The 60948-nt window shown below is 36.9% G+C and overlaps 5 protein-coding genes across 6 annotated transcripts in view; 3 read left to right on the forward strand and 2 right to left on the reverse strand.

The window, feature by feature from the left end:
- LOC116198806 (universal stress protein A-like protein) overlaps positions 1-1127 on the forward strand; it is a 3776-nt gene extending 2649 nt beyond the window's left edge. For both annotated transcript variants that reach the window (XM_031529045.1, XM_031529046.1), the window contains exons 5-6: positions 403-521; positions 753-1127. In XM_031529045.1, the coding sequence (XP_031384905.1) occupies positions 403-521; positions 753-831 (198 nt within the window). In that variant the 3' untranslated portion in view covers positions 832-1127. The remainder of the gene's footprint in view (positions 1-402; positions 522-752) is intronic.
- An 8593-nt stretch (positions 1128-9720) lies between these two features.
- On the reverse strand, positions 9721-14627 carry LOC116200292 (cell division control protein 48 homolog C-like). The gene is made up of 10 exons (XM_031531146.1): positions 13508-14627; positions 12528-13147; positions 11886-12038; positions 11587-11703; positions 11346-11450; positions 11144-11209; positions 10963-11027; positions 10615-10816; positions 10350-10481; positions 9721-10244 (listed from the first exon to the last, which is right to left on the reverse strand). Exons 1-10 carry the CDS (start codon positions 14499-14501, stop codon positions 10197-10199), a joined length of 2502 nt encoding a protein of 833 aa, XP_031387006.1. The 5' UTR covers positions 14502-14627; the 3' UTR covers positions 9721-10196.
- Positions 14628-36467: 21840 nt separating this feature from the next.
- Positions 36468-37842, forward strand: LOC116201900 (universal stress protein A-like protein). The gene is made up of 4 exons (XM_031533354.1): positions 36468-36813; positions 37120-37211; positions 37337-37455; positions 37547-37842. Exons 1-4 carry the CDS (start codon positions 36558-36560, stop codon positions 37620-37622), a joined length of 543 nt encoding a protein of 180 aa, XP_031389214.1. The 5' UTR covers positions 36468-36557; the 3' UTR covers positions 37623-37842.
- Positions 37494-39767, reverse strand: LOC116201899 (endonuclease 2). The gene is made up of 9 exons (XM_031533353.1): positions 39526-39767; positions 39236-39404; positions 38895-39002; positions 38719-38774; positions 38551-38634; positions 38377-38469; positions 38220-38287; positions 38052-38125; positions 37494-37972 (listed from the first exon to the last, which is right to left on the reverse strand). The coding sequence occupies exons 1-9, from the start codon at positions 39640-39642 to the stop codon at positions 37866-37868; spliced, it is 876 nt and encodes a 291-aa protein (XP_031389213.1). The 5' UTR covers positions 39643-39767; the 3' UTR covers positions 37494-37865.
- Positions 39768-43062: 3295 nt separating this feature from the next.
- LOC116201468 (succinate dehydrogenase subunit 3-1, mitochondrial-like) lies at positions 43063-46815 on the forward strand. Its single transcript, XM_031532715.1, has 4 exons — positions 43063-43287; positions 43677-43771; positions 45656-45694; positions 45951-46815. The coding sequence occupies exons 1-4, from the start codon at positions 43191-43193 to the stop codon at positions 46359-46361; spliced, it is 642 nt and encodes a 213-aa protein (XP_031388575.1). The 5' UTR covers positions 43063-43190; the 3' UTR covers positions 46362-46815.
- The last annotated feature ends 14133 nt before the right edge of the window (positions 46816-60948 follow it).

The following is a 60948-nucleotide window of genomic DNA, read 5'->3' on the forward strand; positions in this document are numbered from 1 at the left end:
ACTAAAAAAATTTTATGTTCATTGTGCCGTCGAAGATAAAGTTTCAAATCAAATAACTCAGCTGATCGCAGAACAAAATGTGCATGCATCATACAAGGAGCACAATAAGTCTTTTGCTGGAACACAAATCAGTTAAAGTAGTTAGGATTTTCAGGGCCGTCTGATCAGATTAAGGGAAAACTGTTCTCAGTTTCCGATTTTCTCTATTTTACTCAACTTCGAAAATGAAGAAAGTACATCGCTATCAGTCAAATATCAGTCTGTTATTGATGTCCTCATTTCTGGAAAGAGGAAGCCATAAAACTGGAAAACTTCGATATGTGTTTTCTTCTGTGTTTAGATGGGTACGAATTCAACTGGGGTTAGGTGGTTCATTCTTGCTTCTCTGTGCACTACAAATAGGTAAATGCGGAGACAATGACAGAGACCGGAGATCCAAAAGCAACCATCTGCAGCGCGGTACAGAAATACAAAATAGATCTTCTTATCATAGGATGTGAAGATTATGGACCCCTGAAGAGGTAAAATACATTTCGTTTCTTCTTTGTCCTATTTCTTTCTTCCTCATATTCAAGAGCAATGTTCTGCAGAATAACTTTCTAGTTTCCAGTTGTCACGATAAAAAAAACGATAAAAGGGAAACGGATGTATATGGATCACTGCAAAAGATGTGCGTCGGGTTACAAGAAAACCAGAAAGCTGTTTCCAGTTCTCTTGAAAAATATATTCTCAATTTGATCTGTTTGATGCAGGTTTCTCGTGGGGAGTATGAGTGACTACTGCTTGAAGAATGCAAATTGCTCAGTTCTTGTCGTAAAGAAATCAAAGTAATTGGGCTCCTTATGCTGTCAATTTTCTAAACTCTTTTCTGGTTATAAGGAAGTCTGTTGCCCGATACAAGAATAGAGAGAGTGAAATAGAGAGCATTGAAGTTCCAGTACCTTTTAGTTGCGAACCGGCTACTTTTTGCCACTGTACACGAAGCCCCCTTTGTAAATTTTAACTGTAGGTAGTGGCATCCTCCTTATGTGCAGCTTTAATCATTTTCTAAGAGAATGTAAAGTGTGGACGTTGTCATTTCTACGCGCTATAGATATATAAAAGCGTCAATCGACATACTCATGTGATGCTCATAATTTTACGAGGCTTTTCATACGAACGCAATTTCTCTACACGAACCATGTGCTCGAATATATACCCTTTCTTTGTAGATAAGTAAGCCCGTGCACGTAATTAAGGTGATTATGAACAAATAAAGAGCATATTCACCGCACTATAATTCAATATTAGTCGAGCAACAAGTTGCACAAGAGACAAGGTGTCCCCTAAAACCCGACAAACCCCCATTCAAGAAGCTCTTATCCTAATATACCAGCTAGAAAAACTAAATTCCAATCAAATTAGAAAATCACAGTAGAAATTATATTACGAGAAACACATCTAGCAGTGTTGAATCAACTGTTGTAGCTTAGCAGCACTCATTCTTGATGTGTCCCCACTTTTGATTCCTCCAAGAGAAGGAAAATTTTACACTGTAACTTTTGTATGGTATAATCACTTTCGAGGACTATTAAATTCCTTTTGGTGATAAAGAATAAGTGAATAATAATAATTAGGATGCAACTCTCGAGCGGGACCGCAATAAGAATTATTTTGAAAAAGCTATATATTTAGTCCTCTACATTTATTCACTTTTCTATTTCCGTCCTTTTTCTATTATATTTTCAATTTTCATCCCATTATTTTTCTATTTTCGTCATTCCATTAACTATTCCGTTAAATATGTTGAGTTAGATCCTTGTGGATGCAACATAAATGCAACATCAACATTTTTTTATTTTAATGAAAATAAGAAATGCCAAAAACATTAAAAAATGAAGACAAAAAGTGAAGAGAATTGAATAATGAAGAAGAATGTGAACAACATCTCAATGTTACTTCTTTCTCTTCCTCCCGAAACCAAGCCAAAGTAACGAAGGAAACTTTACTATGCCCGTGTTTCCTCTCCTTCGTTTAGTATTCTAGTTCTCTGAAAGGAAAGCTCCATAACATAGAGTGTTCGAAGGCCTGAATTGATAAAATATTAAGCGAGAAGATAGACTAAACACAGGGTGCAGACTTGAATTTTACAATAGGACAAATCGTCTTGGAACTAATTCAGGATGAATGTGCTTTAAAAGCTAGTAGCAAAGCCTCAAACTTTCTTGGTTTCGTGTAATGCCAATTACTTCACCACCTAATTCTCACTTTTTTTCATTTTTCACGACTTTCTATGTCCCCGATTTTGATTCTTACAAGAGAAGGGAAATTTTACGGTGTACAATCACTTTCAAGGACTGTTAAATTCTTTTTGGTGATAAAGCATAAGTAAATAATAATAAATATGATGCAACTCTCGTGCAGGGCCTCGGATAAGAAAATTTTTGGGAAAACTATATATTTAGTCCTGTACATTTATTCACTTTTCTATTTTCGTCCTTTTTCTATTATATTTTCTATTTTCATCCTATATCTTTAATTGCTTTTTTCTTTCGTCCTTCCATTAACTAATCCTTTAAACTTCCCATTAACTATTCCGTTAAATATGTTGAGTTAGATCCTTGTGGATGCAACATCAACATTTTTTTATTTTAATGAAAATAAGAAATGCCAAAAACATTAAAAAATGAAGACAAAAAGTGAAGAGAATTGAAGAATGAAGAAGAATGTCAACAACATCTCAACGTTACTTCTTTCTCTTCCTCCCGAAACCAAGCCAAAGTAACGAAGGAATCTAACTTTACTATGCCCGCGTTCCCTCTCTTTTGTTTAGTCTTCTAATTCTCTTAAAATAAAACTCCATTGTTTATTGTTTGAGATCTAACATAGAGTGTTCAAAGGCCCGAATTGATAAAATATTAAGGGAGAAGATATGACATAAGAATGAACTAGACGAATATGATGAAGACTGAACACAGGGTGAAGATTTGAATTTTACAATCGAACAAATCGTTTTGGAACTAATTCATCTATGGGATGAATATACTTTAAAAGCGAGTAGCAAAGCTTCAAACTTTCTTAGTTTCATGTAATTGCCAATAACTTCACCACCTAATTCTCACTTTTTTCAACTTTTCATAACTTTTCGTGTCCTCGGTTTTGATTCTTCCAGGAGGTGTCACTTTTGTATGGTACAATCACTTTCGAGGACTGTTCAGTTCCTTTCAGTAATAAAGAATAAGTAAATAATAATATCTATGATGCAACTCTTGCGCGAGGCCACAGATATGAAAAATTTTGGAAAATCTATACATTTAGGTCTGTACATTTATTCACTTTTCTATTTTCATCCTTTTTCTATTGTATTTCCAATTTTCATCCTATATCTTTCATTGCTTTTATGTTTTCGTCATTCCGTTAACTATTTCGTTAAATATGCTGAGTTTGATCCTTGAGGATGCAACATAAATGACACATCAATAATTTTGGGGTTTTTATCTAAAATGGCCCATGGTTTACCCGTTTTGTCAAATCTATCATATACTTTTTTTTTTGTCAAATCTATCACATGGTTTACTTTTTGCATCAAATATATCCCGACGTTATATTTTCCGTCAACATCTAACGGTCGTGCTAACGTAGCACGTGGAGAGATAGTGGGCCACACTTACCAGGTGGGTGCCACGTCAGCACAGCTGTTAGATGTTGACAGAAAAGATAATGTCAGGATAGATTTGATGCAAAAAGTAAACCATGTGATAGATTTGGCAAAAAAAAAAGCATATGATAGATTTGACAAAACAGGTAAATCATGGATCATTTTAGGTAAATTCCCCAACAATTTTTTTTATTTTATTGAAATTAAAAAAATGCCATAAACATTAAAAAAAATGAAGACAAAAATGAAGAGAATTGAAGAACGAAGGAGAACGTGAACATCTCAATATTACTTCTTTCTCCTCCCGAAACCAAGCCAAGGAATCTAACTTTACTATGCCCGCCTTTCCTCTCCTTTGTTTAGTCTTCTAGTTCTTTGAAAGGAAAGCTCCATTGTTTATTGTTTGAGATCTAACATAGAGTGTTCAAAGGCCGGAATTGATAAAATATTAAGGGAGAAGATATGACATAAGAGTGAACGAGATGAATATGACAAAGACTAAACATAGGGTGAAGATTTGAATTTTACGATCGGACAAATCGTCTTGGAACTAATTCATCAATGGAATGAATATACTTGTAAAACGAGTAGCAAAGCTTCAAAGAAATGGTACTAGGCGGTGAAAGCAGAGCATATTCAGTGCGTATAATTCAATATTAGTCGAGCAACAAGTTGCACGAGAGGCAAGATATCCCCTAAACCCCGACAAATCCCTACTCAAGAAGCTCTTACTTATCCTAATATACCTGCTAGGAAGACTAAATCCCAATCAAATTAGAAAATCAAAGTAGAAATTATATCACGAGAAATACATCTAGCAGTGCTGAATCAACTGTTGTAGTGAAGCAGCACTCTTTCTCGATGGGTCTGGCGTAATAGTTCTTTAATCATATACTTGGAAGGAAGACCCTATAGAAAAGATTCCTTAATTTTCCTTGTGGGAAAGTGTGTTTCTCTGCCTTCACCTCCTTCTCACTATTCACATTGTGATGTCTCAATCTAAATTCTAATGCTCCTGATTCTTGAGAATTATTTATACCAAATATTGGCCCACTTGTTGCACAGATGTGAAGAAAACCTAATGAAGTTTAATTGATTAAACATCTATGAAGAAATTATTCAACTCATCTAGAGAACTTATGTAAGATTATTTTTAATATTTATTTGGCATTAGAATAATATTATAATATCAAGAAAGTATTTAATATTTATTATCTAGGAAAATTTGATTATATTTTTCAATATAATAATTAATTATGATAATTATGGTTGAGTTGTCGTAGAGTCACTCAACCACGAGTTGAGGATATCAGAGAAAGATTTGCGTGGCACTGTCTCGTTGTGCTTCCTAATTTTCATTCATTTTTCATTAAATGAGTGTAGTAGGCTAGTAAGGAGCCCGTTCTTGGTTGCATGTAATTGTCAATAACTTCACCACCTAACCTAATCCTCACTTTTTCCATTTTTCATGACTCTCTGTGTCCCCGGATTTGATTCTTCCAAGAAAAGGGAAATTTTACGGTGTAACTTTCGTATAGTAAAATCACTTTTGAGGACCATTAAATTCCCTTCGGTGATAAAAAATAAGTAAATAATATTGGTCATTGAACGTTCCAAATGATGCAATTATTCTCGCTACCTTTTGAGATTTCATGAAATACCCATGTAGTTTTCTTTTTCCTTACTGAAAAGCCCCTTGTGTTTTGGGAAATCGTCTTAATTCACTTTCTTCTGAAGGACGTGAGGAGTAAGGGAAAAGATACATAACTAAATCAAAGATAAATGCACCTTTCTCCTGAGAATTGTGGCAGCAGAATTCTGGACAATGATGTGCAACTAATGGAGGAAATAGTTGCTAAATTCTTCTTCTTGTTATGTTTGCAATAATGTTGTGGTTTTCACGACCAAGTTTCTCGTTTCTTTGCATTTCGATGATTATCATATGGAGAAGTAACGAACCCTGCACTAGTATGATGTCTCTATGAGGGTAAATATGATAAGTAACATTATTGTCTTTGATAATCAAATCAAAAATCTCTTTATTTCAAGTCAAAATGATTGCCCCTACGCAAACCTTCATTTCTCTATCTAGGTGTTTTATCTTTCATTTCCGATGAAATATACACCAAGGCCTTTCCTTAAAAGTCATGATGTGAAATATCAGGTAGAGATCAGCACTAACCATTTCAAGATAGCAAGTTGCAATTGTACTAGTTCTTTTTTATTGTTTCTTCTATTATCCTTTATAGTGTCCCCGCGGATAAACCTTTTGTTTCTGCTCTTGATATTTCTAATCGAGCACCTTGTATCCATTTTACTGTAGATTAATGAAAGGGTCCACTTAACTGCTTAAGGAAAAAAAAAAAAGAGATATGAACGCATGACATATTAAGTCTGTAGTTGATGGGGCGCTAACTTAGAGCATGGATATTTTCTGGGAGTCCTACTTGTGGGTCTCAATTTTGGGCAATATGGTGCCACGTCATTGCCAACTCAATAAAGTTAGGAGCCAAAATATATCTGGACTCCCTCTTCCAATAGAAGGTCCCAAATTTGGACCCGCATGCTTCCCTTTTTTTTTCTCTATTAATTAAAACGAGAAATGTAGTAATATATAATATACATAAAAAAAAATGGAGCTGTTGGAACGGCTCCTTTGTATTTAAAAAAACTGCTCAACGTCACAGCAGCAGGGACCGGTCCCAATTAGCCCGAACTGATCCCAGTTCAAAGCTCCCCTATAGTGGTAGGGGTGACAATATATATCGTGTCGTGTTTAAACAGGTCGTGTCTACATTTACTCATGTCAGAAAGCTCTAAATTTGAACACAACATGTAACATGTCAAGATTTTCAAATACGAATATGACACGTTTAATTACGGATTGACACAGATACGACATGTCTATCCCGTTTAACTAAGCGTATCTAAATGTGTATGTATACTTATCTACACGATATGACATTATTATCTTTAGGTACATATTATACCCACATGATATGACACTATTAACTTTAATTACATATTACTATATGATGGACATGATAAAAATATTATAAACGAGTGATTTATATAAACAAATTTTGATGATTTTGGTGCACTTTCTTCTATAAATTGATAAAATATGTGAAGCAAATTTATTAACACAATAACATGGATCTAACCATATCTAAACGGATTATAAGGGTTGATCGTGTTTAGACGGGTTTGACCATTTAGACATGAAACACATTTAGCCTTAATCCAAATCCGTTTAATTCCGTATTGTATTAATGTCGTGTTATCGTATTGGATCAAATACTGCCTACCCAATGGCAAAAAAAAAAGTGGGACGGTTCTTTTGTGTGGGGCCCATGAAATGGGCTCCCATTTTAAGCCATTGAAGTTGCAGTGCAACAAATGAGGGTCTCTTTTCACTTGGGACCCATGGACGGTCCTATTTCCCAAATGCAGTTGGAACATGCCAAGAAAAATGGTACCGGTCCCAACTTAGAGGGACCGGCTCCATTTTGCTCAGCCGAATCGTTGGCTGCCACTTCGCTGGGAGGGAGCTCACACAGCCAATATATTTACATTTTTAATATATATATATATATATGTAGTATGGGTCCCATATAAAAATCATGTGGGACCAAAAATTGCTCCCATCCGTAGACCTTCTCCGTAAAACGGATCAAACTGACGTTGGAAACTGTCCCATTTCCCCTCCCTATTGGAGCGACATACAAAAGTGGAACCGATCTCTTTTTTTTGGCGAATGGGCTCAAGACATATGTCTGTGTTGGGCCCCACACATGTATTGGAGATGATAGACTTTTTTTCTTTTTGGGGCAAATGGGCTCAAGAAGCGTCTCTTGTGGACCAAAGTTGGGACTAAATTAGTCCCTTCCTTTGGAGTGAAGATTTCAAATTTTTCAGGGTCCCAATTTTAATGACTCGACGCCTGACACATAGTGGAGCCAAAATTAGTACCTTGCTCTTATTAAGTATTTTTCGGTTATAACAAAAGTACATGAGACTAGTGTAATAAAAAAATTAATAACTAATAAAGGGGTATGAATAATATTACTACGATTCTCGAATTTGAAATGTTTAGGTTACCGAGCGAGAGCATGTACCATTATGCTATTCCCCATATAATAGCATTAAATATTAAATATTAATTATTAAGTAAAACATTAAAGCCGATCCATATGAAGGACACGGCGAGTAGGGGTGGGTTTCTCCACCGGCAGGGGCCCACCTTACTCTCTGTTCTTTTAATTTTTAAGTATTTATATTTTCTCATTTAATATCTTCATTTTCTCGACATACACCATTTGATATCTGAAAATCCAAATGGTTGAATTAATTACTCTCTTTTCTTTTAATTTTTAAGTATTTATATTTTCTCATTTAATATCTTCATTTTCTCAACATACACTATTTGATATCTGAAAATCCAAATGGTTGAATTAATTTAATTTGAGTAAGATTGGCTCACTAAGAGAAAAAAAACTCTTATGATCGAGGATTTTCTCCTATCATAAAACTCACACCTAAGACCTTCACAAAGACAACAAACGCCCAATCACCTAAAACCAACCCGTAGGTAAAAAATCGATTTCAACTTATTACCAATTTAGGTTGACTCCTTTTATTTGTGGCATTATAAATTTCTTATTTTTCTATGAAATTCATGGTTATGCCACCTTATTGATTAAGAGTAATTCTCACATGGCTATTGACCTAGTTATCACTACGAGATGCTTTTAATGAAATCGAACTCCTATTGCAAGTAAAGTTGGTCCATTTAAAATTAGTGGGCCACTTAAAGCTTATTGTATTGTAATCATGATTTTTAATTAAAAATATTGAAATTTCAATTTAATATTAAGTAAAACATTAAAATCAATCCATAAGAAGGACACAGCAAGTAGGATGAGTTTCCCTCGTAGGGATCCACGTTACTCTCGATTGTATTTTAATCTTTTAATATTTATATTTCTTAGTTAATCTTATTTTTTTCTCAGTGTACACCATCTGGTATTCAGAAGTTCATTAGGTTGAATTAATCTAATTTCGAGCGAGGCCGACTCTATAAGGGATGAAGCTCATTTGACTGCGGATTTTCTTTGATCACAAGACTTGCACTGGACACTTCCGTTAGAGAACAAGCGTTCAACCACCAGAAAGTACTCCATGCTAATAACAAGCCAATTTCAATGCATTTGTCAATGTAAGTCATCTCTTTTTATTTGTGACATCAGAAATTTCTTAATATTCTGTGGAATTCATGGTTATACGAGCTTATTGGCTGAGAGTAATTCTCGTATGATCATTGACTTGGTTGTCACCATGAGATATTTTTAATGAAATCAAAACTTCTACTCAAAGTAAAGTTCGTCCATTTAAAATTAGCGGGCCACTAATCAACATGGATTGGCTAAGCAATTTAGCTTTTGTTCCTCTTAAATAAGGTCTTGGATTCGAGTTTTGTAAGTGAAAAAAATCCATGCTGGAGAATCTTTATCTTGGATAGAATTGGTTCAAACTAGATTAGTCGATTTTCGTTGATGGTTTGTACCATAGAAGATTTAAATTAATATTAGCATGGAGAAATGTTGGTTTTAATACTATATAAAAATACTGAAAATTCAAATTAATATTAGTGGGAAAAATATTAATTTTTATATCATATGAAATATTATTTAGGATAATTTATTATCAATGGAGAGTTCATAATTTTTTTAAAATAAATAGTTTTATTGTCGGTTTAATTATACTTTATATATGTTATTACACAAATTACTATGATAAACCCAAAAATTGATGAAGAATTTTTCCAACCCATGGCATCACGCGGGTGTTGCCCCAGTTCTTATTTATTTACTCACTTCGAAGACTGCTGAAATCCAGTTCAGTTTTCTTCTAGCTCGAGCTAAGCTTGACAGTTGATCAATCCAAGCTTGCACATCGCCCTCACAGATGCTCGATTCGAGCAGCATTAATGTATTAAACCGAGCCAAAAAAGGCATTTTTCTCTCTCTTTTTAATGGAAGTCCGACCATGGTAGAGAGAACAAAAGTACTGATCCAACAGTATTAGTCCTTGAGGCACGCAAAATCTTCAGACGCTAAACAATATCGATACATTTTGATTCCCCAAAATAACAACAAAGGCTCATACCCAAATAGACAGTATGTCTCAGCAAATACTAAACTGAATGCCGAAAAACAAGAGCACAAAATTTTGGTACCCTATGAAAACCTACGAATAAAATCATTTCTTTCGGGGGTCGACATAACAAAATATTCTTAATTTACACCTTCTATGATTGTTACATCCAAAATGAGCAGAGCAAGCAAGAAATTTTCGAACTTGAACTTTTCCCTCTCTTTTTTTTCCCTCTTTTTCCCCAAAACTCAGCGGCAAAATCCATTTGCCCGATCATGCATCTATTCAGCTAGAGACAGAGAGTGTTCTATGACATCAAATTTCTGGGCTCTTCAGTATGATCTGCAGTTGAACATTGAGGAAAGTAACCTTAAGGAAATCGTTTGGTGATTACAGTTCGATCTCATTCTGCCTTTAATTCCTTTGCGAGTCCTTCATAGATCTGTATGTCCTGCTCAACACAAAAAGTCGAAGAACGAGGTAAACACTAGTACATTTTAGAGAAGTTGTGAAGTGGTGCATTTCAAGTCAGGAGCAGGTAGCACTTAGAACGAACCATTTTAGAGACCGACGGAGAAATCTTAGACAGTGCCTGCTCGAAATGTCTTGTCTTGATGGTCCACGGATCAGAACTGCCCCCAGAAGGTGTCAGCTTCTCTTCGAGAGCAACCATTGCAGCTTCATTCATCTGGTATTTAGTCAAAACGAAGTAAACAGAACCACGTTATTAAAATTAAAGATCTCCATGACATGAAAGCACACACGGAGAGAGAGAGAGAGAGAGAGTTAATGAAACTTGAATCAGATAGGATTAGACGGACCAATGCAGCAAGATCAGCACCACTAAGATTCTCGCATGCTTCCATTTGAGCAATGCAATTCAAATCAACATCAGGATCTAGAGGTTTCTTCCTGCCAAGAGCCTTCAAGATCAAGGCACGTTCTTCTTGGCTGGGCAAACGAACGTAATGAAGCTTCCCAAATCTCCCAGGTCGTAAAAGAGCACTATCTATCACCTCAATTCTGTAAAGAGAAGCCATTTAGGAGGGGGGGGGGGGGGGGGGGGGGGGGGGGGGGGTCACACCGGACAATACTTATACAAGACAACAAGAAGAAAAACACTGGGCAATGGCAATTTCATGATGCATTTGCCAAAGAAAGAGATTAACCTATTAGTGGCACCAATGACAAACACGCCTCGTCGATGATCTGAACCATCTAATTCTATAAGTAACTGCAGTGACAGCAATAACAGGTTCAAATATACATACTAAACATGAGTAGTAGCCGCAATGAAATAGGCAAATGAAAATTTGGAATATATCCTTGGGAGTTCCAGAAATTAATGACCTGGTTCAATAGTCGTTCAACGACCCATCCACCCTCTGAACCACGCTGCTTTGTAAGTGCATCTACCTGCAAATGGAGCAATCTGGAGCGTGTGAACAATAAGCTCCAAGAATAAATTGAGGTGGAGAAAACATCGATTCAGATTTTCTCCAACAAAAGTGACTGACATTATAATTCTATCGGAAAGAGAAGTGACTTAGACCTCGTCGAAGAAAAGAATACATGGCGAGCATGTCCTAGCCCGACTAAATAATGTACGAACTGCCAACTCACTTTCTCCAACATATTTATTTAAAAGTTCAGGGCCCTGTACAGTCGGAACAATTCATTAGCAGTTTCTATAGTAAATCAGAACATACATTTGCAAGGTTACTGGAGCAATGCTCCTATTAAACTATCAAGAATTTGAAAAAATGATGCCGAAAACATCTGAGGGAACTTGCCTTTATATGAATAAAGTTAGCTCCCGCCTCATTAGCGACTGCTTTGGCGATGAGTGTTTTACCACAACCTGGAGGCCCAAAAAGCAAAAACCCGGTCTCCAAGTCCACCCCGAATTCCTGAAGAATAGAAATAAATCTCCAGTGTATGAGCATCATCAAGAATCCAAGATTCACAGTATGCACCTTTTAGATCGTATGATGATAATAGATAAATGGATATTATATCAGCTCCAGCTCGTGCAGTAGAAGATAAGCACTACTAACAGGGGGGAAGGGGGGGCGGTGAGATTCCTACCCACCTCATACTCCTCTGGATATTTTATCCGCCTCACTATATAACGATCGAATGCCTGCCTCAATGAATCAAGGCCGCCCACATCTTCCCATTTAACGTTAGGAATTGCAGAAAATCCTTCCCTTCTAGATGATGGTTGAATCATTTTTACTGCGTCCTGAGAAAGATCACATTGAAAGCAATAGGAAACATCGTATTTAAAGCATTAATCAAAATTCAAGCTGCAGTTGCAGTTCTGAGGTTTCTCATATTCCTTTAAGTAATGATATAGGCACAACATTAGTATCTATTCTGATGTCCAAGGTAGTGCAAACTATAGGAGATTATACTTGCAGAGAGTCTGAGTCCCGAGAACATTATGCAGTAATTCAATATAATACCACTCCAGATGACGCTGTAATTGCCAAAGAATCGAAATTCCTCATCTAAATCAGATTATTTTCAAGCAAGCTTCATGCCGCCCTCTTCCTCATGTTCTTTGTGCCAACATATGGGACTTCCTAGGGTGCTTGTTGACGCTAGAGAGTCATGTTGGAATACAAAGTATTGACAACTTAAATCCATAAGTACTTGTCATGCAACAAGACGATAAAAATCTATTCCACACAAACTCATATCACAACAAACAAAAAATGGGCCCTCTTACCTCAAAATCAGCCATGGTGATGGAAAGCTTTTCCATCTCTTCAGGCAACCATGGCTGTCGCCACCATTCATCTGTGTGATCTCGGTCTACGGAATTTCCAGAGAAGTCTAACTTTCTTCGATCAATAATTCTCTTCATAGCAAGGTTCCCAGCCTTATTAGCGAGAGCTGCCAGATCAGCTCCAACAAACCCTGGTGTAGACTTTGCTATCTTCATAAGATCAAAGGAACCCTCGAGTTTTAGGTTGCTCGTTAGCACAGAAAGAATCTCGGCTCTTGCACTCTCATCAGGAACGCCTAAGACAATCTCACGATCGAATCGGCCAGGTCTCCTCAAAGCAGGGTCAACTGCATCGGGCCTATTGGTAGCACCAATTACGAGAACATAGCCAGGCCTGGAATCAGAGTCCCCCGAATCTCCATTTTTATCGGATGATGATTTCTGCGGTCCATGAGATTCATCCATGCAGGTCATTAACTGTGTCACGATTCGACGCTCCATCTCTCTCTGTAGATTTTCCCGTTTAGAAGCAATAGCGTCGATCTCATCTATAAACACAATCGATGGTGCATTTCTATGTGCTTTCGTAAAGAGGTCTCGGATATTCTCCTCCGATGCACCTACACATAGCAGAGGCATTAAAATTAAAATTATATTCTCTTCCGGAACTGAACAGTTTAGCACCACAAAAGCAAGGTTGAGCAGGAGCTCAAATCCAAAGAGAACTGATATGGAGTCATCGGAACAGATTATCATGAGGTTTGTTCATTCGATACTCAAAAGAGATCATCAACTCCACACCTGTAAAGAGCTCAAAGCTTTGTTCTCCTCAAAACTCAACACAGGGGCAATCCCTATGTTAATGAGAAGACTCATATCACATTCGAAACAAGACAACAGATTGGAAACAAGCAGATTGACAGTAAAGCAAGCATTCCTTCTCCAATAATGAGCCGATGACAGTAAACAAGCTCAGTTACCTGAGACGCCGGAGACAACCTCAGTAGCGGAAATCTTGTAGAAGGGGACACCGGTCTCATTAGCTATAGCATAGGCTAACTTGGTCTTCCCACAACCCGGGGGACCGTACAACAATATCCCTGCCATTGGCCTCACACCGAGCATCCTCGGGATCTGTGGATGATACAGCGGCACGATCACCTCCATCTTCAGCTCCTCCAACACATCCCTCATCCCCCCTAAATCCCGAAACCTCGGCCCCTCTTTCCCTTCCATTGTTACGGGAGTCCCGTTTGAAACAGAGCCGAGGCCGCTCCTCACTTTTGCTTCGCCCTTAATGTCACCGCCGCCATTCATCGTATCGATCTTCCTCTTAGGCTTAGCGCTAACGACCTCCAATTCAATGTTCTTCTCCTTCGGAGCCTTCTCCTCTTCTCTCGCTAATTTCGACCTGCTGTAGTTCGCTCGCAGCACAGACTTCATCAGGTCGAACTCCGGCTCGACTTTCTGCCCGTAAATCGCATCCTCGGATGTCGATACAGCCCCATCCTCTTCACTCTCTTCATCATCCTCATCATCGTCACTGGAATCCGTCGACGACGCTGTATCCTGATTCCTCTTTTGTTGATTCCTTTTGAAGTGCGACACCTCCATCCTCTGCAATCGCTGCTCGCCCTCGCTGGCCTTCTTCGACTTCTTTCTGCTACAGTTCCCTCTACCGAGCTCCTCCTCCTTCTCGTCCTCGCTCTCGTCTCGGAAAATCGACCGTCGCGGAGGAGACTGGTGCCGTTGCTGCAGTTGATTCTGGTGCTTCTGCTTCTTGCTGGCCGGCGAGGGCGGCGGCGGTGACGATTCTAATGCCTTCCGGACGTTAACAGTGAAGGGCTGCAGCCGTTGGCGGCTATAGTCAGGGTATGTCGAGAGGAGATGCTCCACAATCTCCTCCACGGTGGAGTAGTTATTCTTGCAGGACTGCAGGCGGCGGCGGAGGATGGCGTGGAATCGCCCCGGCATCTTTGGCGCCGACTCGTGTCGTCTTCTTGGGGGAGGCAGAGAAAGGGAAGGCTGTAGCAGTGAAGGTGACTATCACCTTCGAATCCCTATTCAATTCAACTAGAGTCGAAATCCCTCGCCTTGCGCGGGTCCTCTCGATTATTTTTTCGGTTGTTATTTTCGTAAATATATAATTGCAAATCTTTTAGGGCAAATTACATATCCTATCATTTCGCCGTTTCTTCTATATTTTTAAAATTATCAAAAATATCATATAATTTATATTTTTTTCAAAATTTATCCATCATTAGATCTACCATCAATATTTAACGATTTTACCACTGTGGTCTTTTTACAGGGAATAGATTTGAGAAAAAATTAAAATTATGAGATAGATTTGGAGCCTACTTACGTTTCATTAATGAAAAATATGACGTTATGATAGATTTGAAAAAAAATATAAATCATGAAATATTTTAAAAATTTTAAAAGTATAGAATAGATTTGAAAAAGCAGTAAAATCATGAGATATATGAGGTAAAAATTTAAGTTTGTTATAACTACGATATATCTTTCTTAGGTTTATACGTAGTATTATGTATTAATAGATGCTATATTGATTGGGAGGATTGATTTATTATCTTTATATTAGTATTTTTTAAAATTAAAATTTAATTTTTTTGTATTAACAATTCTATGAAAATGAAATATGTATTTCATTTATTGATATACGAAATGTAGAATGATTTCTACATTTAGTAGTAGCAAGAGTTACATTTTAATAGTGATCCAATGAAAAATACGAGAACATACGATATTTTTCATAGAGAGGGCGGGGAGAGAGAGGGGGGGAGTGACTACTATTCCTCAACTTCGGCCACTCAAGTTCTCTTTTCACTTGTTTTACTTTTATTTATTGGTTTAGAGTAAATATGCAATTTCGTACCTGACTTTCGCAAGTTGAATCAATTTCGTCCCCGACTTTTTTTTGCATCAATTTCGTCCTCGACTTTGCACTTTTGCATCAATTTAGTCTCTCGATACATTAATTTAGTCCATTGCTACATCAATTTAGTCTCTCGTAACATCAATTTAGTCCATGGTACATCAACTTAGTCCATGTTTTATATCAATTTAGTCCTCGTTACATCAATTTAGTCCTCGTTACATCAATTTAGTCCTCATTACATCAATTTAGTCCCCTAAGTTACATCAATGTAGTCCCTGCCTAGTACAACACAAGTCACTGAATTTGGCGTGACATCAGATCGATCCCCGGTTACATCAATCTGATTCTTGTGGGAGAAGGGGCAAACGGAATTGTTGTTCCGTTAGTTTGTTGAGGGACTGAACTGATGTAACACCTGGGTAAATTGATGTAACCCCCAAAATTAAATGATGTTGTTTACATCAGTTACATCCTAAATGTTGATGATATCATCATCCTTTCTCCCTCCCTTTTCCTGCCCGTTTGCAGACGTTTCATTTTCTTCATCTGCCTTCTTCTCTCTCTCTATCTTGCTGTCTCTGTGCATTCTCTTTGTTCAAGTACGAAGGTCAGAGTCAAAGTTCCAGTGAGGTGATCATCAAGAAAAGACTCAAACAAGCACTATGGAAGATGATAACCAAAAGTTTGTCTGCATACCCAAGTAATTTTCGTTGTCTCTGTCTGTGTTTCGGTGAAATGTGACTTTTAAAATAATTAGATTTTTGAGGGGTTTTGATCATCAGCACACATGCTTCCTAAAGTGTTGTTGCTCTGTCAGGACTTAGATTCATGTTTTGATAATCATTTCTTAAGAAAAGAGGTCACACAGAAAGCTTATGAATCATTCATATATCTTATCAGTGACCATGATTATTAGGCTATCCTTCCTCCAAAGATTAAGAAACAACCAGGAAGACCCAAGAAGCAGAGGAAGAAAGCTCCAGAGGAGAAGGCTAACCCTCACAAGTTAAAGATGAAGTCTAATGATCCAAGGTATAGCAGGTGTGGAGAAATGGGGCACACCAAGAGAAAATGTACTAGACAACCAGCTGCTAAGGGGAAAAATGATAGGCATGGTGCTTCTACTTCAGCTGGTGCTCCGAGTAGTTCTAAGCAAGTTGAAGCAGAGAATGTAAATGTTTAAGTGGAAATGAATGAGAGTATGGAAGCTACACCAGAAGAAATGAATATATCACAAGAATATGCTACACCCCAACCATCACAACCATCTTAGTATGGTCTATTTGCAGCACAGTCATCACATGTACTTTTGCTTTCATTAGTACATTTCGATTTGTCTAAATGCTGTTACTAATGGACTCTCCTTAATATCATATATAGGCTCCTCAAATGGGCACATTTGTTGAGGCCTCATTTTTCTAATCAATGACAGCCCCTCCAGCCAGGCCCCCTCACACTCCCATCACAGCACACACCATGGAAGCTGTAAGTTCAGGAACTGCTGCTAGGTTTGCAGCATATTTCCAACCAAGGAGACCACATAACTGAACTACAGATTGTAAAAACTCATATACCACATTTTGGGAACAATTAATGAAAACAAAGCTTGGTTTAGTTATGTTTGTTCCAAAATCATATTGACTGGCATTATTTTGGGTTGGATACATGTTAGATTACCAAAGATATTGCCTCTGTTTATACCTTTTGTGTAGCTACTTTGACAAAATAACATGTACAATCTCTTGTAAAAACTTGTCTATAATAATAATATAGTCATTTTTGTAATTCCATTTGGGGAATTATGCCACCTAATGGTTTACGCGTTTTGTTAAATCTATCATATGTTTTTTTTCAGATATATCACATGGTTTATATTTTGTTCGAAATCTATTTCACCGTTTTTGTTGTCCATTAATGAAACGTTTGTAGGCTCCAAATCTATCCCATGGTTTCAATTTTTTCCCAAATCTATCATATGATTTTAATTATTTCCTCAAAACTATCTCATGATTTTAGTTTTTTCTCAAATCTATCATGGATAAAAAGGGTTATTATAGCAAAACCGTTAGATGTTGACGAAAATATAATGGCGGGATAGATTTGAAACAAAATATAAATCATGGGATATAACTGACAAAAAAAAACATGGGATAGATTTGACAAAACGCGTAAACAATTGGCCATTTGGAGGAAAAACCCCATTCCATTTTATTTTGGCGAGTTTTTTCCTTCATTTAACTTCATGCTGCTTCAATCCATCCGCTTTAATCCATCTAGTAGGCCAACATGGCTTTGTTCAATTGGGGGAAGGAGGAAGGAAAGCGGGAGTTTAGTTCAGTTTGTAAAAAAATGGTGCAAGGACTAAATTGATGTAGCACATGGAAGGCGAGGGTGTTCAATTTGTTCGAAAATAGCACATGGACTAATTTGAAGTAGCACGGGGACCACATTGATGTATCAATTTTCACCATTTAATACCGCTAACAGTCATACTTAACGACATGACTAAATTGATGTGGCAGGGGACCAAACTGTTGTCACATTGGGACCAGATACACCACACAAGGACTAAATTGATGTAACTCCACCATTCACGGACTAAATCGATGTAACACGAACTAAATTGATGTAACGAGGGACTAAATGGATGTAACACATGGATTAAATTGAAGTAATGTAGGGACTGAATTGATGTAACAGTGACTGAATTGATGTAGCGAGGGACTGAATTGATGTAGCGATGAACTAAATTGACATACCGAGGAATTAAATTGATGCAAAAGTGCAAAGTTGATGAAGAAATTGATGCAAAAAAAAAAGTCAGGAACGAAATTGATGCAACTTACAAAAGTCATGAACGGAATTGTCTATTTACTCATTGGTTTATTATGGGAGTCTCCGATTGATTGAATTTTCATTTCCCTGCATTATGAGTGCAATAAATAGAAGTAAATATTACTTGCTAATTATATGTACAAAGTATTTTAATTTTTAATATTTCTTTAAAAAATAATTGTAAAAAAATAAGGCCTGAGTAACGTGCGAGCATATATGCAAATTAGTTGCAAATTAGTTACAAATATCCCGTGTTTGCACATATGCCCACACATACATGTGCAAACACAGTATGTTCCCTCTATTGGTAACTAATTCGAGATATTGGAAACTCGATATTCAGTAGGCCATATACGGTGTCTCTAGTATGTATTTTGAGGAGATTGATCAAGACCGCAAAAGTTGCGGATTTTGAGGAGACTAATCAAGATTAGAAGAGACAAAAATGCCCGACCAAATGGATATTATTTCCTGGCCGAATGTCGTTTTATTTTCTCCAGACTCGTACCTAACATCTATTTTCGAGTTCTGACCTACAAAGCAAAGAGATAAGATACAATTCAAGGGCATGATCGAAATTCTCTTATATCCCCCAAAACTTTCATCAAAAATTTTTTTCCAACCGAAAAATTTTGCATCATTTATATTCACGATTACTTCTTAATACGAACCCAAAGGAAAAAAACTTGTCGCAAGTTGCCGTGTTATTCAAGATAATGGAAAACCCAATTTCAGTGGGGTTATGTACCATGTCTCTTGTAAGTATTCTGATCAAGATCACAAAAGACTGGAGAGTCCGAGGAGACTAATCAAGATCTCAAGCTATGGGGATTATTTCCCGGATGAGTGTCGTTTTCTTCCCTCCAAACTTGTGGCTATTGTCTATTTCCAAGTTCTGGCCTGCAAAGCAATGGGAAAAGATACAGTTTAAGAGCATGATCAAAATTCTTTGACATCCCTGAAAAATTTTATCCAGAAATTTTTCCAGTCGAAAATTTTTGCAACATTTTCATTCATGATTACTTCTTAATATACTAAAACATTCCCAATATCTCCTCAAAAGAAGAAAACTTGTCAAAACTTGCAGTGATAGTTGAGATAATGAAAACCCAATATTCACTGGGGCTGTGTATCGGGTCTCTAGTGAGTATTTTGAAGAGATCGATCAAGATCGCAAAAGAAATAAGAATGTCTCACCACATATTTGTATCGTTTTCTTCTCTCCAGGCTAGTACCTGACATCTATTTTCGAGTTTTGACCTGCAAAGCAAAGGGAAAAGATACACCTCAAGGGCATGATCATAATTCTTTTACATCCCCGAAAAATTCTATCGAGAAGCTTTTCCGGTCAAAAACTTTTGAGCATTTTAATTCACGGTTATTTCTTAACAATAAAAACATCCTCAGTATCTCCAAAGAAGATAACTTGTCACAAGTTGCAGTGATAGTTGAGATAATGAAAACCCGATATTCAAAGGGACCGTATACTGTGTCTATGGTGAGTATTCTGAAGAGAGTCTGGGGAGATTGATCGATCAAGGTAGCAAGAGACACAAGAAAACCCGATGAAATGGGATTATTTCCTAGAAGAGTGTCATTTTCTTCTCTCCAGACTCGTACCTAACATCTACTCCAAATTTTGACCTGCAAAGTAAAGGGAAAAGATACAACTCATGGGCAATGATCAGAATTCTTTTACATACCCAAAAATTTTTACTAAGAAACTTTCCCGGTTGAAAAAAAGAAAAAAGAAAAAGTGAATGAGAACATTATTTCACAGACTCTATCTCATTCCCCCCACTGCCCATAATTTCAATCAGAACAAAAAGAATGTCCGCATAACACCATATATATATAAATAAATTAAAAAATACATGTTTCGCAGCCCAGTCATTCAACTCTTTCCTTATGCACATCCATTTGAAACTTTTGGCTAGGGCCGACAATATTTCACACGACACAATAACACGACACGGAGTCAAACGGGTTCGGGTTGGATATTTTTTATAATCGTTATTAACGGGTCTAACCCGTTTAGACACGATTAATAAGCGTGTCTTACCGAGTTAAACCCATGTAACCCGATTATACACGATTAAATCTGTTTATTTAAACGTGTTTAATCGTGTTACTATAATAGTATAACCCGTTTACTCATTTATGTATATGAATTGACCAAAATATCCTTATGTAACCCTAACTTCCTAGTGTGTAATTCCCTAACCTAATTTCCTTCGATCCTTCCTTCTGCTGCATTGCTGCTTCCAGACTCCAGAGCGAATCCAACGACCTCGACCCCGACCCCTTGGCCTCTTCCCTTTCGCGCGACCTCGATGCCGAACTTGGCTCAATCTCAGAGTCTCAAACCTCAATTGAGTCACCTCAATCGAGCGACCTCGACCCCGACCCCGCGACCCTCAAGCCGTCGTCCTTGAGCCCTCTCTCCGACCTCAGACGAAGACGACCTCACCTCGACGGCTTGATCTCAGGCGAATAAGGTTTGCAAAGCTTGCTCCTTTGGTGTTGTCTCTGTGTTCAATTAGCTACTTTCCTTTGTTTGAGCTAGCAGGGGAAGACACAGGAACAATAGACACTAACATTGGATTTGAATTTTCCATTGATGCTTAAGCTTTTCTGTAATTTGATCAGTGTGGTTTTATCTCGGAATTTTAGACCCAAAATAGGAAAAAAGATCATTGACCTGAGACAAATTAGAAACCAAGATTAATCTTGACCGAAATTGCTCAACGATCTGTCCCACCATGGTATGGTTGTGAATAATGGGTAATCTTCCTCTTTGCCTGTACTGATGAAGGATTCAGACAACACTAGGAAAAGAAGGGTAAATGTCAAGCTGTACGCTGGATCATTTTTCTTGCAAAGTATCTGTGATGATATATCTTATGACAGGTTCTCTATTTTTGGCATGATGAATAAGGTTTGCAGAATTTAGTTTAATTATTTCACCAACATAGTCTCTCTGCACGTTTGACGAATTATGTTTTAAACCCAGTGTTTGACAACAATGGGCCAACGCCTCCTGAGGTAAGTTTGGCTCAAGATATTTGGGATTCCTTTGTTGAAAGCATCCTCTAGCTTCTTTAACATAACCATTTTTTAACATGTTAGAAGTTGGTTCCGAGGCCTATACTGGATCTCGAAAGTTTGAATGGTCGTCTTGATATTGTGTCCTCCGAATAATATTTTATGTTACTACAAAATTTCAAATCAGTACATGCGAGCCATAGACTCCATATTGATATCATAATGAGATTACTGCCTTTCCCCGCACTATGTGACTGAGGTTCATTTAAGGAACCGAAAACTTCTTAGTTTCTGAAAATACTTGCATTGATCAGGCAGAGGAGATAAGTCTTCCCAAGCTTGGACTTGTGTCTTGGTGGATGAAGAAGAAGAAGAAGAAACGTTCTTTATTCATTTGATGTGAATCCATAAGGATTATTGAATATGTTCTCTGAATGATTGTCAGTAAATGGTTTGGAAGGGCTGTGCTTGATTGTCATTTTCTTTGATCTTTGTTCTCTGGCTCAGTATGCACCACACTAGCTATGTTAATTTTCTTGGTCGTACAAACTAATATTCAATTGGAATATTTTTCGCGTTTTAGAAACCTTGGCCTGTTCTCTTGGACGGTAATCTATTGAATTTTCGAACTTTCTATGTTATTTTCATTCTGTGCGAGTATGTTATTTGCAATTATTTCCCCTAGTAATGTCCCTGTTGAATTTTCAAACTTTCTATATAATTTTCATTGTCTCAGTTCGTGTTTAAACATGTACAAAATCGTGTCCGAGTTACCGGATATAAACGGGTCATGTTCAAATTTAGCCGGTGTAATAATTGTGTCGTGTATACGTGTACCTATTATGACACATTTCGATAAACATGTTTAAACGTGTTGTGTACAGGTTGACACTGATATAAACGTGTCGTGTTCGTGTATGTGAAACCTGACCTGTTTAATAATTGTGTCGTGTACGGGTACTGACTTCAATGACACGAATCTGTTTAGACACGACACGTATAAACACGACATGATACGAATTGTCACCCCTACTTTTGGCTTCACTGAACTTTGTTGACATTTGCCTAGTAAATGATTTTTTTTGGATGAATTGGTAAAGGATTTTTGTTAACAATTTCCCTAGAATTAACACTTCTAAAGGTCAAATTCACCAAAACCTATTAAGTGGTTTGAAACTTGTTCTCCTTAATCAAGGTTTCTGGTTCGAGTCTTATCACTTGAAAAAATTCACGCTGGGAAAGCTAAATAAAAATATCAAGAACAAAATTGAAAGCCTCGAACAAAGTGAGAAATAAAGAGAGGAAGGGGTGGTGGTGAGCTACTACCAGAAACGCCCACCACCACCTAGGAGACATCTTCGTAGGATGTTGGAGACCTCACCCGAGGCGATGATAAGTGGTTGGAGGCGGGGTCACCAAGGAGGGCAATAATGCAATGAAAAATTGTATCCATAAATAAAGGTTTCACTTTTTGAACTACGTAACCTCATCAATTGGTTATGGCCTATCATCAATGAATACCGCCTCAAGTGACATGATTAGAGGCATTTCTCTTCTTTCTTCAATTAGCTTTTTTTTATTATTGATTTTTAGTTTTTTATATAAAATTTAAGTAAAATAATTTAAATATAAGAATAGTTTTATGCGAATGTGGTGGCCTTATTTAGTAAAAGATAAATATATGGTCTTAAAGAAGAAAAAATTCAAAAGTTATAACTGAAATGGTCTTTTCCTTAAAAAGTAATGGTTTGGCCAAAGAAATCGAATTGGATTAAGTATATTTTTTTAACAAATGAAGTTGAGTGCTATTTTCTCAAATCTCAAAGGAGGTTAGTGCATTTTACCCATTTTTTTATGAAAGAAATTCTTTTAAAAAAATCTGATTTCAAAAAAAATGATTAAGAAAGGAGAAGAAGGGAACAAGGCTGCGTCTCAATGATGTCTCGGCACGATCAGTGGTGGTCAACGGTGGGCAGCCACTGCCCTCCTTTGTCTCGCCCTCTCTCCTCAGGGTAAGATAATGGCTGAATTCTACTTAGCAAAAAGCAGCTCGAGATCATCCTGATGGCCGTGGGACTGTCGAGTCTCCTCTCCCTTAGCTCCTTCTTCCATTTCTTCTTTGCCCTTAATTCTCTACCTAATTTTCTCGTTCTTGCTTGGCAATGGCGAATTGTTTCGAGTTCTCCATTTATTGGCTTAAAGTTTCGATTTTTCCCCTTTCGTCATCAATAGATGAGAAGTCTACCGGAGCAGAAGTCATCAAGTGCAAGTGCAAGGATGGGTGCAAGAACGGGTACAAATCCTTTCACCAGTGACCGATTGAATGAAGAACTTTAGCTGAAGCTGATTCTGAATGACTTGGCTTTGTTTGGGTCCAATTATAAATAATTATATTTATTTGGGTTGTAATGATTGTGTTGTCGAATTATGAGAAAAAGTGAGAAAAATAATGAATAGTTGAGAAAAAGTAGTGATTGTGTTGTTGAATTGTGGAAAAAGTAATGAATAGTTGAGAGACTTTAGTATTAAAAATTGAATTAAATGATTAAAAAATTGAATAAAAAGTAATAATTAAATCGTTGAATTGTAGATAAGTGGAGTTAAGTGGGATAGAATTAAAAAAAAAAAAACTCTAAAACGAAACATGCCCTTATAAAACTCTAAAACCCACTATGGTGAGTTTAATTCCTTTCAACTTTGGTTATTAGGGGGGGAGTCAAAATTATTATTATTTTTTAATTTGCTAAAAGGAATTATATTGTTATATTATGCTCCTTGACTACTTTCTCAAATATTCTCAAAACCAATACAAATGCATTGATATAATACTCCAACAAATTACACAATTACCATTTGCCAACTCTAGGAATCTCCTCATCTTAGGATTTGGCAGCATCCCCCTAAAATGACCCTCACATGCCCTCTGGGAGCGTTTATATTAATTTCAACTCTAGTCCCATTAAGATTGGTTAAGTTTTACTTAATTGACGAATCCAACTGGTCATTTTAAGTTGATCCAACGGCTTCCAAGTCCATCTGCAAACAAATTTCCCCTAACCATTGATCTATAAGGTCTAAGATTAGGCGCCTTCCCTATAGGAAATGGCGTAGCCTTACGTGTATCCTAAGGTAATATGATCATAGAGACTGCTTTCTATCTTCATTGTGTGTAGAGTTCCATTGCTTCAATTTTTTAACATGGCAGAAGAAATACAAACAGAGAGGAAGAAGCCGAAGATGGTGATGGTGGCAATAGATGAGAGTGAATCGAGTTACAATGCTCTTGTGTGGGTTCTTGACAATCTGAAGGAAACCATCCGCTCTTCGTCCTCTTCTTCTTCTACCAATACATCTCTTATCCTGTTCTCTCCACAACCTCTCATTGTTCCTGGCTTTTTAACTCTGCTCCGATCGGCCCTACCCGCTTGTACTTATATGGCCCTTCTGGTAATGAAAAGAACTATGCTAACTTATCCATAAACTTTCCTCTCTTTATCGACATTCAAAACTTATTGGCTTTTATTCAATCCTATCTTGTTTCTACAATCATGATTATATCTAGAAATGTTATTACTCGAGCTTGTTTTTCCTGTTGAAGTTCATATGGACATTATAGATTTTTCACCATGATCATGGAAACTATGTTATGTATTTGTCAACACACGGGAAAACACAAATTTTTGCCTTGGAATTTATTGATGGCTAAAGAATCCTCTCGAACCATGAATATTGATAAATGACATAAGTTGCTATCGTTTATAAACCAGATTCTCTTTAAATCTCTATATATGTTTCTAGTTGCAGTGACTGACCCGGCTCAAGAATAGAGCAGAAAGCTCTCACTGGGTCTCTTGAAGAAGGCTAAGGAAATTTGCGCAGTTCAAGGGGTAAACATATTTATTCTTTCCAACTTAATATTGAAGATCTTTGCATATTCGTAATGCTAATAGGAGATCGAATCAACTTCAGGTCAAATAAGTCACCTGATTCGGAAAAAAAAATGGCAAAATGCACGTGCATCTTACTAGTCTTTTACAATGTGAAAATTTGAGGTGTAACAACCGTTTAATTTATAAGATCACCCTTGTTAGATATGGTGTGGTTTATATATTTATTCTTTTACATACAAGAAGAGAAATCATTTAACTTGCGGTACTTAGGATTTTCTGGGTTGTCTTGGGTTGTAATATGCTGTGACAATCAACAAGTGGGAAAAAGACTATACCTGTGGTTGATCAGATCAAGGCAAAACTGTTCTCAGTTTTCTGTTTTTCTCTGTTTTCCTCAATTTCAAAACTAATGTACATCGATCAAATATTACATTAGTACATACTTCCATATCCAACTTCTCTTACAAAATGCAAATTTGACGGAGTCTTTCTTGATTTCATTGTTATCTGGAAAGATGAAACTAGAAAACTTCTATTCATGTTTCTCGTGTTTAACTGTGCTTGAATTTGAGGGGAAGTAGATTGTGTAATGATACTTCTCTGTGCACTACAAGTAGGTAAATATGGAGACAATAACAGAGGCTGGAGACCCAAAGATAGCAATCTGTAGCGCAGTGCAGAAGTAAAAATAGATCTACTCATCTCGGATGTGAAGATTACGGACCTCTCAAGAGGTAAACTCCTTTCACAGAGCAGACAATCATGGTCATCCTAAAAATTTCACCATGCGTTCAATTAGAAGACATACCAATTTTTTCGTCCATCAGATTGAGAAAACTGGAAAACATATTCTAGTCTCTTAAAAAGGATTCGATCTGTCTGATGCAGGATTCTAATGGGGAGTATGAGTGACTACTGCCTGAAGAATGCAAAGTGCTCACTACTTGTTGTGAAGAAACCAAAGCAATAATTAGGCTCCTGAAACTATATATATCATCCGCAATAGCTGTAATAAGTTCCTTGACACAGAGAGTTCTAACATTTGAGGAAAAACAAAAATGAAAGAAGCATGGTGTTTCTTTTTCAATAATGTGACATGAACACCAATAACAAAGTGGAATACCAGTCGGGTACGGTCAGCTAGTCGAATCATCCATCATGGCCACCATATCTCTTTATCCTAAACATGAACATTTCTCCTAGACACATCATAATCTCCTTTAAACAATTTTGATTCCCTTTGACACTTGAGTGTTTGTTGCATGATATGGAATGGGAGTCAATGGTTTTGTTCGTTCGTTTTTAAGTGTTTGGTTTACCGAAATTCCAATCCTTTTCTTCACGAATTTGGTCACTCAGAATCAAACTATCTTCATAAAGCTAAAAGAGTGAACTCCATCTGCCACTTCTTCATGTCTTTACTCAACTCCTACGCATTCTCAATCGGTTTTGGTCAGCGATGGGCTTTCAATTCAATGTTGCACCATGTTGAAGGGCGATCTGTCATTCCATTTTCAGTTACATTGCACCTTTCCAGTCCCATAGAAATGTATTTCCAAGAAGATGATCTAAAATTCACACAACTGGACCTGCTTTAAGAACTTTAAGTAAAACATATGGCATACAAATTGACCTCATCCTTCACTTGGCACAATCTCGATCTCAATTGATCGATTTATGGTTGTTCTACGCATGCCTTCCTGAATAGAGACTTGTGCAACACCAGTTTACCCTAAAACATTAATTTGAGTTATCATAGAAATCAATTCTACATCATGAGCAAAACAAATCTTCATGATCATAAAATTATACCACCACTTTCTAATTGCTGCTGATTCAATAGTCCTTGATCCCCCATAATTAAAACTCCTGACTCTAATTCTTTGATCCACATCTCTTAGTGTCTTTTTACACGAAATGAGCTATCACATAAACATATGAAATTGGCACCAATTAAGACAGGCAAAACTTCCGAAAAAGATTAGCCATTTATGCCATTATAAGTAGACAGGGAAAGAGACTAACCTTGTCTTGACCACCAACATCCCAAACGGTAAAATTGACGTTCTTGTATTCCACAGTTTCCACATTACATCCTGTAAAAGAACAATTTCCACCTAGTAAATCACTTTTTCAACGACAAAAAGTGTGTGTTGGCAACATCATCCAGTAGGGTCAGTTTGACAGCAGATATGTGGATTGCGATTAACGGTGACGGTTATCTTGTGATTACTCCCTCCTTTATTGATAAGGAATGGACTTTGAGAAAGTACATTTTGTGCTTGAGTTATATGCCTTCCCCTTCACACTGGTGTAGCATTGGTCGGCAAAATTTATGACATTTTGATTGATTGGGATGTCATTGAGAAATTATCTTCATTGACATTAGACAATGCCTCTGCAAATGATGCTTGTGTTTTATATGTGAAAGCGATGCTATAATAGGAAGGCAATTGTGTTGAATGGAGAGCTTTTTCCCATACTTTGTTGTGCATACATCTTAAATTTGATTGTGCAAGAGGGGTTGAAAGATGTTGATCATGTTGTGGAAAAGGTTCGAGAAAGTGTGAATTATGTTCGAGGCTCTCAGTCAAGAAAGGAGAAGTTTCTTGAATGTGCTAAAAGCTTATGTTTGAATAGTAAGCAGGGTCTGAGACAGGATGTGCCAACAAAATGGAATTCCGCTTTTCTTATGTTGGAGAGTGCTATTTATGACAAGACTACATTTGAAAACTTGGCGGTGTGTGGTTCTACTTATACAGGATGTCCTACTATGTTGGAATGGGAAAAGGCAGAAATATTATGCAAGTTCTTGGGTTCCTTTTATGATTTGATTTGCTTATTTTCTAGAACAAAGTATCTAATTTTGAACTTATTCTTTCCATTGGTGATTTTGGTTTATCATAATTTGAAAAATGGAGCATGAAAGTCATGATCAGTCTATGAAGAGAGCGGCCAATAAGATGATGGGAAAGTTAGAAAAGTATTGGTCAAATTTTAATGGAACATTGGCCATAACGGTTGTTTTGGATACACGGTATAAGTTTCAATTTGCGGAGTAGGCATATAGAAAGCTTTAAGGAAATGATGCACAAGCTGAAATTGTGAAAGTTCATAGAAAGTTATATGATCTCTTTGATGAATATCAACAACGATCATCTTTTTTTTTTCGTGTTCGTCCTCTTTTGCTGCATAAAAGAGTGGATATGTGGAATCTCAAAAGAGCGATATGGAATTGCAATATGAAAATGAAACTATACGTTCGGTATGATTAATCTTTTATATATTCTTCTTTATGTTTAGATAATATTGATTAATTATAATTGTTGAATATCTTATTTTGCATTTTATGTAGGATTTTGATGCAATCGATGAATTTGATGTTGAAGTGCAAAAGACAGAGTTGAAAGTCTATTTAGAGGAGAAAAGAATTAAGAGGGCTATTAGATTGGATGTTCTACGATATTGGCAGAAACATCACCTCGTTTATCCAATTGTTGCGTCCATAGCTCGAGACATCTTATGCATTTCTATAACTGCAGTTGCTTCAAAATTTGCATTCAGTTGTACCAGTCGCATTATTAATCGCTTTCGTAGTTCTATTAAAAGGGAAAATGCTGAAGTGTTGCTTTGCTTAGGAAGGTAATAATTATCTTAATTTTACATTATTTTATAGTTTAATTATAGCTTCTAAATTATGGTCGATGTTGTTTAATTTTTATTTGGTGTCTTTCTTATATTACAGATCTAGCGGAGGCCATTGTGGAGTTTCAAGAATACACTGCGAAGATTTTAAACCTAACCACAAAGAATGAGGAAAATTTTATCTCCACACAAGGATCTAATATCAATTCATAATTGTTATTATATAACCATATTTAGTTTAGCTATAGTTCTAAACCTTTGGTGATATTTGAATGAACAAATTATGTGACCTATGAGTTGGTCAATTTCTTTGTTTTGGTTTATCATAATAAGTTCATATCTTACATTCATTTTATTTTGATTTTATAAGCTTCCATCTTTTTAAAAGAGGCATAATTTGATATGCTTCTTAGCATACTTTAATCTATGAAATTCTCTATAATTGAGTGAGATAGACTTCTCCAATAAAGAATTGTGATTTGGACTTGGATAATGCTCAACAATCGCTTTTCATTATATGAATGTTCGACTTTTGTTGAGAGGACAAATACAACATGTGAAGACATAGATTTATTTATTGGGTCGGGACGGGAGTCGACATATCATAATAGGGAAATGAGACTTTTGTACTCGGTTATTGGGCTATTGGGTAGGCCGAGCTGGCTCAATAGAATTGCAGGCTGGCCCAGCCCATTAATTCAAGTGGGATAAAGATATCGAAGGTCTAGGCCAACTCGGCTCGTTATCTTAATGGGCCGGCCCGACCCTACCCAATAAAGGCAACCTAACCCATTTTGCCACCCTTAGGGACTGTTTAGTTCGCATATTGTTAAATTACTGGGAATGTCAAGATTACTGGGAAATTTGACCCGTTTACAATTTTACTTGGACTATTGGTTATAGTTGAAAATTGTTGTATTTGGTAGGTATATTAAAGAGTAAATAGGCAATTTTGTCCACGACTTTTGCAGGTTATTTTAATTTCGTCCCTGACTTATTTTTTACATCAATTTCGTCCCCGACTTTGTACTTTTACATCAATTTCGTCACCGATTTTGCACTTTTGCATCAATTTTGTCCCTGCTACATCAAATTGGACCTCGACTTTGCACGGTTACATTAATTTAGTCCCTAACTTTCGCAACACAAGTCCCTGAGTTTTGGGGTTACATCAGATCGATCCCTAGTTACATAAGAGCAGATGGCGTTACTATTCCGTAAAATTTATTCAGGGACTGAACTGATGTAACGCTTGGACAAATTGATGATATCTCAAATTATCATCTTCTTCCTCTGTCTTCTCTCTCTATCTTCTCTCTCTCTCTCTCTCTCCCATTCTCTTTCTTCCCACAGTCCCACTTCAAACGACTTTCCTCTTATTTGTCTTCCTCTTCCTCATCAAATTCCCTTCGGCGAATCACTCAGATTCTTTAAAAAGCTAGTTTCCTCGGAGTTCCAGAGACAAGATGAAACCTCTGTAAAACTGGAGATTCATGTTTCAGCTCTCCCGAGACCCAAAAACCTGACAACTTCCATTTATTTTAAAAAATACGTTAAATACTTATATTTCTAGAAAAATCTCAGAAAATTACTGAAAATAGGAAATTGAAATACGAGTTCTTAGGCACAAAAATCAATAAAAATGGAGGTCGGAGCGTGCCACACGAGCCTCCCGAAGTTACTGGGCGTCACAAGCACGAGCAGCACTAGACAGCCTATCGGGCCAACTTCGGTATAGTGTTTCTATCTCCACAGGACTCAGATTTCTGTGTTCTAGGTGTTTGTGGAAACCTCAAATGACAGGCTACATTTTAGAATCAAACATCAGTGAAAAATATGGAGAAAAAAGGTCGAAAAACTAGCTCGAATCCTCTAGTTCATCATGTCTACAGCCGACTTTAGAATGCGATATTTTTCAAACAACTCAACCAAATTCGGTTCTTTAAGATCTTGTAGCATCCTACTAATCTAAGCAATGAAATTATATAGCAATTACGGTCAAATAACATAGCTACGACCATTTGGCCATTAATGCCTTCAAGCTTGTTCTCTCTAGAACCTAACGAGCTACACCCCAGCTTCTGGAGTTGAGGGTCACCCCGTCGCCCACCACCCCAAAATCAATCAAATTGAAGGCAGTCGCCCTCAGCCTCGGGAATGGTAGGGCCGTAACATGTGAGATTTATGCTGAAGAAGAAGAATGAGAAGAAGAGGAGGAAGAAAAAGAGTAAACAGAGACAAATGGGTTAAAAAAAAAGTCAGGGACTAATTTAATGTAGCACAAGGGCCAAATTGATTTAACATTTTCACCATTTAACACCGTCAGCATTAATACTTAACAATAGGGACCAAATTGATGTAGCAGGGGACCAAATTGATGTCTCATTGGAACCTGATCGATGTAACCACCCGATAGGAGGACCAAATTAATGCAACTGTAGCACTAACGGATGTAACTGCAGAAAGTCATGAACTAAATTGATGTAACCGTGCAAATTCGATAACCAATTTGATGTAGCGGGACGAAATTGATGCAAAAGTGCAAAGTCGGGGACGAAAATGATGTAAAAAAATAAGTCATTGACGAAATTAAAATAACTTGCGAAAGTCGGGGACAAAATACCTATTTACTCTATATTAAATTACTGGAATATGAATAGTAATATAATATTACAATGTTTGGTATGTAAAATAAATTGATGGGAAATGAATGTAAATTCATGATAATATCCTTGCTTGCTAACAAAAATAATAATAATTACTATGTAATATGTGTTATGTTGGTGATATACATTAGAGATGGATTAGACATGAAGCTAAATCGAATTTAGAGATGGGGCCAGTGAAAAACTTCAAACAACTCGGAGCATGGTGATAAAGAAGACGAACTTCAACATAAACGAAAGGCTCGAGACACGAAGGGAATTCTTCCTTAGGAACATTTTCGAAGGACATAATCCTCTATACAATCTACTGCACCAATTGATCATCTCGTACTGTTATTTACCTGTGCCATTTTATAGTCAACTGCTCGTAGTATTACAACTAACTGCTCATTGTGTCGGCCTTAATTCCTTTTCACCGAAATCTCAATTTCATCCTCAAGTAATTCACTGAAATGCAAACTCAAAACATTTGCAATATAAATTTTCAACATATTATATATAAACACATACAATTGGACATATCATTACTTACCATAGACCACATATAATTGGACATATCATTACTTACCATAGACCTCATAGTCATTCTTTCGTACAAAAATTAATGTAAATTGTAAGTGTTTCCATAGCTACATGACATAGGCAAAATAACATCTTCATCATCTCATAATATATAGAAATAATAGCAAGCATCATTCCTAATGAGATATGTCAGCACCTAATTTCGGTCCATCGGCTCCGAGGGGGGCAAAATTGTCATTTCCTAATCTATCACATTTTCTTTAAAAAAATTATTTTTAATTAAATTAAATTATGTATGTATAAAAAAAAAGGAAGAAAAGAAAAGAAAAAAAATCTCGGGCAGGGCCGAGCAAGGCCAGGCAGCGTTGACCAGCTGCCCGTGACCCGCCGGCCCTAATTTAAAAAAAACAAAAGATTCGGGCAGGCTGGGCAGGGGCCGGGCAGCGCTCGCCGGCTGCCCGCGATCCCCGGCCGGCCCAGAACCCCAATATCGCTATTTCCGCGATTTTCGGCCAAATCGGCCGTAATCTCAACGGAAAGCGGATGAAATTGAAATCAAAATCAATAGAAATGCAATTCGGGGAGGGAGGAACAGGACCCAGTGGAAACAAACAGAAAATTGGCTCTCGATTTGGCGAATTTGGAAGTCGAAGAACTCGGAACTCTCGCCGGAAAACCGTGGCCTTTTCCCCCCGATTCCGACCGATTAAGCGCCGGTGAGGTCTCGATCGACCACGGCGGAGTGCCGGCAGTGTCCAGAGCTATCTCCCGCGTCCATTCCGGCCTTCATCGCGACGTCCAGGGGCGAGAACCGCCGCCCAGAAGCCGTCGCCGCCGCTGTCCCCCGATCCCGACCGCCTTTGGTTAACGGGCCTCGGCCCAATTCGGTTTCTTTTGCAGGCCCAGCCCAAGCCCAGAAATTCGGCCCATTCGGCCCAACGCTCCAGTCCGGTCCAGCAGCTCTTTCGGGCGGTTCTTCCTTCAGGCGGGCAGTCCAAACCGATTCGATCCGACCCGATTGTCCGGCGATTTTTTTTTTACAGAGAAGCCCCTCAACTTTCCGAACTAGGTAAATTCTCGACTTAGTGGCATGATTAGGGTTCCTTTCCTGAATATTATTGCTTGCTTGATGGATATAATGTAAAATGAGTGTTCTTGGGTCGTGTGGGTGATCAGATTTGTCCCGAACTCGATTTTACGAACTTTCCATTTTGTCACATTTCAGCCCAGAGGACTCATTTTATTTTTTTCAGATCTGCCCCGAACTCTAAAATTTATTTTCAACCAAGGCCCGATCATTTTACTATTTTCCAATCAGTCCTTGGATTTTTCAGAATTTCTCAAGCACCCCAAAGGACTTTCCAAGTTGTTTCAGTTTAGTCCCTGGGCCATTTTTCACCCTTTTCAGATCTGCCCCGAATTTCAAAATTTCTTTTCAATCAAGTTCTAGTCATTTTACTATTTTGCAATCAGCCCTGGAGTTCCCAGAAATTGTAAAGAACCCTAGGAACTTTTCGAGTTGTTTCAGTTTAGTCCTGGGGTCATTTCTTTGTTTTCAGATTAGTCCCGATTTTCAATTTCATTTCAAATAAGTCCTAGGACATTCTCAGTAATTTTTTTTTACAGTCCCCATTTTTAGAATTTTCAAATCAGTCCCCAATATTTTTAGAATTTTCAAATCAGTCCCTGCTCTTTTAAAATCGTTCAATTCAGTCCCCTGGATATTTTCTAAAATATCCGGCTCTTTTCTACTTGGATCACCCACTGACAATGTATGTGCTCCATTTAAATATTTCATTTTTGTAATTATGTGACCATGTCGGAAATTAGAGTTTATCGGGCGGTCAACCAAATGGCTATCTCGACGACTCGAAACCCGTAAATCAAAGCATTCGGCAAATTTCTAATTAACCTAAAATTCTACATACGGGGTAATAGGGATGTTGAATTTGGCTAAATTAAATCATTTGACTCTTTGAAATAAATTGTACGAATTGATTAATAATCTGTAATCACGTCGACAGTTCAAGAACTACTAGCCATGCCCTTTTCAAATTCACAATTTCAAAAGCACCGAGATACATGCAACGTAATCTTGATTTTCATACACACACATATTTACTGATTCAAGGGCATGATTACCGGTTTTTGTCCTGCCGTAACTCTAGTGTAGGTTTGTGTTTAGAACAGGTTAAAACATGGAAAAACGGATTAATCACAAACTCGGCATAATCAACATGGGCAAATAGTTAAGTAGAGGGCTAGGTTTTGGGTTTTAGGTGAAAACACTCTTAATCTATAAAAGCCATATTGCCACGATACAAAATAATTTAAAAATAACCCACACATTCGAGACTCGACCACAGACGTCATGTCTATCGGGTCCGTTTTAAATAATGCCGAATGCTACATACCCTATCCATCATCCTTTTTGTTTGTTTTAGGGTAGGATTTGTATGCCAAGATACCCCGGATAATAATTGATTAACTCATGTAAATTCGGCAATAACAAAATCTCATTGTTTGTTTATTTGCGCTTACTTGTTACATCTTTGCACTTATTTGTTATGCGGGTCGAGCCCGGTCCTTTAGGATACGATTCACACTGGGTCCAACGCCCATAACCTTCGATCACGGGATCTAATGCCCCCATACACCAAGTGCACATTTAATTTAATTTTCGGTCTTTTCCAAACCATACGGTGAGCACGAGTGAAATAATGATCGAACGCGAACCGACTGAGATTCAATTGTTGTAATTTGTATTTTATTTATTTGAGAGGACAATGTAAGGATTTATGTTGTACGTTTATTCTTATAAGAATCCCGGTCGGAGAGCGGACGGTCGGAGTGTTTCTTCGAATTTACGGTGTCAAAACTCGTAAGATGAGCGAAACTTAATCATGCGGTAAATAAATAAAATGGCAAGCCTAGCAAGTTAGAGTACCGAAAGGGCGTGTGGGATATAGGCCCACACGTAATAGAACCCCCGAATTCGGAATTTCCGGTTCCGTACAGACCATTGCCTTAACATACTAGGTGTATCCCATACCCCTAGACCCGGGCGACTCACCGGCCCTCGACCTTCGGGTCGTAAACAGGTAGTGGCGACTCCTTCTCACGTGTGTCCGTCGCGCGTTCTCGGGAAGGTGGACACTCCCAAGCCGCGTTGCATTTAGGCGCGCGTATGCGTGCCCCGACGAGACGAAATTCGGGTGCGCACAAGATACTTTTTCCATTTGAAGAATATGAACTACTAACTAAATTATCAACCTATACAAGCAGCAGAAGATGTAGATGATAAAAATAAATAAAAAGCCCAAATAATCATCATTATATTCTCTCATAACAATAATAAAGTCAGGAATCCTCAGTAATCTCTTTTCTTTTTTCAATTCTAGTGGTAGTATATGGTATTATTATATAAGAGAATATTCTAATTAGCAAATAAAACGAATCTCATACAAGAAATTAGGAAGAAAAATATACAATATTTGAATAATCGATACCCCTTTCCATAATTTTGCTAATGCTAACACTAATTTATTAGAATTCAATACATTTCGCAATGGCCCAACTAACCCCAAATCAAATCCCTTTAAATTTCTTTTCTTTTTGTTTTTCACATTTCAACCTACAATCAATTATTAATTTTGAATTACAAACAAGAATTTCAAGATGGTGATAAAAGAAACGAAGCAAGAAATAGCACATTGTCATGATAAGTTGGGGCAAATAATGAGTGGGTTTTGTACAATGATAATAGATCGAGTGAGGAGGAAAACGAATCATAGAAATGGAATAAGAATCATAACAAAGAACCCAAATTTCAAAAGAAATTGAGTTGGAGATGTGTCTGATGACAAATCGGAGTGAGAGACGAGGAGTTGTCGACAAAGCCAAAGGCAATGGAGGAATGAAGGAACTGTGGAGGTGGATGAGTAATTGGGAAAGTAGGGTTTGAGAGGTAGAAGATGAGAAAACGTGAGATAGGGCAATGGGGTATACTGCGGAAGAAGATGGTTTTTTCACTTTACAATGGTGGTGGGGCCCAACTTGGTAATTGAAGAACACCATGTGCAAGGATGAGAAAATTTTACTCTTGACCTGCAGGTTTATATTACGCAAGGAAACCTGTGAAGATATTTTTCTGGGAACACTTTCCTATGAAACATTGTATTTTAGGATGTAAAGTTTGAGGATTCCCAGGAATTTTCAAACTTTATATCAATCCAAACAGCCCCGTTCTTATGATTCATGTTCAGATCGACAATTAGAAAGTCGATACAGATACCGAATGTCCATGTCGGGTACTCCGTGGAAATTGGAGTTGACAATTTGACCGACAGTTACACCGGAATTTCGCGCCGCTAGTTTCCCCAACAACCTTTTCCTAAGTAGCAGACCCTTCACAAACCACCCGACAAATATATGTGCCTATCCAAAACCCTCTCACCACATCTTCCTGCTTTATCAATCTCTCTCTTTTCCTCTCTGTTTTTGAGACCTTTAAACCCTAGTAGATATGGCGGATCAGGGGCTCCCGGTGTCGGGAGATATTGCATTCATCGGAGGAGCTCAAAACTTCTGCGAGAGGAAAGTGATGGTGGCGATCGACGAGAGCGAGTACAGCCACTACGCCCTCATGTGGGCCCTCGACAACCTCAAGGAATCGTTGTCCAAGGCTCCCCTCGTGATCTTCATGGCCCAGCCTCCCACCCAGGGCACCTACTCCTTCGCCGCCTCCCTCAGTTCTGCTCGCATGTACACTGTTTCATCCAGTTGAGTAGCTCCGCTGACCTTTCTCGCTTGATCGATTTGATCATTTACTTTTGAATGGGAACCGCGGTTTCTTACTTCGTGGCACAGTTAAAAGGCAGTAATTTCAATTGATGGTTGTCGCCTAACAATAGGTACTGGTGTTATCGGGAAAATTTGTTGCCTAATCGAAAATGCAACTGACATGAGTCTCTAGTAATGCTCGAATGAAGGGGAAATAGCTTGCTATCTGGAGCTAAGTGTTAAAGCCTATTACTGATGTTGATGTATGGGTTTTTTTTTTTTTTTTTTTTTTCCTTTGGTTTCAGCTCCAGACTTTGTCGACTCTGTCAAAGAAAACCAAAGGAAGTTTGCGTCTGCTCTCTTGGCAAAGGCAAAGGAAATTTGCGCCAGTCGAGGGGTAAGGCTACAAATTCTGGATGTGTCTCGGAGGATGAATGAATTGTTTTTCCATACAAATGCATCGGGAGATGGGTCTACGGCAGTATAGTTCACGACTCCTGAGAATAAGTCTTCACGTTGCAGATATTAGCAGAGACGTTTACAGAAGAAGGGGATCCTCGATCAGCAATATGCGATGCAGTTAAGAAGCTGAACGTAACTCTCCTGGTAATGGGTGAGCGTGGGCTCGGAAGAATCAAAAGGTTCGTTTAGCACCTCAAATTCCGACTCCTTCGTACCATTGACCAATTGACATACTCTACATACTCATTGATATTAAATGTGATTCTACAGGGCATTCCTTGGAAGTGTAAGCAACTACTGTATTAATAATGCGAATTGCCCTGTTCTTGTTGTGAAGAAACCATAAAGAAGATCAGTAATCCGGAGATTCATCAGAACGTATCAGAGTTTTGCTGCAGCCTACTTAGGATTCGGATAGATGTAATCCTGCCTTCATCATCAGGCACATATGCAACAAGTTTGACATCTAAGTTCAGTAAAGTTCTTGTTATTTTTCAGAAGCAGATGATAAGTACTATTTGATACGCTCAGGAATATACAAGAAAATAATGGCTTCATACTTATAAGTCTCTCTGAGGTCCCAATTCATTTAGTTACGTGATGTTCCGAAAATCCGGTTCAAAGTGGCTGCAAGTCTAACTCCGGCCTGAGCTAACCGGAGCTTGACAATAGGTAGACGGGACTCGAAATATTCATCTGCAAACAAAGCCACTATAAGATTACGTCTGCAATAACATAAAGGATTTCAAATATTAGTATTACATCGTTTCCCTACCTTTCAGTACAGTTCCTTCAGTTGCATCTTTGTACGCCCACTGACAAGCTGCTTTAATTCCTTCCGATGCATAGCTGCTCCATTTTATTTTAGAACATCAGTCGTTTCCAATTTGAATCACTTAGTTACTGATAAGAAAGCTATACATCTCGAGTTCATTATACGTACATGTCAGGGCAAGTTGTCTGGTTTTTACTGCAAGTTTCCCATGCTTTGATCTCATCGGCCCACTCGCTCTGTCAACGAGTAACATCAAAAGCAAAAGAAATGTCAGTATGAATTATGCATTTGACAACAAAATTGTCGAAGGTTCCCTATGTTATACCGAAATGTTCTGCTGAATGGCATCGATCAGCCCTTCCACATCTTCATTGTAGTATCTTTCTTCTGCAGTCTCTATTATATTGGCGTCCCATACCTACGAAATTTGATCAACATCAGCCCGTATTCTTCTCCATTTTTATTTTCCAAATGATAGAGAGTCGATAGAGAGACTAACATGGTGGAGGACTTGCTTTCTCGTGTACCAATGGACATCGATCGTATTGGCCCCCTTGTCCGAAGCAAATCCCACGTGTAAAGGCTGCATTTTACAGGCGAAAACATTGAAAGAACAATGATTAAAGTTAAATCTTCGGGCCTTGAACTTTGTTTCATAATCACATACCTGATGGATGTCTCCCATGAAATGGGATAGGAACTTGAGGGCCTCCGTGAGGTTATCTGGCAATTGTCAGCTCAAAAAACATTACTTAGTCCATGTTCTCTCTGCCGAAAATTGGATAACGAATTGCTTTGCAAGTAATAAGATTTCATTAGTCAGGAAGGGGAGAAAGTGATTACGGTCGGATCGGGAAGAAGAGCCAGTATAGTCGAGAAGTTGGGTGGTGTAATTGTTAATGGCACCGGCAACACACCTTCCCTCCTTTCCATCCTCATCCTTGCAATCCCCTGAATAGTTAACATGTAACCGTTTAATACAAAACTGAGACTTTCAAATCAAGGGAGTTTCTGACAGAGGAATCTTAAAATCCATTCTGTAGAAAATTCTATCAATTTGGAATTCCAGACAGACGCCTTCGTAGAGAAAATCTACACGAGGAATACCGAAGAATCTATGCACAGGTAAAGCGTCGTAACTGTTGTTATACCGGGCAAGAGATTCAGCTTCAGAAGTTACTTACTGCTGTACTGATACCCACAGACGTCGGGGGTGTTGATGTAGTGAAGAGGAGCAGACCAGTGGTACCTGAACCTGACTCGGTCTGCCCACGAGCACACACTCGCCAAATCCCCATCCGACTCGGGCAGCAGCTCCTTCACTGCCTCGGCTGCGGTATCACTCAACCGAGACTAATCAAACCAACACCCGGACGACCCCGGAAACATCAGAATCTCCTCCATGTATATATTATCCTTCCCAAATACAAACTTGTTACATTTCGAACTGTGATTGGTTCTGCACGATCCATACCTGAGCGATCTTACAAATGGTGAAATGCCCGTCCTCGCCCCAACCATGGGAAACTGGAAATAGGCACAGAACTGAGGCGAGAACAAGGGCTGCTGTCACAACCCTGCTATGCTCCATTGATTATTGTCACTCTGCTCTGTTCCTCGGCGGAAGAAATGGGATGCCTTTCGGTGTTAATATAATGTGCAGAAATGGACATAGATAGCTAGAAAAGGAAAAGGTATCTGGGTTGTTTCCATTGTTGGGTTGGTGTGAACTGTACGAAATAATTGGCCAAGTTCATGGGATTTTTGCGGCTGTCTCTTATAAGGTTGTGTGAAAGCAACCCTCATATGATATATTGTCATTAATCCTACCTTATAATGATATGGTGAGGAAGAACCAATAAAATTACTTCAATTAAGAAGACTTACCACAATTAATCGAGTGATTAGCACTTATTATTTAGTTTATTGCAATTTAATTGGTTCTTCCTCATGACATGTGGCGAGATAGGATCACCCAATAATCTTTTCGAATTCGGTGACATGATGCAATGCACAAAACTGATTATGGTGAAGCATTAAATATAGGATATCCTAGTGCTGCTAAAAAATATCCGGAAATCAAATCGAAATCGACCGAAAATCCGAATATCTGTACATGTGGTTTGGCTAGTGGGCGGTTTTTCTTAAAAATTCCATACGTGGTGTGGTTTTCGGCATTTAGAGTGAAAAACCAAAATAACCAAACCAAACCGGATATTATATACGTTGTATTTTTCTCCATATGTGACTTACAACATTTGTACCTTTTACTTACAACATTTGTTAGTTTAGATGATTGAAGGATTTATCGTAATGAAAGCTTGATGAAAGTATTTGAACTCTTTCTTATGGTTATTTGTATGTAATATATTGATGAATAATCTGATTTTTTTTTAAATTGACTTCGTAGGATATTAGCCAGATAATAAAGCTTTAGGACTTGATGGTCTTTATCATGGAAGGCATTTTACTTTTGATTTATAATTGTAGCTGATGGTTGCTTTGTACGATGACTTAGTTTGTAGGTGTATTTTGTTACGGAGTTTACGGATTAGTATAGATGATTGAAAGATTTATCGAATTTATGTAAAAGATGTGGTTATGCGGTTAACCAAATTGAAAAAACCGAAATTTTATGGTTTGATTTTATTTTTAAAAATATGATTGGAATATGGATATGGTTTTTAATTGTCATAAAACCGTATTGATGAGTTGGTTATGGTTTAAGTCAAAAACCGCACCAAACCGAAACCGAACACCCCTAGGATATCCATTGCAATTATATGGAAGCCTACTATTGAATTTTTAATCTTTTCTCTATATAACATAGTTAAATTCAGATACTACTTACTTTTTCTTTTTATGTTGTCAACTAGTGTTTGGATCCATTTGTTCGTGCCTTGACTATTCCACTTTTCTGAACGAGTAAAAGGCAAGTCATCCACTATAAAATTTGCAAGAATAATGTCATGCACTGATCCACAGGAAATATTCATTGGAATATGACTTACAGAAAAAAAAAGGTATGTTAGATAAGACTTTTCTATTTTTCACAACTACAGAATTGATTCTTGTTTTGCTTTTTGACTGTTTTTGTCCTTTCCAGTAGAAATGGTTAGTCAGCTTAGATGCAGTCGGGGGTTTGATGATCATTTTGGCGGAGAAAAAGAAACAATATTTATCCAATGTTGATTTTTGGCCCTTTTTTCTCTTATATTTTTTGGCGAGAAATTATCGTGTTTAGTATAATAATAGTCGTCCCACCCTCGCTCTGATTGAACAGGGAGGTTTGAGTTGGATTTTCATTCTTGAACTTCATGTGTTACTTCACTTGCTATTCTCTTATCATTTGCTAAATTCATGGACGTCCCTCGTAATAACAATTAAAAAGAAAAAGGGAAACAAAAATGGTTACAAGGTAGGCATGCTTGCTGCGTGCTTGGAAAGGAAAGTAACCGGAAAGGTGTCGGATATGAAGGCATTTTTTGCCGGGGGTTGTCATCATATATGGCTTGCCCTTGTTTTATTTTGATTTCGTGACGTTATCTTAACGTTGTTGGGAAATAATCTTAAATGAAAGGATTATAATAATAATGATAGATATCTTTCTTTTTGGCCCAAAAAAATACTAAAAATATAGATATCTTTCTTTAGGAAAATAAAAATCTTTCCAAAAGAACGTGAAAATGGAGTCGAAACTTGAAAGAGTCCAAGAAAATCTTTTATATCATGCTTGAGTTTAGGTTTCAAAATTTATTAGAATTTAATACCTCAAATTCTAAATCATAGTTCATTGAAAAATCCTAACTATTCAATAATCCTTCGCAAGTCAATATATTAGATATGAAAAAGGAAAATTTATCTCATCTTTAATGAAAAAGAATTGCCTTTTGGATTCAAATGAGGCATAATAATTTTCATGCCAGAGCCATATAAATGGGAACATAAATAAGCCTAGAATATACCTACATAAAAAATAAATAAATAGATAAACCATTTTTGGTCCTCATCCTTACATTGCTTTTTAGTTTTCATCCTAAACCTTCATTTTTGTTAAGATTCGTCCTTAATGTAGACTGTTTGTTCATGTTGGTCTTCCATTAACTTTTCTGTCAAAAAATATTTTCAAATAATAATTTTTCAAAAAAATTGAATATCAAAAGGGGAAAAAAAAAACGAAGAAAGGGGAAGTCGAATAGAAGGGAAGGGAGAATGGGGAGGGGTGGCCGCCACTGAGGCCCCCTCCCCCAAGGATCGAGGGATTCCAACCGAAATTGGGACCCCTCGATTCTCGGGGGAGGGGGCCTCGCCGGTGCCCACCTCTCAAATTCTAAAGCAAATTTCATTGACAAGTTCTAACTATTCAAGAAAACTTGCAATTCAATATAGTAGATATCGAAAAGGGAAATTTATCTCATCTTGAAAAAGAATTGCCTTATATATAGACTCAAATGAGATGCAATAATTTTCATGCTAGAGCCATATAAATGAAAACATAAATAAGGCCTAGAATACACCTACAGAAAAAAAAAATCAGGGCGAGGTAATTATTCTTTTCAACAAAATCTTTATATATCATTTGAGAGTAATTAAAGGGATCATAATGTGCCTTCCTTATATGTAAGTGGCGGGGATCTTCGTTCTAGTATTAGGGGAGAGATATGTCATCAGCTGATAAATACGTGCGTCACTGCGATACCCTCTATTTGATTTTTAGAAATCCAGGAGGACTGGCAATCACAAGCACAACGTAACGTTTAGTCTTACTCGATATAGTAAATTGATCAACATAAAATGAATGGTTTTTAGAAATTCATTAAAATTCACTTCTGATTTCTTTTTCTATTTGATGTACCCAACGATATAACATTGGGTCCCAAAAAAAGAGAAAAAAAAAATTTAGTGGGTGAAAACTAGTGGGGAAAAAAAAAAGCCCGACCGTCGGCCCGTGGAAGATTCCTTACTTATAACAGGCCCAACCGAAAGGATAACAGGGCCCAGTCGAGCCCGAAACCGGTCGTCTTGCCAGCCCGAAAACTCTCCTGCTACTGTGACAGACTCACGGGCGAGACGAGAGAGCTCCTCCATTGCCGCACCCACCGGCGAAGGTCCGAGAGGAAGAGACGAGAGAGGAAGAGGATGTCGTCGTTGTTGCAGTCATTTCTCGATCCGAAGAAGAACACCTCCGCTGCTCAGCACGTGAAGGCCGCCCTCTCCAGGCGCTTCCGCAGCTACGGTACGGCGGTCCTCTCTCCCTTCCCTCATCGGAAAACCGCTAGTTCATCTTCACCCACATGCTCTGTTTCACCACACCTTTTTGTTGATTCCATGAAGTTAAGATCTTGTTAATGAGAAAAGTTGGTTGATCTATTGATCAGCCTCAGCTCAGCTCGTTCGCATTTTGCTCCCGTGCAAATCAGATACTTTCCGTTTCGAGTACTTCGTTTCTCAGAAGAATTGGTTCCAAATGGGTTGTTTAGGTTGCTTGAGTAGCATACACTGTTGATCTGTCGAATATCAGCCTAGATTCTGGAACTTTCTATCATTTTGATGGAATTGTGCTCCTTTGGTTTGCGGCTCGATATCTCATTCATCTTCACAGGAATTGATTGGTTGATGTTGCAGGAGTTAGATGTGATGAGGTAGAGTCCAAAGAGGTGGTCAATAGGCTGCAGAGAGAGATGGCGTCGAAATCCCGTTACCTTCCTGAACCCCCACAGGTGCAAACTAAACTACCGACCTTCGGATCTTTTTGCATTTTTTTCAGGTGCTTTGTTAGGAGCTAAGTCTGCAAAGTCGGTCAGGTTCAAGGTGATTTATCATTCTAGTGCCAAGTAAAGTTGTAGGAGATGGTGCGTTGATGTTGATTGGGTTAATTGGATATAGTGCTTTGCATTGTTATTGTTTGGCGAGGCATTTGATCCTTGTAGCTTCGAGTGATTTCCATTGTGATTGTCACGCTATGAACTGTTGTCGTGAGTTGCTGATGTAAATCGATGGGTTTCTATTAGGATTCTCAGGCACTCTGGTTGCTTTCTCTTGATATCAGTAATATTTGGTAGAACCTTTTTAATGTATAATTATAGGCAATACTTAGGTTATGTTTGATTACTCCAATTAAGTGCTGAAATAATTTCAGCACTTAATTGGATTAAGTTTGTTTGATAAATACAAAATAAAAATGACTTAACTCAATGAGTAAGGTTGTGTTTGATAAATTAAGTGCTTAAATATTAAGCACTTCATTAGTTAAGAAAAGAAATGTATAGGAAGAGAGGAAGAATGATAAGGATGAGAATTTGTTTTATGAGGCGTGAATAGCACCAATAAGTGAAAAATGACTTATTTTATTAAACCAAGCTTTGTTACTTACTCATTAAGTGGTTTTTGGCTTAATGATTAAGTAATTTAAACACTCATCTCTCATATTTTCATCTTTCTCCCATTCATTTTCCCTTATAACTAACTTTGTAACTAACTTTAAAGCACTTATTTGATTAAGTTGAAACAAACACATGAGTAAATGAGAACTTACTTAATTATTCAACAGTATCTAGCTTATTCGCTTAGCTGGGGTCTTTTAATCATTTTTGCACTGGTGCCCCTCAACTTTTGCAAAGTTTACCACATGGCTTTTAGTGAGAGTGAGAGAGAAGTTGGGGTTTTTGTTTTTGTTTTTTTTTTTGGGGGGGGGGGAGGCGGTCGTGGCCCTGATCCCAGCCACTACCACCCAAATCTCCCTCTCTCTCTTTGACCCTCTCCACCCTCTCCAATCTCATTGGCTTCTCCTCTCTCTATTTTTTTTTTTTAATTTTCAGTAATTGAATTAAAAAATATGGGCCAAACTGTTAAAAAAGTAAATATTGGGCAGAATATAAATATAACCATAAAAAACTATAAATTTTCAAGACTTAACTTTATCAAAGAATTTTGATTTAACCAATTAAGCACTTATTCTCCTAAGTGATTTAAATATTTAGCACTTAATTTTAAGTCCAAACAAACATAACCTCATTCTCGGTATGTCTGTTCTTCTTGCCTTCCGATTTGATTCCCGGGTCATCGCTCTACTAGAAACCCCATTGCGCCTGCGTGTATGGTGCTCATAAGAGAGCACGCATATATGTGTTAGTTCCAACAGAAATGAGTTCAGAATCAATCTTGTTCCGCAAACAATTTGATGTTCACAGATTAGAAGTGTCATTTCACTACAAGGCTTGAGTTAGCTACTCACTTTATGTATATACAATGAACATTAAAAAGAAGCACCTATTCAACTTGATAAATTAATTACGCCATGTCTGCAAATTATATTCAGCAATTTCTTTTATCTCTCGGGTGCATTGAAAAGTCTTTCTATTTCTTTTTCGAATCTCGATTTGTCTGCTTTTGGAGTTATTAGTAGGAAGAATAATTTCTTTGGTACGTGATATATCTGGTCCTTTACTTGGTGGAATTTAGCACGTGCTTGGTGAAGGATGATAGTTATTATACTCTGTCTTTAGAGAAGAGATTGCAGTAGGTACTGTTAGTTGTTGTCGGCAGATTTACTGATCGGTGAAATCTTCCCTTCTTGAAGCTGATGGGCTATTTTCACTCTGCAGGCTAGGCAAACTCCATTCGGAAGCTCTCTGCTTGCTCATGTAAGTGCTCTATGCAAGTGTTTCATCTTTGTCCAGAGTCCATGTTTATGATATCGCTTGAGGTTGATTTGTTTAATAGGCAATTAGCAATTAGTAATTAGTAGTTCCCATCTGGCCATTTTTCCTTCCTTGCTATTTCACTCTGATGGTTTTGATAGTGCTTTCGTTGTGCAATGTTACATGATACACTAATGACATACGAATGAGAAGCTCAGACATCAACTGCATCGCTGAAGTTCCCCATTGTGTTTTACAGGTAAAGAAGCGAGCAGGACAAATTCCTGTCTTCCATCAGGCTCGCTTTTTCTCTTCAGTGGCAGCAGAACAGATGCATGGCAGTCCAAATGATAGTAAAAAGAATATCTTTAGGCCGCTGTCTCCTCATCTTCCGGTCTATAAGCCACAGCTTTCTTCGACGCTCTCGATTACCCATAGGATCACCGGGGCGTTCCTGTCCGCTGTTATTTTGTCCTTCCATCTCCTCTATCTGAAAATGGGTCCGATCTGCCTCTCCTTCGAGAACTTTTACCAGTTCTTGTTCTACTCATCGAAGCTCACCCTGGTCACCCTTGAGCTTTCTGCCTTAGCCTTTGCCTATCATCTGTGGAATGGGATCCGTCATTTGCGGCAGGATTTTGGGGGAATTAGAGGTAAAAGATTGAAGTGACTGCTTTAGAGTCGGACTGGTCTTCTGGAATAATCAGGGTATTGCTGATCTTATAAAATAATTGTATCGGCCTCTATAGCCAGTTGTTCAAAACTTACATTAGGCTCTTAAAGACTTATGCGCATATCTCCTGACGAGGAAGTGAATCATTTTCTTGGGGCCAAGGTTGAATGTGATGTATTATGGGAATTATGTATGTACTTGTACAATAGAATATCTTGCTTATATCTTGCTTATGTATAGTACATAAGCAGGATATAAGCAAGACATCTATTATACAAGTATATACATAACTCCCATAATACGAGGTTTGGTGTGTTTTCTTGTATCTATTTGTACAAGCTGTGAACAGCAGTTGTTACAAGTCTTTTTATTAGAGAGTTTAAGCGTGACGATTGGGAGATTTTGCCCATGCCGTCTAATTTGGCCAATTTCAGATGACCTTATTTTCTTACGTTTTCTTGATCGGAAAACCTCCCATGATCAAATGCTTTTTTCTTATATTTGGATGAATCTCTTGATTTCAAGTGGAGTAATTCCTTTGCTGTGGAATCTAATATTGTCAAAATATGGACGGTTCTATCCCAAAAATAGTTTTACATTTGGCCGTGATGAGAAATTAAAATGGAGCATCTAACGACATATTTTCACAATATGAGAACTATCAGAAATTGCTAGCTCGATCTTACGAAAAAGGAAACCTCTTATATCCATGATTAACATATGAAGCAATGCCAGAACGAAAATCTCATTAACCACTTTGATTCGAAAACTGCAGATTCTTGCTTGAGAACTTGACAGCTAACGAATAGCTCTCCAGATTTGGATGATCGGTGATCGAACAGAGGAGATGAAGATGCTGAATCTTTGTTGCGCAAAGATGCATTTCGTTTAGAAACGATGAAATGTCTTGCTCACATGATTCAAGATGGTTACTTACAGGCAAGAAGAGAAAAATCTGTTGAAATATAAACTAAGACAAGTTGGCGGGTAGCTCCCACAAGGAGAGAGAATTTTCTATCTTCTGAAAGGTAGAGAGAGAATTTCCCGTTATTTTGTCTTTAGAATTTCATTTTTCCAATGAAAATCAAGCAATATGTTTTTATTTTTACGGGACACTTTTCCATTTTGTAATTGTAAGGGAGCAAAATCTCATATATTTGAAGTTTGGAGGATGTACATTGACAAGGGGCTACTGTTGGTCGAGGTTGACACACAATAGATAGGAAGAGTTGGTTTTTTTTTTCCGACAAGAAAATTGTAAATATGAAGAGTTGGGTTATTTTTACAATTTTTCATGTTTGCTCCATTAATTCTGATGAAAATGTTTTAAGGGACAGTCTGACCTCATATCTAAAATGCTCACATTCCACAAAGTAATTTTTGCTGAAAGAATTCCAATATATTATTAGTTTTAAATTGATTTCAGTCAGATAATTATTAAATTCATTTTAGAGTCGTCTCCATCACTTGCAGCTATAACTAAAGGATAAGGCAACTAAGAAATTGTGTAGTGATGATCAATTCTTCGAGAAATTATTGTTTATAAGCTAAAGGTGGGACTAGTTATACAATTCAACTAATTAATTAAATTATTAATTATTTATAAAAAATTAGGTTAATTATTTATTTATAAAAAAAATTAAATTAATTAATTTATCAGTACATATAATATTTGGTCGGGAAATTAATTATTGAGCACTACGCCGGGAGTACTTTAAATTTATAAAGTCCGGCATGTTTGTTTTCAAGGTTAAAATCATAAAAATTTTAATTTCAACTTTAACTCAACACACTACACAACAAAAATACATATTTTCCAAGTCAAAAATTTTAACTTTAACTTTAACTCAACACACTATACAATATTTGTTTTTTTCTACAATCAAAATCAAAATTACTTTAACTCTGAAACCAAACGCACTGCTAATGTCTAAAACAAACCCAACAATTGGAAAACTATATATTATAATGTCTAAAACAAACCCAACAATTGGAAAACTATATATTATACCATAAGAAAGGATTTCACTATCCTAGTCGGTCGGTTGAGGGAGGTGGGACTTGCCGAAGAGAATGACAAAAATGGGACGAAACTAATAAAGTGATTATTCAATTTCACTTATTTGTGTGTGTATATATATATATTAGAGATTAGAGATGACATATCCGCGCGACATGCAGTAGGCGTATTTAGAAAGGTAAGCATTCAAATAGTTATCAAATAACTATATTTTTCTCAAATTACAATTAGTTGGGTTGTAAACCAATTTTGCATTAAAAAAAATACAATATAATTTCAACCTACAGCACAGAAAGAGGTTAATTTGAAGTAGCATGGAACAACGAAAAAAATATAAATATAAATTTCCAATCTCAAATTAGCTGAGGAACGGATGTGAGAGAGAAGAAATTGATGGTTGTTACTATTAAGAAATTTCAGAAAGTAAGCGACAAAAGGGATTTTCAGATTTTATAATAATAGAAGTACATATATTTGGTTATAAAAGTACATAATAAGTCTCGGAACAGACAAGAGGAAAGGAATAAAAAAAAACAAGGATTACAATAAATCTCCCTGATAACACTTAGTGTGTGTTTGATTACTCAAATTAAGTATTGAAATTAATTTTTCAGCACTTAATTGTATTCAGCTTGTTTGATAATGTAAAAAAAAATGAATTAATTTAATGATTCAGTAAAAGAAAGTTAATGATTAAATAGGGGGGGGGGGGGGTGGGGGTGTGATGACTTGACGGATGAGGGGGGGCGGTGGTGGAGATGTGCAGGTATTGGTATTCTTTTCTTTCATGATATTCGGATTCTACCCTGTAAATGATAAGTTTCAAAATTTTGGAATTAGAACCTACCTTATTAATACATAGATTAGTAACGTGTATTTTACTATAGATTTCGGATACCATGTTGAAACCTGTAAATTTTTTTTTCTCTTCAAACAAACATATTAACTAAAATAAATAAAAATTGGGTTCAAACATATTAACTTTGACCACTTTTTCAATTTTAGCACGAATTTATTTTTGGCAAAAAGAGGCACGGACTTTGATTTTCTTGTCAAATTAGGCATTTATGTCATTTTCCATCCATTTTGCTGACGCGGTGAAAAACAATACCTAACATGGCAAACGGTGTCATCCATGTTAGCAAAAATAATAAAAATTTAAAGACAAATAAAAAAAGAGAGAAAAATGCTTTGATCAAAAAAAGGGTGAGGGGCCCGACTAGCCACCATTACTTCGATTGGGATCGTTAGTGACCTCAGAGGGCATCGACCGAGGAGTGATGACCGAGATCGAGGCCTTACCAGTCGAAATCGGGATAATCCCCAAGGGTGGTGCTTGGAATCGAGACCCCATATACGATAATATTTAATGTGCCATCACTTTAAAAGTATTTACATTGTGCATGTAAGTAAATTATTTAAAATTTTAGTAAAATTGCTTAATTTTAAATCAATTACATATTTTTAAATAAAAGTTACACGTATTACAAGAAATTAGTCGTACTGAATAACTTAAAATTCTTAGTAAAATACTTAAATTTAAAGTGAAAATACGGATTTCAAAGCATTTTTACTTATAATAGTTAGTAAATTACATAAATTTAAAAGGAAATTTATCTAAATTTTTAGTAAAGTATTTGAGTAAATCGTACCGTTATTTTTGGTGATTGCACCATAAAATTTTCTCTAAATTGCTCGAGTCTCTAGCAAATTACTATGAGATAGAAACTAAATTGCACAAGTTTTAACGTAAAGTCCATAGATTTCGAAATAACTTATACAGATTTCGAAGAGTTTTGCCTAACTTTTTTTTTTAATAAAATACTTAATACTTTTATAAACTTTTAATAATTTGCTTGATTGCATATATGACGTAACCATTTTTATTGGTTGCCCTTAGAGTCTTCCACAACACTAACGTTTGTTTTCTCTGTACATTGAACTTCCTGTTCTTCTGCCCCTTCCAGACTGTCCCCAGAAACATGTGGCTCGTGTGCTACATCGACGACATAACTTTGTATTGGACTATGATTGGCCCAATTCAGGTGCGGACTTTCTTTTCAGCAAATTTAGATACGGACTTTAACACCATACCAAACTCGTGAAAACCATGAAACACAGAATATTTATTTAGAATTCAACTGATCCTCAAAGACGGTGTATTGCACTCCTCGTCCGATAATTGGTAACCAAAATGTTCTAGGATTGATATTCATGATGGGACTACCTACCCACTTTATTTGCTATTACGATTTTTATTTTATTATACTATATTCATTGATCTTTTTTTTCAACTGATTGTGGAGATACGTCACTCAGAGAAAGGATAGTCTAAGATGTTATGCACAGTTAATTATATTTGGTGGACTAGGGGTTTAAGCAAATGCCAGCTTGAAAATTCGAGCAAAAAATAAAATAAAATCCCATGCGAAACCATTAAAAATACGTCAAACGTTTTAAAGGATTTTTTAAATAAATTTCATCTTAAGTACGCAAATTCCTGTCGAAATCCATCTGGTACCCGTGTTGAAAATGATGGAGTTCTGACGGAAATTTGGGGAATTGCATAATTACTTGTAGTTCGGGTTGGCTCCAAGAAAGAAGATATATAAGTTAGGTTATACTTCCTCACCGTGGACATGAGATAAATCAATAACTTTGCACGTAAAGGAAAAATACATATGATATTTAAAGTATGAGAACAAGTTAATCATTGGACTAAGATGTCATAGATTTGATTTTTACTAGTGAGACTCCATATGTCTCCACATTTCCTTTCCCCCGTCTTTCCTCTTCAAGCCCACATATGTCCATTATAACAAAAGAAAAAACCAATAAACCACAACCTTTTTAAGCATGAAAGAATTTAATTGATTTTCGATTACCACATCCGTATTCTTCCTTTTCTATTCATCAAGTGCAAAAATTTCATCCGACCTCCGGTGAATAGCCCAACGGCATACACAAAAGGTTTCAAATATGATGTGTATTTCACTGATCTAATTTTCAATTGGAACCCTAGCTAGCTAGATGGACTATGATAAATTAGAGGACAAGATATTATTGATCCAAGCCAGGAACGAAATAAATGGCATCTAATTGTTTGTCCAGAAGGTGAGTTTTTTTTATTTTTTTTTATTTTTTTTGCATTTCTGTTGGATTTTAGGGATGGGGAGATTTCTTGCTAAGCCAAGAGCAAGTTAGGTGCATATTGCAAGGCTAACTTATTGCTTTTAGTTGCTTTGTCTAAAACGGAAAACAAATGCTTACTTGGTGGCATGATCCAGAAAAAAATTGCCAGATCAACCTCACTTAAAAGATCAGTTATATATTGTGACAATGCTATTGTGTGATACGATTGTGTGTTCTCTCCATCGGTTTGTAAAAGGCAGTCGAAACTGAGAGAATGGTTGTAGGACAATTCCAAGTTTAACTAATTTGGGCAAAAATAGAATGGTTGGAGAGAACTCTTTTTTTTTTTTTTTTTTCTCTTTTCGATTAGAAGGGAGACTAATGAGTATAATATAATGAAATAAAAATCATAATAGATAAATAAAAGGGCACCCGTAATTCCACAATCAGTATCAAACCTAAAATCTCTTGGTTACCAGGTGAAAACGTATACCACTGCATCACACTCTCTCTGATCAAGAGAACTTTTAGGATGGGCAAAATAAAATAAGAAGAATATTTTCCTCTTATAGGTCCTTAAAATAGCTTAAGAATCATACATAGACATATATACACATAAAAGATGTTACTCGTGTTACGTACGGTAGGTTATAATTTTCTCTTTTGTCTTTTTAAAAACTAAAAGGTATAAACATTTTTCACAATTTTTTAATATATGTGTAGATTTTTTATGGTGGTTAAAAAATATTTTCAATAATTAGAAAAGAAAAATAATAGATTAGAATTATAATTAAAAAGAAAATGGATGATTCTAGAGCGGGAAGCAAAAAAAAGTCCCATAGTGGGACGCATCTAAGGGCATAAATATATAAATTATGGACGATCGAGATTAAATATTATATTTAATGGATGATATTAGTGTCTTATAATGGGACTTTTTTTCTTCCGGCTCTAGAATTTTTCGAAGAAAAATGATAGATGTGAAGGAGAGAAAGGCAGAAAACCAGAGAAAGAAGAGAGGGGGAAAAAGGAGGAGAGAGAGAAGGTGAATGGAGAAAAAAGTGCAAAAAGTGGGGTTGGTAGTTAAAAGAGGTAAGTGAATTTATTATTTTATTGAATCACGTTGTCTCTCTTATTTTAGGATTTTATTTTGTCATGAGTAGTTAAAAAAAGTGAATGTTACATGGCTGAATCTTTTCCAATATAAGTAATATAGATATGTATATATATATATATATATTTTGCTAATTCAATTTCCTTGTTAGTTTATTATCGATTTCCATTAGGTCATTAAATCCATTTATAGGGTTGTCTCCATCATTATTTATTTTGCGGGAAGGAGGTTGTCTCCATCATTTGTTGCTAATTAATTAAAGTATTAAAGCCACCAAGAAATAGTTTAGTGATGCTCATTTCTTTGAGAAATTATAGTTTAGACTATAATGGTGGGACTACTTATACAATTTAACTAATTTATTAAATTAATTAATTGATCTCTACAAAATATGATTGGTCAGGATATATAAATGCTTGAGCACTATGCCACTAAGCCAACAACCGGAAGATATATATTTATATTTATTATATCCTAAAAAAGGATGATTTCACAATTTTAGTTGGTCGGTTAAGTGAGGTGGGAATTGCCAATGGCAATGGCAAAAATGGACGAATTTAAGAAATCCCACTATTGATCATGTCAAAAAGGTCAAGACACCAATTGGGCCGCCTATGTGGTGATTGCAGGCGAATCAGGAAGCAATTTTAAAAAGTTGACGTGTCACTAACTAACCCCATCAATACAAAGCGTAGTACTACAGCCTTGAAAGTCCACATGATTAAACGGCAGCTAGGTTTTAAATCTTCAAAATTAAAGTACGTCTCAGATGATCTCACGGTTAGGGAATTTATCTGTAACGAATTCTCCACCATTATCCACGCACGAAAACTAGTCCGAAAATAATTAAGTGGCTATAAAGTGTGCGCAATTAATTGATTCGGCCAAGTCAACTCCGCTTGAATAAGTGTACCGAAACTCTTTAGAGTAGCTTCGGCCACCGTTGCCGAAGATGATTGCGATCCTCACTTTGAACGCTTGGAAGCTCCGAGAACGAATGTAACTTTGATCCACGGGATATCGGTTGAAGGGAAAAGTACGAGAATTGAAATATGCGGTAAAATTAGGTGCGATAAATATAAGTGCTTGGAAGGTAAAAGTGCAAGAAAAATAAAGGATTGGTAAAAGTAAAGTGCCGAAAAAGAAAAGACAAGTAAATTGTACGATTGATTTGTTGGTCGAGACCCGTACAACGAATTTCGACGCACTTATTTATAGGCGTTACATGAAACTCTACAAAATCTCTTGTAATTGGATTTGCTTATAATTATGAGATATCGAGATAAAATCATATAGAAAATACCCATCTAAACTACCCAAATTACCAAATGTAAAGCATCAAATAAAATTGGAAGAATATCAATATCCGACTTATTCAACTTCCTAAAATCAAAGATAACGTAAAAATATCACGAGAATATCGCTTGCGTACTCCATAAAAACTAAGGCTACGTTTGGTTCGTTGGAATTGAATAGATAGGGAATAGAATAGACAGTGAATAAAATAAAAATTCTGATGAAATTTTTTTGTTTGGTTAGAGGAAATAGGAAAACTAAGAAATATAATTCTGATGTTTGATTGACTTGAATAAGGAATGTAAAGAACATAAATATAGTGAAAAGATAGAAATACCCTTCATGCTAAATCTAATGAGTTTTATAAGATAAATAGATAACTTTAATGGCAATTTTTATAATTAATAAAAAAATAAACATTTTAAGTAATTTAAAAGTAAATAATTTTCAAAAATTAATTATTTTAATTAAATTACTAAAAAATATGATTATTAATAAAATTAATTATTTTAATAATTTAACAAGCATAATTATCTAAAGAATTAATAAAAAATGTATTTTAATAAAAACATGTTCTCTTAGTCTTACAAATAAAAATTATTGTACATTATAATTTAATTACTAATTAAATAATTAACAATGAATAGACATTTAATAAAAATATTTCAATTATTAAATAAATTATAAAAAAATTAATTTTTAATTAAATTACTAAAAATTATGCTTATTAATAAAATTAATTATTTTATTAATTTAATAAGCATAATTATCTAAAGAATTAATAGAAAAGTTTCTTAATAAAAACATATTTTCTTACAATAAAAAAATTACCGTACATTATAATTTAATTATTAATTAAACAATTAACAAAGAATAGCCATGTTTTTCTTAGGATTTTGTATTCCTTACTATAATTGTCTTTTTACAATAATTTTATTTTTCCGGGGACTGAGACTAATCCCATTCGGATTTAAAATCTTCAATATTGTAGTTTTTCACATGCTAATCTTTTTTTAAATCCATTTTTCACAATTACTTGATGAGAATTTATTTGTAACTCTATTTCCACGTTAAGAATTGAAAAATAAAACGATTATCGATCAAAGTTACTTTGTTTGAATTTTGTAGATTTTCCGGAGAAGAACACCATTAAACCAACACAAGTTTCGCTCCCTGGACCAACGAATTTCGTAATCACATGCTCAAGGCAGAATGTGATAAGAACAAAGATGAGGAATGTTACACTTTGCTTGACAATTAACATATACAGTACAACATTCATCCCAAAACAAAGGGATATACGCAGTACATATTGAACAATAGAATGAGGAAAACATACACACAAACATCTTAATACATCCAAACACGATATAGCTACATATCAACCTCCCATGCTGTTTGATGGGGGAACCCTTTGCTTGCAGGCATACTTGCTCAAAAAGATAACTTGCCGGCACACCCTTTCACCTAGAAAAGATTACTTCAAGCTGGGACGGATGACCCCACTCAAAAAGATAGCTGTGAAAATATAAATACCAAAACAACACTCAACAAATAGTTGCCAAAATATAAATGCCAAGTCACCTTCACAGCCATTATTATTGCACAAAAGAACGAAACTACTATTTCAGCATTAGCACAATTTTATTTTTACCCTAACAACAAGATCCCAAAAAACTCAACGAAGAAATTTACCTTGTTGTCCTGCTTTAGTGATTTGCAAGGAAATGTCGAACCATTTCCAAGTGGTCTTCTAGGTCGGTACCAAAGAAAAATATGTTATAATTCGGATGGTTTCCGAACTTTTGAATAGCCATGCGATCTTGTGCTGAAGTCATCAACACTATGAAGAGCTCCCAGAAGTTCAAGGAACTTCTCTTGAACGATGTCTGAGTGAACACTCTTTGAGAGCATCATGTAAGCCTCTTTCATGTCAGCTGCCATTGTATGCACGGCCTGAGAAATTGTGGAGAAGTCAACTTCATTCTTTTTCCTCTTTTTTTCCAGAAGAAGCACTTCCCGGGACCTCTGTAAGTGGCAGATGAGCACGCGAAACGTTTCCTGATGTAGGGGTATTCGCATTGGCATATTCATTTGGATATGAAGGATTCACTTCCGCTTCTTCGGCTGCTCCAGTCAAATCTTCAATCTCAAGCTCTTGCAGAATATCTTCAACAGCTTGAGCATCCTTTCCAGTAGCTCGATCCTTCGCATATATCATAGATAATTATTCGAAATGGGGAAAGCTTTTCAGTCTAAATGGAGCGGCTTCTTTGTGAGTCTAAAAACAGAAAGAATAGAGTGTTAGTAACATTATATATAAACATAATATACGGTATCGAAATAAATAGATAAAGTAGTTATTACCGCAACATAAGCCTCCCAAACATCGTCTTCCGCTGTGACCATCTTCCGTATTGAATCCCATCCAAAGCCTGATGTATTAAGCATCATATCATACACAATAGCACATTCCTTCTTCAGTGTCTTCAGTAGAGATTCAATGTGAGGTCTCGCCTTGATACCACAATTCGAGAGCTTTTCCAATAGCATTTTCTCAAGTTCTGACAAGTAGCCAGACTTGAACCCTATGTCGGCATTGTGGGTGCCCATATTCCGTAGGTCAATCATACAAGATATAAGGATTGCATCCTCAGCCATAGTCCATTTCCTTTTGCCACTCTTGCTCACTTGGGAATTAACATAAGCATAACCGCCTTCCATTTTCTATACCAAGAGCACATACATGATATAAATTGTTATTTGGCTTAATAAATAATAATAAGGACCTGTATTTAACTGAATATATGCCAAAAAGATATATATGTTCATATGAAATGGGAAATAAGACTTTCAAAAATTCATACGCATGTGCATTACAATAGATTCATGACATTGTCTTCAGAAAGCAATGAGAATACAACACACAATACCAAACAAATGAAAAAAAACAACTCCTCAAAGTTTGCATTACAATTCTCAAACACAACATATAACTACGTAGTTGATGAGTTCCACTCATTAAACATCTCAATTGCCAACTGTTTCCTCCAATTGCTCCACACATTTGATGTTTGAATCTTAGAAATATGATCAACATCCTCATTAGGGTTGTCACCAACCGTTTCATTCAATTGGTCTTCCATAGGATCAAAAACCATTTCTGGCATAATAAAATTATGCAGTAGACAACAAGCAATTATAATTATATTCTGCACCCTAACAGGATAAAATGACGGACTCTTAAGAATAGTCCATCGAATCTTAAGCAAACCGAAACACCTTTCAATACAATCACGAGCTGATGCATGTCTCAAATTGAAAAGCTCATCATCATTTCTCGGTCGATGTCCTTGACGCCACTCATTGAGGTGATACCTTTGACCTTTAAAGGGTGCCAAAAATCCCTCACAATTTGTATAACCAGCATCAACGAGATAATAACAACCTATATTCAAAAAGAGGGCAAAAAAGACCTATATTACTTTGTATGTTATTAAACTTACCTTTTAATATTGTGAATGCCAAAAAATTATTATATTCACCAGTTGGCACCCTAAGTTCATGTTCCCTAGAAAGAGCATATCGTAATACTCTCTCATCAACTGCAGAACCCTCCCATCTAGGAAGAACATATGTGAATTGCATATATGGAGTACAAACTCCTAACACATTGGTTGCTATGTCACCTTTACGGGTTCTGTATCTAGGTCTATCAACCTCGAGCACTCTGATTTTGATATACGTCCCGTCTAGAGCACCCAAACAATTCTACATTGAACCAAAATGTAATGTTATCACCATATTAGCTCCCTAAATTGACAAAATTTGGCATTTGTTTAGGTACCTTAAACTACTTCCAACGTTGGTCCTCTGAATTAGTAGCAATTGGTTAGAGCTTCTTATACAAATGAGCTTGTAGACGTAAAGTTGCTTTGAGAACATTGTGAAAATATCGGCTTACAGTTTCACCCGATCTACCAAACTGATGTTTAATGACTCGATTCTTAAAATGATGAGCCAAAAGATATAAAAACATTGCCACTTACTCATCAACATGCATATTTCTTGTATTTTTAAGACCCCTAATTTCTTGAAGTATATGACACAATTTGATAAATGCATTCCTATCCATCCTTAGTTGTTCAGTACAAGTCACATCATCCGCATACACAAGCCTCCTAATATGATCCCTCCTGCCATAATAGTTTAACTCGTACGACCTAATGCTTGGCTTAGGATCATATAGAGCAGCTAATTCTAATAATATTCCCACCAAACTTCTTATTATAGTACACATTTGAATACAGAAAGTTAGAGCAATGACTTTCCTCTTCTTGCTCTTACTCAGCAAACTCAAGCGATCCATAACTGCAAAATGGATTTAAAATATATTATAGTGAAGTAGTCGATTTTCTTTGCATTATCAAGCAAGAACTACTGTAGGCCAAAGGTTAAAGTAACTGTTAACCCATACAAGAAGTGCCTCAGTCACAACCCATGTATTTTCAAATTAACTATGTGAGATAACACTACAACATAATCAGCAAACACCTCACATATCCCCGTTGAATCAGCAAACACATATCATCAGTTCTATCAGCAAACACCTCAGTTGAATCAGCAAATACATATCCCCAGTCGAATCAGCAAACACATATAAACACCTCAGTTTACTCAGCAAACACATCCCCAGTTAAATCAGCAAACACCTCAGTTTAATCAGCAAACACCTTAGTAGTCAGTGCAATCTTTTGGGGTAGATGAAAACCGAAATTTGATTCCCTAAATCAGCCCCTTAGAAGAATCAAAACCGAAGAGCTTCGAAAACCCCATCCCAAAACGACAAAACCTACCTAAAATTTGAAAATCCTAACCTGAAAATCACTTGCCTGAACTTGAAATTGAAAACCCTAACTTGATAATCGACTACCCTAGAATCAAAATTGAAAGCTTGGACTTGATAAGCAGCGGGAGAAGCCTAATTACAACGGATTCCTAGGGTAGAAACCGAGTACATTACCTCAGCAGAGCAAGGGGATCAGTGTCTTCAAGCGGGCAATGGGTTGACGAGCGAGCTTCGACTCGCGGAGTGGAGTCACCGAGTGGAATGGCGGAGTCGAGTCGTTGAGGCACCGAGCTTCAAGGGAAGAATCGTAGTCGGAGGAGGGCTCGAGCTCTTCTGGGTTGCTCTGGCCTCATGGTTGGATTTGCAGAGAGATAGAATGATGGCATGAGTTTGAAATTAATGAACAAACGTGAGGGTATTTTAGTATTTTCACACTCTTTTCCGAATGTCCCTAGCCTATTTCGGATCTTCAAGGGAGGCTTCCAAATTCCATATGAAAGCTGGATTGTGATCCCATCTAGAATAGGTATTCCGCATGACCTGCGAACAAAACTTCAAAATGCGGATTTTGTATGGAATACACATGGAATGAATTGGGTTTTCCTGCGAACCAAACATGGCCTAAATTTGGCTGCCAATTACATCTCCACCGTCTCTTTGTTAAATATGCACGCCCATACACATGCATATATGTATATAAATATATATATCTTCATATTGGGTTGCATGTTGGACTCTTTCTCGATAGGCCAAACTTGTACATTCTTGGGCGTCTCTCCTACTTTGGCTTCCAATTGATTCGACCTGTGTAAGAAAAATTACTGCCCGCTCTTTCAGCTCGATTCCAATTGTCCACAAACTCGAGATTATCATCGGAATTACTGATTACATGTCATGACTCAACAAACTTCATGAATTACGAAAAATAGGTAAAAACAATCCCCCGACATGTCTAGTCGCGCGAAACAACATTGAGCAGGACTTGACATGTATATTTATGAACTTGCCGCATGAGCTCAGGATGAATAAAAAAAAGAGGAGGACAGAATGCACCTTACAGCTGGATAGCTGTTGCTTTCTTTAACTAGATGAGCAAAGGCAATGAGCTGAACTTTTGTTGTCAAAACTTGCAATTCTATATTCTCCGTTTCAGCTCCACTTCAACCTCAATTTTGAGCATCTTCCGTTCTGAACTGGTCCAAGGTTGAAAAAAAAATATATCTTGAGATCTTATCTTAGCTTTACGTAGCATCTTAAATCATCTTAATCTGATTTCTGTAGAAAAAAATATGAATTTTCTCGCGAAACTGCGTATATCTGGAAAAATTGGCCGAGATGTTGACGATGGGCCACCTTGCTCTCGATCGTCACCTTACTGAGCATGTATAGCGCCTGTGATCCCATGGCAGTGAGGACAACCTTAGTTGGTAGCATTATCTAGGCCGTGATTCAGCCTAATCTCCGAATCCAGTTGTTCCGTATCCGCTTCGATGTTGCTTGAAAGGCTAGTACCGAGGTTTAATGGGAGGCCGATCTCGACATGGTCACGGCTCAACCCTGGCATCTCCGAATTCTCCCATGCAAAGTAATCCTTAAACTCGTGCAAAACGCGTTGCTTATAATCATCATCAAGGAGTTGACCTACATATGTCGATCTCGGGGTCATCTTCCGCGTCGAGATTCATCTCTTCCAAAGGTTTTGCACCTCAGCCTTCAAGTCATCTAGTTTCCCGGTTGCTTCTTACAAGTCTCCCCATTTCAACTCAAGTTAGTTCTTCATAATTTTTACCGCTCATGCTTCTTCCACATAAAAGGTCAAGAGACGTTGAATGATAGCAGTGGCTGTGGCCACCATCTCATCACCGTGAGTCAGCGTATTCATTCTATCTCCTCGATGATAGTCATTGCTGCAACGTGGGCCGAGACATAGGAATAATGGGGTTGAAGGTTCCTTGATACATATCAAGCTTTCTCATGTTCGTAAATCCGATTGGCCTTTCGAATGCATCTAAACCTTCAAAACAAATGAGGCCGAATTCTTCCTAGTAGTACCACGCTTCTGGAGCAAGAGAATTGATAGAAAATGGCCTTGGCTTGGCTAGAACAACCTCTGGAGCCCTCACAATCCATAAGACCAGTTATTGTATATTTGAATTGCCGGACTCATTAAACC

Source organism: Punica granatum, chromosome 3 (genome assembly GCF_007655135.1).
Source record: "Punica granatum isolate Tunisia-2019 chromosome 3, ASM765513v2, whole genome shotgun sequence".
Lineage (NCBI taxonomy): Eukaryota > Viridiplantae > Streptophyta > Magnoliopsida > Myrtales > Lythraceae > Punica > Punica granatum.

Bases quoted from the DNA above. Each gene is read 5' to 3' on its own strand.
- LOC116200292 (XM_031531146.1), bottom strand. From the start codon at position 14,501: ATGCCGGGGCGATTCCACGCCATCCTCCGCCGCCGCCTGCAGTCCTGC. The intron at 13,148-13,507 runs GTAACTGAGCTT...TGCTATGTGTAG, and splicing joins GGTTGTCTCCGGCGTCTCAG to GTGCATCGGAGGAGAATATC. The intron at 10,817-10,962 runs GTTAATCTCTTT...TTCTCTTTACAG, and splicing joins GTCATTGGTGCCACTAATAG to AATTGAGGTGATAGATAGTG.
- LOC116201900 (XM_031533354.1), top strand. From the start codon at position 36,558: ATGGCGGATCAGGGGCTCCCGGTGTCGGGAGATATTGCATTCATCGGA. The intron at 36,814-37,119 runs GTTGAGTAGCTC...CTTTGGTTTCAG, and splicing joins CATGTACACTGTTTCATCCA to CTCCAGACTTTGTCGACTCT. The intron at 37,456-37,546 runs GTTCGTTTAGCA...GTGATTCTACAG, and splicing joins GGGCTCGGAAGAATCAAAAG to GGCATTCCTTGGAAGTGTAA.
- LOC116201468 (XM_031532715.1), top strand. From the start codon at position 43,191: ATGTCGTCGTTGTTGCAGTCATTTCTCGATCCGAAGAAGAACACCTCC. The intron at 43,288-43,676 runs GTACGGCGGTCC...TTGATGTTGCAG, and splicing joins CAGGCGCTTCCGCAGCTACG to GAGTTAGATGTGATGAGGTA. The intron at 45,695-45,950 runs GTAAGTGCTCTA...TGTGTTTTACAG, and splicing joins GAAGCTCTCTGCTTGCTCAT to GTAAAGAAGCGAGCAGGACA.
- LOC116201899 (XM_031533353.1), bottom strand. From the start codon at position 39,642: ATGGAGCATAGCAGGGTTGTGACAGCAGCCCTTGTTCTCGCCTCAGTT. The intron at 39,003-39,235 runs GTAAGTAACTTC...TTAACTATTCAG, and splicing joins CTGTGGGTATCAGTACAGCA to GGGATTGCAAGGATGAGGAT. The intron at 38,470-38,550 runs GTTAGTCTCTCT...CAAATTTCGTAG, and splicing joins GAAAGCAAGTCCTCCACCAT to GTATGGGACGCCAATATAAT.